General features: G+C 47.8%; 2 protein-coding genes across 4 annotated transcripts; both read left to right on the forward strand.

The window, feature by feature from the left end:
• The first annotated feature begins 512 nt into the window (after nt 1-512).
• LOC144599018 (E3 ubiquitin/ISG15 ligase TRIM25-like) lies at nt 513-21,881 on the forward strand. 2 transcript variants are annotated; one of them, XM_078409746.1, is made up of 7 exons: nt 513-1,096; nt 4,438-4,533; nt 5,794-6,024; nt 10,366-10,388; nt 12,140-12,262; nt 13,107-13,226; nt 17,705-21,881. In XM_078409746.1, the coding sequence occupies exons 1-7, from the start codon at nt 527-529 to the stop codon at nt 17,838-17,840; spliced, it is 1,299 nt and encodes a 432-aa protein (XP_078265872.1). In that variant the 5' UTR covers nt 513-526; the 3' UTR covers nt 17,841-21,881. The 2 variants fall into 2 exon arrangements, with proteins under 2 accessions (XP_078265872.1, XP_078265873.1); XM_078409747.1 differs by lacking the exon at nt 13,107-13,226 and having other exon boundaries at nt 17,705-17,722.
• A 2,823-nt stretch (nt 21,882-24,704) lies between these two features.
• Nucleotides 24,705-46,829, forward strand: LOC144598611 (uncharacterized). 2 transcript variants are annotated; one of them, XM_078408812.1, is made up of 5 exons: nt 24,705-25,153; nt 27,186-27,281; nt 28,526-28,750; nt 37,251-37,367; nt 44,090-46,829. In XM_078408812.1, exon 5 carries the CDS (start codon nt 44,467-44,469, stop codon nt 46,051-46,053), a length of 1,587 nt encoding a protein of 528 aa, XP_078264938.1. In that variant the 5' UTR covers nt 24,705-25,153; nt 27,186-27,281; nt 28,526-28,750; nt 37,251-37,367; nt 44,090-44,466; the 3' UTR covers nt 46,054-46,829. The 2 variants fall into 2 exon arrangements, with proteins under 2 accessions (XP_078264938.1, XP_078264939.1); XM_078408813.1 differs by lacking the exons at nt 24,705-25,153; nt 27,186-27,281; nt 28,526-28,750; nt 37,251-37,367 and adding an exon at nt 42,271-42,345.
• Nucleotides 46,830-71,454: the final 24,625 nt, after the last annotated feature.

Consider the following 71,454-nt stretch of genomic DNA (forward strand, 5'->3'; position numbering starts at 1 on the left):
ATGTGGGTGTGTGAGTATATATGTATATATATACTCTCAATTATATATATATATATTTTTTAAATCCCTTTCGGACACTTCCTCCTACTTATCCTTGGACCACGATCCCACACATGAGCACCATTTGTCAAAGGGTCTCGAACCGAAACGTTACCCATTCCTTCTCTCCAGGGATGCTGCCTGCCCCGCTGAGTTACTCCAGCATTTTGTGTCTGTCTTTGGTTTATACCAGCATCTGTATTTCCTTCCTACACATATATTTGTGTGTGTGTCTATATCTATATATACATACAATATATACACTATATTGACCTGAAAGGTCATCTATTCCTCCTCTCCAGAGATGCTGCCTGACCTGCTGAGTTACTCCAGCACTTTGTGTCTCTCTTCAACATGTAACTTGGCTGGGCAAGCACAGAGCTCGAGGGGTTAAATTTCAGACAAACATTGAAACTGAAAACAAGTGATTTCCTGGAATCCACGTTCTCATTTTTGATCTGGCTCTGCACTGCTGGGGCAACGCAGAATGGCGGCTGCAGGCTTGACGGAAGAGTTGACCTGTGCAGTGTGCCTGGGTTTGTACCAGGACCCTGTGGCACTGCCCTGCCAGCACAGTTTCTGTGCCAAATGTATCGGTGATTTCTGGGACCATTCAGTGACCAGTTTTGGGGTCACCTGTCCTCAATGTCGCAGAAACTTCAAGCCCAGGCCCAGCCTGGTGAAGAACCACACTCTGCAGAACATCGTGGAGAAGTACAGCCAGTGCCAGCCCACTGCCACTGCTGCCCGGCCCAGCCCCGTGATGTGTGAGTACTGTACCGACAGCCCATCCCCGGCTGTGAAGACGTGCCTCAAATGTGAAACCTCCTTCTGCTCCCACCATCTGCAGCCGCATCTGACCAAGCAGATCTACAAGGACCACGGGCTGATCGAGCCCATTGCTGACTTCACCACCAGGCAGTGCCCAACTCATAAGAAGGTCCTTGAGTTCTACTGCGAGCAGGACCAGGAGTGCGTGTGTATATCCTGCACTGTCATCGGGAAACACAAATCCCACTCTCTGCTGACTGTGGAGGAGGCAAAGGACAAAATCAAGGTGAGCAAAGTTCTCGAGGAGTTGGAATTACAGACCAGTTAGCCTGACATCGGTGGTGGGGAAGATGTTGGAGTCAATTATTAAAGAGGTAATAATGGTGCATTTGGATAGCAGTAAAAGGATAAGTCCAAGTCAGCATGTATTTTTGAAAGGGAAATCATGCTTGACTAATCTTCTGGAATCTTTTGAGGATGTGACAAGTAAAATGGATGAAGGGGAGCCAGTGGATGTAGTGTATCTAGACTTTCAGAAAGCCTTTGATAAGGTCCCACAAGGGAGATTGGTGAGCAAAATTAGAGCACATGGTATTGGGGGTAGGGTGTTGACATAGATAGAAAATTGGTTGGCAGACAGGAAGCAAAGAGTAGGAGTAAACGGGCACTTTTCAGAATGGCAGGCATTGGCGAGTGGAGTGCCGCAAGGCTCGGTGTAGGGGCCACAACTGTTTACTATATATTAATGATTTGGATGAGGGAATTAGAAGCAACACTAGCAAGTTTGAGGATGACACAAAGCTGGTGGCAGTGTGAAGAAGATGTTAAGAGGTTGCAGGGTGACCTGGACAGGTTAAGTGAGTGGGCAGAAGCGTGGCAGATGCAGTATAATATCTGCATGTTAAATGTGAGGTTATCCACTTTGGTGGCAAAAACAAGGAGGCAGATTATTATCTCAATGGTGTTAGGTTAGGTAAGGGGGAAGTGCAGCGAGACCTGGGTGTCTTTGTTGACGTGCAGGTACAGCAGGCAGTGAAGAAAGATAATGGCATGTTGGCCTTCATACCGAGAGGATTCGAGTATAGGAGTAAAGAGGGTCTTCTGCAGTTGTATAGGGCCCTGGTAAGATCACATCTGGAGTATTGTGTACAGTTTTGGTCTCCTAATTTGAGGAAGGAGATCCTTGTAATTGAGGCAGTGCAGCGTAGGTTCACGAGATTGATCCCTGGGATTGCGGGACTGTCATATAAGGAAAGATTGAAAAGACTAGGCTTGTATTCACTGAAGTTTAGAAGGATGAGAGGGGATCTTATAGAAACATATAAAATTATAAAAGGACTGGACAAGCTAGATGCAGGAAAAATGTTCCCAATGTTGGGCGAGTCCAGAACCAGGGGCCACAGTCTTACAATAAAGAGGAGGCCATTTAAAACTGAGGTGAGAAGGATCTTTTTCACCCAGAAAGTTGTGAATTTGTGGAATTTTCTGCCAGAGAACAGTGGAGGCCAAATCACTGGATGGATTTAAGAGAGAGTTAGATAGAGCTCTAGGGGCGAGTGGAATCAAGGGATATGGGGAGAAGGCAGGCATGGGTTATTGATTGTGGACGATCAGCCATGATCACGATGAATGGCGATGCTGGCTCGAAGGGCCGAATGGCATCCTCCTGCACCTATTTTCTTTGTTTCTGTTTCTCCAGTAAATGTTCCACCAGGCTCATCCCCAGATCTGATGGGACTTTCATCATGTTTGGGAAGATTGCAAGGGTTGTCTGAGTTTGAAGAAAAGTTTGGTTGGGGTTATCGTGTTGGAGGTCGAGCTATAGTCAATCAAGAAGACTCAGACATAGATGTCCTTGTCTCACCACGGTCACTCCACCCTCTCCTCTCCCATCAGGCAGGCGGTACAGACGAGTGAAAACGCACACCTCCAGATTCAGGGACAGTTTCTCTCCATCTGTCATCAGGCAACTGAACCATCCTATCACCAACTAGAGAGCGGTCCTGACTTCCCATCTACCTCATTAGCAACCCTCAGACTATCTTTAATTGGGCGTCATCTTGGATTAAACTTTATTCCCTTTATCCTGTATCTGTCCACTGTGGACGGCTCGATTGTAATCATGCATAGTCTTTCCGCTAACTGGGTAGCATGCAACAAAAAAGTTTTGCACTGTACACCTGACAATAAACTAAATGAACTGACATAAACTAAACAAAATGAACTAAAATAAAAATTATCCAGATGTTTCAGGGATGAGTTGAGGTTCTGGGAGATGGCATCTGCCGTGGCTCTGTTCTGCCAGTCGGTGAATTTAGTGGATCAAGGTTCTCTCGGAGACTGGAGGTGATGTGTGCCATGACCAGCCTCTCGAAGCACTTCATGGTGCTGGATGTCAGAGCCACCGAGTGGTAATCAATGTATAAATGGTTATTGTGATTTTACCTGTGAAAAGCAACACTGGTTCACACTGAAGATAGACACAAAACGTCTGACCAAGATGCCCCATCCAAGCTAGTTCCATTTGTCTACATTTGATCCACATCCCTCCAAACCTTTCCTGCTCATGTACCTGCCTAAGTGCCCTTTAAATGTTGTTATAGCACCTGTCTCAACTACCTCCACTGGAAGATCATTCTATGTATGCACCATCCTCTGAGTGAAAAAGTTGCCCCTCAGCTTCCGATTAAACCTTTCCCCTCTCACCTTAAACATATATCCACTAGTTCTTGATTCCTCTACACCGTACGTTCACTGTCACACTATCAATTTGTTTCATGATTTTATAAATATCCAGAAGATCACCTGTCAGCCTCCTGCGCTCTAGGGAATAACGTCCTAGCCTGCCCAATCCCAGGCCCTTAAACCCTGGCAACATCCTCGTAAATCTTCTCTGCACTCTTTCCAGTTTAATAACATCCTTCCTATAGCAAAACTAGGTGACCAAAACTGAACAAAATACTTGAAAATGTGGCATCACTAACGTCTTGTATAACTGTAACAGAACTTAACCTCTATACTCAATACTCTGACTGAAGAAACTTTAATGTCCTTTTCTCCCACCCACATCCTATCCAAGGCCATTTCTGTTGGAAACCCTTGCAGTTGAGTTGAGTTTCGTTTACTGCCACATGTACCAAGGTACAGTGAAAAGCTTTTGTTGCATGCCTACCAGTCAGAGGAAAGATAATACATGATTATAATTGAGCCATCCAGTGTACAGATACATGATAAAGGGAATAACGTGAATGACGTTTAGTGCAAAATAAAGTCGAGTAAAGATCGTTCGAGGGTCTCCAATGAGGTAGGTAGCAGTTCAAGACTGCTCTCTAGTTGTTGGTCGGATGGTTTAGTTGCCTGGGAAGAACCTGCCCCTGAAACTGGAGGTGTGCGTTTTCCACTGTAGCTTTTCACTGTACCTCAGTACACACGACAATACCCTAAACTAAACTCTACATTTTCACACATCTGCACCTCATGCCTGATGGGAGAAGAGGGAGTGGCTGGGGTATGCCTCATCCTGGATTAGGCTGCTGGCCTTGCCGAGGCAGCCAGAAGTGTAAATGGAGTCAACTCTAAAATGGAGTTCTTGTGTCTCTTCCTGAAACATTTTCGCTGTCGTTCCAGGGGAAACTCCAGAGCGAGGTCAAGGATCTCCGTGAACATCAGAACGATTGCACAAGTAAACAGCAGAGCCTAAAGCACCAAGAAAGTGAAATAAAGGTAAGAAACATTACATGTAACTGCACTGGGAGAGGGCCTGTCTCGTAACCAGGGACCTACTGTATCCGTTTGAAACAGAGATGCTGCTTCCCAATTTTCTCCATGTTATGTGTAGGAAGGAACTGCAGATGATGTTTACACCATGCAGTTACTCAGCGGGTCAGGCAGCATTTCTGGAGAAAAGGAATAGGTGACCAATTGGTTCCTGAAGAAGGGTCTCGACCATTCCTTCTCTCCAGGGTATCACAAAACGCTGGAGTAACTCAGCTGGTCAGGCAGCATCTCAGGAGAGAAGGAATCGGTGACGTTTCGGGTCGAGACCCTTCTTCAGACTGATTCTTCTGAGATGCTGCCTGACCTGCTGAGTTACTCCAGCATTTTGTGATACCTTCGATTTGTACCATCATCTGCAGTTATTTTCCTACATTCCTTCTCTCCAGAGATGCTGCCTGTCCCGCTGAGTTACTCCAGCATTTTGTGTCTATCCCCATGTTGAACCATGATCATGGAGGTGTACAGTTCATTTCCTCAATCCCCTGATCTTCAGTTTTTAGTTTAGTTTTGAGATACACCGTGGAAACTAGCCCTTTGGCTCACCGAGTCCGCACCAACCAGCGACTCCGCACATTCACACTATCTGACACACACTAGGGACAATTTACACATACCTGTACACCAAGCTAACTAACCTACAAATCTGCACATCTTCGGAGTGTGGGCCGAAACTGAAGATCTCGGAGAAAACCCACGCAGGTTACGAGGAGAATGTACAAACTCCGAACAGACAGCACCCGTAGTCAGGATCGATCCAGGGTCTCCGGCGCTGTAAGTTAGCAACTCTTACGTTGTGCCACTGTGCCGCCCTTTTTTTGTTCTTGAATGTTAACTTAAAAGAACTGCTCGCAGTGTCATTTTGCGGGACACGGTGGCGCAGCGGTAACGTTGCTACCTCACAGCACCAGAGACCCGGGTTCCATCCTGACCACAGGTGCTGTCTGTACGGAGTTTGTTCGTTCTACCCGTGACCTGCATGGGTTTTCTCCAGGTGCTCTGATTTCCTCCCACACCCCAAAGACGTATAAGTTTGTAGGTTAATTAGCTTGGTATAAATGTAATTTGTCCCTAGTGTGTGCTAGGGTTGTGTTAGTGGGTGGGGATCACTGGTTGGTGCAGACACGGTGGGCGAAGGGCCTGTTTCCGCACTGTATCTCTAAACTAAACTTAACTAAACTAGACTGTTTGTGTTGGTTGAATTTTCAGAGGCACATCAAGGAAATGAGGAAAAAACTGTCGACTGAGTTCTCCGGATGGAGGAAGCAATTGGAAGAAGATGAAAAGACTGTACTGAAGATGATCGATGACGAGGAACAACGAGTGCTCAACCGGATCAAGAGCGAATCTGGCTCGTTGGTAGAAAAGATGGATAAACTTCAATTAATAGACAAGGAATCCCAAGACCAAGACCAGAAGGATGCTCTCTCCTTTATTCAGGTACTGGTCCAGCCACACAGCCACTGGCAGTATTTTCCTCACAATTCCAAACGCGTACAGGTTTGTAGGTTAAATGGCTTGGTATAAATGTACATTATCCCTAGTGTGTGCAGGATAGTGTTATTGTACGGGGTGATCGCTGGTCAGCATGGACTCGGTGGGCCAAAGGGCCTGTTTCCACGCTGTATCTCTAAATAATAATAATAATAATATTCATTTATTGTCATTGCAACGAGTACAACGAAATTAAAAAATAGCCAATCCTGACGGTGCGTACAAACATATATGCAATAAATGCAAAAACAAATAAATACAATTATATTAAGTACAAGATTTTTTAACGGTGTTGCCTAGTGCAAAGGTAGTGTTCAGTTCTCGTATGGCCCTGGGGTAAAAACTGTTCTTAAGTCTGTTTGTTCGGGATTTGATCGACCTGAAACGTCGACCAGAGGGCAGATGAACAAACAGACGGTGGCCGGGGTGGGATGGATCTTTTATTATTTTGCCTGCTCTACTGAGGCAGCGTAGGCTGAACAGGTGCTCCAGGGAGGGCAGTGAGCAGCCGATGATCTTCTGGGCCGTTGTGATGACCCTCTGAAGGGCCTTCCTGTCCTTTTCTGAGCAGCTGGCATACCATGTGGTTATACAGTATGCCAGCACACTCTCGATGGAGCAGCGATAGAAGGACATCGTGAGCTTCTCCTGCAGGTTGGTTTTCCTGAGGATCCTCAGGAAGTGGAGTCTCTGCTGTGCCTTCTTTACTGTGGTGATGGTGTTGGTAGACCAGGTAAGATCCTCTGCGATGTGCGTACCCAGGAACCTGAAAGCGGGTACCCTTTCCACACAGACCCCATTGATGTAGAGTGGGTCGTATTCTACACTGGTTTTTCTGAAGTCAATTATAAGTTCCTTTGTTTTGGAGGAGTTCAGGACAAGATTGTTCACTGAACACCATGCTGCCAGCCTTTGGATTTCATCCCTATAGGCTGTCTCATCTCCTCCTGAGATGAGTCCAACCACAGTCGTGTCATCCGCGAACTTGATGATGGTGTTGGTGGGATGGGTGGGGGCGCAGTCGTGAGTGTAGAGGGAGTAAAGGATGGGGCTCAACACACAGCCCTGTGGTGAGCCGGTGCTCAGTGTAATGGTGGAGGAGAGGTGAGGGCCTATTTTGACGGTCTGGGGGCGGTTGGTCAGGAAGTCCTTGATCCATTGGCAGATGGTTTGGGAAAATCCAAGGTCAGAACGTTTGGTGACCAGTCTGCTCGGGATGACCGTGTTAAAGGCAGAGCTGAAGTCGAGGAAGAGCATCCTCAAATAGCTCCCCTGGTGTTCAAGGTGGGTCAGTGCAGTGTGAAGAGCAGTGTCGATGGCATCCCCTGTAGACCTATTTGCTCTGTAGGCAAACTGGTATGGGTCGAAGGTGGGTGGGAGGCTGGCTTAGATGTGCTGCAGGACCAGTCTCTCGAAGCACTTTGTGATGACCGGTGTGAGTGCTACCGGACGGTAGTCGTTAAGGCCGCTGATGACAGACTTTTTCGGCAGTGGGATGATTGTGGCGGACTTCAGGCAGGGAGGGATGGTGGATTTTAAAAAGGACAGGTTGAAGATTTTTGTGAAGACCTCAGATAATTGGTCTGCACATTCCCTCAGCACTCTGCCCGTCACACCATCGGGGCCTGCAGCTTTCCTGGGATTCACTGCTCTGAGCACGCGCTTAACATCATACTCCTGCACAGTGAAGGTGTTGCTGTCAGGTGCTGGAGAGGGTGTTATGTCTGCCACTGTAGCTTTCACCTCGAAACGAGCAAAGAAACAGTTAAGTTCCTCTGCCAGCGAGGCGTCGCCGTCGGCAGTCGTGCGGTTGCTGGTCTTGTAGTTGGTGATGTGCTGGACGCCTTGCCATACCCGCCGTGGGTCATTGTTGGTAAAGTGGTCCTCAATCTTCCTCTTGTAGGACGCTTTGGCATCCTTGATGCCTCTCTTCAGGTTGGTTCTAGCAGCACTGTATAGAGCTCTATCACTAGACCTGAAGGCGGTGTTACGGTCCTTGAGGAGAGACCTGACATCCTTTGTCATCCAGGGTTTCTGATTGGGATACAACCGGATGCGTTTGTCGACGGTGACATTGTCAACACAGTTTTGGATGTAGCAAAGTACAGTTGATGTATACTCCTCCAAGTCCTGATCCTCAAAAATATCCCAGTTGGTCCTTTCGAAGCAATCCTGCAGCTGCGAGGAAGCTCCTTCAGGCCATGTCTTAACAGTCTTTATGGTGACTGGAGCTTTCCTCCTGAGTGGGGTGTATGCTGGAGTTAAGAATATGGACAGGTGATCTGACTGCCCCAGGTGTGGTAGTGGTGCTGACCTGAAACCCTTCTTAATATTTGAATAAACCTTGTCTAGTGTGTTTTTCCCCCTGGTAGCACATCTTATGTGTTGTTCAAGTTTCGGGAGAACTGACTTTAGGTCTGCATGATTGAAGTCCCCGGCTATGATGTGGGCTGCTTCTGGATATGTGCTCTGTTGTGAGTTTATTGCACCGAGCAGGTAGCCTAAAGCTGTGCTAGCGTTAGCATTCGGTGGGATGTAGACTGCTGTTACTATAACCCCTGTAAATTCACGAGGAAGGTAAAAAGGCCTGCATTTAACTGTTAGGGACTCCAGATCTGGAGAACAATGGCTATCTATGATTTGGATGTTAGTGCACCAGTTGTTGTGCACGTAAATGCATAACCCCCCCCCCCCTTGCTCTTACCGGAGTCGATGTTTCTGTCCCAACGAAACGCTGTACGCCCGGCTAGCTCAATGGCTCCGTCTGGGATAAGTGGATGAAGCCATGTCTCTGTTACTAAGAGAATGCAACAGTCCTCCACGAGTTTGTTTGCTGATATCTGTAGTTTTAGTTCGTCCATTTTGTTGATGATGGATCTGGCGTTGGTGAGAAACATGCTGGGTAGCGGTGGTTTGTGTGGCTGTCTCTTTAGCTTGGCAAGTATACCGGACCGGCGTCCTCGCTTTTGCTTCCTGTTTCTCCTCCGCCTGCGACGCCTGTTCGCGCCGACAACTATCCACGGAGCGCCCGGTGTCCTGGCTATCTCTTCCGGTATGTTTTGCGGGTGTGGAAATTCGCGCATAAGGTCCCGATTGCACTGGAATCCTATGATCAGAAGATCCTTTCGGTTGTAAGTAGGATTTGCCTGATTTGCATGACTAAAATTGACTAACAGACATAACAGAGATAACACACATAAAACGCACCGAAAGGGAGAGCTGTGAGCCGCTGCGTCCGTGCGCGCCGCCATCTTAATTAAGTCTCAATTCTAAACTTAATGTCAGTTCTTATATAAAGCCCATAAGGGGTTAAATGATTACTGAAAAATTGCCCCATTGAGGAAATTGGACTTTGTCTCTGGAACTGATGCACTACAATGCGGGAACTATATTCTGCATTCTGTATCTTCCCCTTTGCTCTACCTATTGTATTTGAGTTTGACTTGATTTTATTTATGGATGGTATATCTGAGCTGTTTAGACAGCATGCAGAACAAAGCTTTTCACTGTACCTCAGTACACGTGACAATTATAAACCTCAACATAATCGTCATCTGCAGCTGAGTGGTTGAATCTGTGGGGAGTTGACGAGAATATGGGGATAATAAAGTGTACTTAGTGTAAATGAGTGCTTGACAGTCAATGGGCTGAAGGACCTGCATAACTGATTCTTCACTGAAGCAAATGCACTCTTGGTTTAATTCATAAGATCAGAAGACATAGAAGCAGAATATGGCCATTCAGCTCATTGAGACCACTCTGCCATTCAATCATGGCTGATCTATTTTCCCCCCCTCACCTCCATTCTCCTGCCTTCTCCCCATAACCTTTGATGCCCAAGAATCTAACAATCTCTGCTTTAAAAGTACCCAATGACTTGGCCTCCACAGCCGTCTGTGTCAATTAATTGCAGGAATTCACCACCCTCTGGCCAACGAAACTCCTCCTCATCTCCTTTCTAAAGGTACGTCCTTTTATTCTGAGGCTGTGCCCTCTGGTCCTAGACTATCCCACTACTGGAAATATCCTCTCTACATCCACTCTATCCAGGCCTTTCATTATTCAGAAGGTTTATATTAATATTTATTCTAAGGTGTATTGATTGGTACGGTTGTCAGGGGTTATGGCACTAAGGCAGGAGAATGGGGTTGAGAGGGAAAGATAGATCAGCCATGATTGAATGGCGGAGTAGACTTGTTGGGCTGAATGGCCTAATTCTGCCCCTGTGATCTATGAACTATATTTATTTAAATATGTCTTGACTGCTTTTTTCACTTTTATTGACAGGACGTGAAGAAGCTCCTTGCCAGGTAAGTCCTAATTGAACAAGACTTGGTTCTATTGGGAATATACATTAAGTGGGAAAGGAATTCATGGAAGGAGACTGGTTGAAGCATGGAATCCTGTTGGTAACATTGCTAACCTCCTTGACGGAAAGGGTGGCATGGCGGTAGAGTTGCTGCCTTTCAGCGCCAGAGACCCGGGTTCGAACCTGACTATGGGTGCTGTCTGTCTGTAGTTTGCACGTTCTCCCCATGACCTGCGTGTGTTTTGTCTGTGCTCTTTGGTCTCCTCCCACATTCCAAAGATGTACAGCTTTGTAGGTTAATTGGGTTGGTGTAATTGTAAAATTGTCAATAGTGGGTGTAGGGTAGTGTTAATGTCCGGTGATCGCTAGTCGGCGCGGACTTAGTGGACTGAAGGGCCTGTTTCCGTGCTGCATCTCTAAACTAAACTAAACTCAAACTTCAAATCACTTCAAATCTCCCATCCAAATTGAATGAGATTTATTCCTGATTTGGGCAGATACAGGGATAGGAATGGCTTAGAGTGATATCGGTCAAACTTGGTAAATGGGACAAGCACAGATTTTCAACTTGGTCAGCATGGACAGGGTGGGCTGAAGGGCCAGTTTCGATGCTGCTAATTCTATGACACTATGACTTTGAGATCAGCTTTACTTTACTTCAGAGATACGGCGATGAAACAGGCCCTTCTGCCCACGGGGTCTGCACCAACCCCGCAGGTTTGTAGGTTAATTGGCCGACTAAGTTGTCCCTAAAGTATAGGGAATGGATGAGAATGTGGGATAACATAAAACTAGAGTGAACGGGGTGATTGATAGTCAGCATGGACTTGGAGACCCATTCACACTAGTTCTATGTTATCCCAATTTCTTATCCACTTCCTACACACTAGAGGCAAGTTACAGATGCCAAATAACCTACAAACTTGTTCGTCCTTGGGATGCGTGCGGAGACCGGAGCACCCAGAGGAAACCCACGTGGTCACAGGGAGAATGTGCAAACTCCACACAGTCTCTTGACCTGAGATCAGGATCAAACCTGGGTCTCTGATGCTGTGAGGCAGCAGCTCCACAAGCTGCACCACTATGCTCCCCAAACAGGCTAAAACCCATTTCCCTAATCTAAAGGGTTGATAACAAAGGGACAAAAAATAATTAGTCAAAGGATTAAAAGGGAAGTTGAAAAATATGTAACACTAAATGCTGGAGTAACTCAGCAGGACTGGCAACATCTCTGGATAGAAGGAATGGGTGATGTTTCACATCGAGACCCTTCTTCAGACTGAGAGTCAGGGGAGATGGAGACACAGACATAAGGAATGGAAATATGTCAAAACAAGAGATCAAAAGTGAGGAGCATCATGGAAAATGTAGAAAAGACCATTGTCAGCTAGGGGAAGATGACAACAAAACAGAGACAAAATATAATCATTGAGACAATCAGACTGGCCAGAGACTAGGAAGGGGGAGGATGGAGAGAGGAAAGCAAGGGTTACTTGAAGTCAGCAAAGTCAATATTCATACAATTTACATAATTCATACATATCAAAATATATTTGTAAGTTCATAAGTTATTGGAGTAGAATTAGGCCATTTGGCCCATTAAGTCTACTCCGACATTCAATCATGGCTGATCCATCTTTCCCTGTCAACCCTTCTGCCTTCTCCCCATAACCCCTGACACCCGTACTAATCAACTGTTTTCTGAAACTCACTGCCTGGAAGAGTTAATTTGGTTTCTCTCTGTGGTTTTAGATACTCACAGCTTGGCAATATCACACCGTCCCCAGATGTCGCTGTGCATCCGACCTACTTGCATTCAAACTATGTTGGATCAAATCCATACTTCCAACAGACTTACACGAATCAGATGGCATAGTGAGTATTACCAAAAATCATTCCATAGTCCTCAAGGATGTCAAGACTGGGGGGGGGGGGGGGGGGTGGAGTTGGATTCATAGGAGGTGGTCTTGGAGGGGAGGATGCTCCTCAAACTGCGGAGCATCTTGGACAATGGGAGGAGTCCAGAACAAGGGCCACAGTTTAAGAATAAGGGGTATACCATTTAGAACAGAGATGAGGAAAAACTTTTTCAGTCAGAGAGTTGTGAATCTGTGGAATTCTCTACCTCAGAAGGCAGTGGAGGCCAATTTTCTGAATGCATTCAAGAGAGACCTAGATAGAGCTCTTAAGGATAGCGGAGTCAGGGGTATGGGGAGAAGGCAGGAACGGGGTACTGATTGAGAATGATCAGCCATGATCACATTGAATGTGGGTGCTGGCTCGAAGGGCCGAATGGCCTCCTCCTGCACCTATTGTCTATACCGCTCACCCCCTCCATGACACACTGGTCAACCTGAGGAGCACCTTCAGCTACAGACTGGTTCCACCAAGATGCAGCACAGAACGCCACAGAAGATTCTTCTTCCCTGTGAATATCAAACTGTACAACTCCTCCCCCTTCTGATGTGGGATAGACTGACTCCCCTCCACCTCCCCAATTTTTACACTTCCCCAATCTTTTCCACTCGTCACTTTAATTTCATGTTTCATGTATTTTGTGCTTTTAAGTCTACTCCATCATTCAATCATGGCTGATCTATCTTTCCCTCTCAACCCTTCTCCTGCCTTCTACCTATAACCTCTGACATCGGTACAGATCAACTGTTTTCTGAAACTCACTGCCTGGAAGAGTTAATTTGGTTTCTCTCTGTGGTTTTAGTCCGCCGTTTGGCAATACAATACCATCCCGAAATGTCGGTGTGTCTCTGAGCCACGTGCATTCAAACCACATGGGATCAAATCCATACTTCAACCAGACTCACATGAACGAGATGGAAACGTGAGTATTACCACAAATCATTCCATAGTCCTCAAGGATGTCAAGACTGGGGGGGGGGTGGAATTGGATTCACGGGAGGTGGTCTTGGAGGGGAGGATGCTCGTCAAACTGCAGAGCATCCTGGACAATACAGCTCCCCCCCTCCATGACACACTGGTCAACCTGAGGAGCACCTTCAGCAACAATAGACAATAAACAATAGACAATAGGTGCAGGAGTAGGCCATTCAGCCCTTCGAGCCAGCACCGCCATTCAATGCGATCATGGCTGATCACTCTCAATCAGTACCCCGTTCCTGCCTTCTCCCCATACCCCCTCACTCCGCTATCCTTAAGAGCTCTATCCAGCTCTCTCTTGAAAGCATCCAACGTACTGGCCTCCACTGCCTTCTGAGGCAGAGAATTCCACACCTTCACCACCCTCTGACTGAAAAAGTTCTTCCTCATCTCCGTTCTAAATGGCCTACCCCTTATTCTTAAACTGTGGCCCCTTGTTCTGGACTCCCCCAACATTGGGAACATGTTATCTGCCTCTAATGTGTCCAATCCCCTAATTATCTTATATGTTTCAATAAGATCCCCCCTCATCCTTCTAAATTCCAGTGTATACAAGCCCAATCGCTCCAGCCTTTCAACATACGACAGTCCCGCCATTCCGGGAATTAACCTAGATGCAGCACAGAACACCACAGGAGATCCTTCTTCCCTGTGGCTATCAAACTGCACAACTCCTCCCCCTTCTGATGTGGGATAGACTGACTCCCCTCCCCCTCCCCAATTTTTACACTTCCCCAATCTTTTCCACTCGTCACTTTAATTTCATGTTTCATGTATTTCGTGCTTTTATGACTGTTGGCAGATCAATCTTCCTCTTTAAATAAAGTTCTATCCTATCGTTTCGTAGAAAGTACGAAACGCTGTGAAAACTGCTGTCATTAACCAGGAAAAAAAAGATTTACATGGATGTTGCCAGGACTCGAGGGTCTGAGCTACAGGAAGAGGTTGAGTAGGCTGGGACTATTTCTTGGAGCACAGGAGGCTGAGCGGTGATCTTATAGAGGTGTATACAATCATGAGAGGAATAGATCAGGTAGACACACAGTCGCTTGCCCAGAGTAGGGGAATCGAGAACCAGAGGACATAGGTTTACGGTGACGGGCGAAAAGATATAATAGGAAACAGTGGGGCAACTTTTCACTCAGTGGGTGGTGGATGAATGGAACGAGTGGCCAAAGGAGGTAGTTGAGGCAAGTGCAATAACAATAAAGGACTCTTGGACGGGTACATGGAAAGGTCAGGTTTAGAGGGGTATGGGCTAAACGCAGGCAGGTGGGACCAGTGTAGATGGGGCATCTTGGTCGGCATGGGTAAGTTGGGCCTGAGGGCTGTTTCCATGCTGTAAGACTCCATGACTTATCCTATGACGCAGGAACTCATTGAGCTGATCAGTATCTGTGGAGGCAAACAGACAGGAGGAGCAAGAGTGTCGAGGGGAGACAGTCAGTATAGAGGTGATGGGGTGGGGTGTGCCAGGGAAGCAACTGATGGAGAAACAGGAGAGTCATAATCATAGTGTCATACAGCGTGGAAACAGGCCCTTTGGCCCGACTTTCCCACACCGACCAACATGCCACATCTACACTAGTCCCACGTGCCTGTGTATGGCCCATAGCCCTCTAAACCTTTCCTTTCCAAGCATCCATCCATGTCCTTTAAATAATGTTATAGTTCCTGCCTCCACTACCTCCCCTGGCAGCTCGTTGCATACACCCACCAACCTCTATGTGAAAAAGCTACTCCTCAGGTTTCCTTTAAATCTTTTCTCTCTGACCTTAAACCTCTGTCCTCTAGTTTCTGATTTCTCTACCTGGATTAAAGACTCTGATCATTCACCCTATCTATTCCCCTTGTGATTTTTTACACCTGTTGAAGATCATCCCTCATCCTCCTATGCTCCAAGGAATGCCTTTCTGATTAGTACGGGTGTCAGGGGTTATGGGGAGAAGGCAGGAGAATGGGGTTAGGAGGGAGAGATAGATCAGCCACGATTGAATGGTGGAGTAGACTAAATGGGCCAAATGGCCTAATTTTGCTCCTATAACTTATGAACCTATGAATAAAGTCCTAGCCTGCTCAACCTCCCCCTATAGCTCAGACCCTCAAGTCCTGGCAACATTCTCGTAAATCTTCTCTGCTCTCTCTCATTAAAATTTTAGCAGCAAGGTTGATAGTCAGAAATTTTAAATTAACTAGACCAAGTGGACCCGTTGGGCCCATTCCTCGTAGAGAGGGGACAGGGAAGGGGAGAGGGTGTCGTTACTGAGTGAGCCCTATTTCCCCCCTCCCCCTCTCCTGACCCCCACCTCCCTCCCACCCCCGCTTTTCCCTCCTCCCCACCCCCACTCTCTCATGTTCATCCCTTTCTTCGTCCCCCACATGTCCCCCTTTGTTCTCTCGGCGGCCTCCCCACAGGGGTACATGGAAAGGTCAGGTTTAGAGGGGTATGGGCTAAACGCAGGCAGGTGGGACCAGTGTAGATGGGGCATCTTGGTCAGCATGGGTAAGTTGGGCCTGAGGGCTGTTTCCATGCTGTAAGACCCCATGGCTTATCCTAGGACTCAGGAACTCATTAAGTTGATCAGCATCTGTGGAGGCAAACAGACAGGAGCAAGAGTGTCGAGGGGAGACGGTCAGTATTGAGGTGATGGGGTGGGCCGAGACACCGAGCACTCGCTCCGTGCTGGTTTCCCCGTAAGCTGTGGCGCCAGGTGTAACGAGTCCTCCTCTGTCATCAGTCCACGGCGGGCGAGTCCGGCCTGCTGCTCTCCAGGAATGTCCTGGCCTGCTGGGAGAGCCAGGTACGAAAGTGAAGCGCACATCTTTGCTTTGGAGATATTGCACGGAAACAGGCCAATTTTGGGCCCCATATCTGAGGAAGGATGTGATGACTCTGTAGAGGGTCTAGAGGAGGTTTACAAGAATGATCCCAGGAATGAGCGAGTTAACAAACGATGAGCATTTGACACCACTGGGCCTGTACTCGCTGGAGTTTAGAAGGATCGAAACGTATAAGATTATTAAGGGGTTGGACACGTTAGAGGCAGGAAACATGTTCCCAATGTTGGGGGAGTCCAGAACCAGGGGCCACAGTTTAAGAATAAGGGGTAGGCCATTTAGAACTGAGATGATGAAAAACTTTTTCAGTCAGAGTTGTAAATCTGTGGAATTCTCTGCCTCAGAAGGCAGTGGAGGCCAATTCTCTGAATGCATTCAAGAGAGCTAGATAGAGCTCTTCAGGATAGTGGAGTCAGGGGGTATGGGGAGAAGGCAGGAACGGGGTACTGATTGAGAATGATCAGCCATGATCACATTGAATGGCGGTCCTGGCTCGAAGGGCCGAATGGCCTCCTCCTGCACTTATTGTCTATTGATGAGGGGGGACCTTATTAAAACATTGAAAGGAGATGAGAAGGTATTTCTTTAGTCAGAGGGTGGTGAATCTATAGAATTCATTGCCACAGAAGGCTCTGGAGGCCGTCAATTTATATTTTTAAGGCAGAGACAGAAAGATTGTCGATTAGTACAGGTGTCAGGGGTTACGGGGCGGGCGGGAGAATGGGGTTAGGAGGGAGAGATAGATCAGTCATAATTGAATGATGGAATAGACGATGGGCCAAATGGCCTAATTCTGCTCCTCGAACTAATGAACTTATGAAGATTGCCCCTGGGAAATCTCCACAGTCACCAGAAAAATAATATATTTCACAAAATGCTAGAGTAACTCAGCAGGTCAGGCAGCATCTCAGGAGAGAAGGAATGGGTGACGTTTCGGGTCGAGACCCTTCTTCAGACTGATTCAGTCTGAAGAAGGGTCTCGACCCGAAACGTCACCCATTCCTTCTCTCCTGAGATGCTGCCTGACCTGCTGAGTTACTCCAGCATTTTGTGAAATAAATACCTTTGATTTGTACCAGCATCTGCAGTTGTTTTCTTACACTAGAAAAACAATATAGATTTTACAGATGGTAACTGTGTTGCATTAATCATTTGTAATTTAGTTTAGTTTAGAGATCACCCACGGTCAGCTATGTCCGAGGGAGGGCCCAAGAAGCTTAGAGATACAGCGTGGAAACAGGTCCTTCAGCCCACCGATTCTGCACCGACCATCGATCCACGCACATTAACGCTATCCTACACGCACCAGGGACAATTTACAATTATACCAAGCCAATTAACCTGCAAGTCTTTGGAGTGTGGGAGGAAACCAGAGCACCCAAAGAAAACCCATGCAGTCACGGGGAGAATGTACAAACTCCGTACAGACACCACTCGTAGTCGGGATCGACCCCGCGTCTCTGGCGCTGAAAGCACTGTAAGGCAGCAACTCCACCTCTGCGTCAAGGTGCTGCCCGAAATTATGATTATTTGAAGCTTCTGAATGGAAATTAATAAAACCACTTGTTCACTCTTTTATTATAGAAACACCACGTCTCAGGATATCCGTGTGGATCTGTCCACCATCACGTCTTCCATCCAAATGAAGATGAACGAATATCAAAAGTACCAAAGAAGCATCCTGGAAACTATAAATGAAAAATCTCGTCAGTTACACTAGTTACACAAGTGCAACCTTTGCTGACCATCGCCTCTACCTGTGAAGTCTCAGTTTCCAGATGCATTTAATGGTGCCTCCTCTACCTTTGCGTGGGGGGTATTGCTGCTTTTGTCAGGGAGTAGTACAGGTTTGCAGCACAAATCTTACCAGACGAGTGAAGAGAGAGAGGAAAAAAAAGACACAGAGTGTCGGGGAAACTCGGCGGGTCAGGCAACTCTGCCGAACATGGATAGGTGACTTTTAGTGTCAAGATCTCAAACAAACACGCACATAAAAACACACAGATACAAATATAAACACACACACGTGCACACATAAAAATACACACACATATACATCAACACAGGCGCACACTCAGACACACACATACACGTATATACTCACATAGACAGATACACACGCACACACGTATGACACACACAGGCATTCAGACACACACACATATATACAATCACACACACAAAGCAGATTCACACACATACATACTCAGTATCCATCTATCGCTCACCAGACTTTGTCCTGCCCCTCCTCTCTTCCAGCTTTCTCCCCCCACCCCCCCCAACAATTAGTCTGAAGGTCCCCAACCCGAAACGTCACCTATCCATGCCCTCCAGAGATGCTGCCTGACCCGCTGAGTTACTCCAGCACTCTGTTGTTTTCTGTAAACCAGCATGTGCAGTTCCTTTACGTCTCTGGTGAAGGGAGACATTTAGTGTCACTCGGTGCTGGTTTTAATCTCAATGCATCCCCTCCTGCTGCCGTCCTTCAATTCAGCAGTGTGGACCTGCAATGGGGATGGGAGGACCACCCCATGTGTAACTCTGCACCCCTGCTTCTTGTCCAGTGTTTCAGTTCAGTATATAAGATCATAAGAGATTGGAGCAGAATTAGGCCATTCAGCCCATCAAGTCTACTCTGCCATTCAATCATGGCTGATCTATCTCTCCCTCCTAACCCCATTCTCCTGCTTTCTCCCCATTACCCGACACGCGTACTAATCAAGAATCTATCTATCTCTGCCTTAAAAATATCCATTGACTTGGCCTTCACAGCCTTCTGTGGCAATGAATTCCACAGATTTGCCGTTAGTGCAGTGATCTCAGTGTTTAGAGGGATATCGTTCCATGTGGATATCCTGGAGTCTAGTGCGAGTGTGGACGGCTTTGACTGTTCGGGCGGACACTGACTACCGAGAGAGTAACAGCGGTCGGTACAACTCTGGTCACATCACGGTGAAGGAGCGTGTGTGTGGCCCGGACATTGCACTGATGGCTGTGGGTCTCCGCTTATGCTGTGTACCCTAGGGATTCTCACACGCCACTGTGGTGGCTGTTTAAGTCTCTATGTAATCTTTATGTAGTTATATATCTTGTTGCTTTTTTTTCATATGATTGTTGGCAAATCAATTTCACTGTACCTAGTACATGTGCCAATAATGGACCATTGAACCATTGGCTTCTAGACCCAGACTCTCCCATTAATGGAACCTTCCTCTCCACATCCACTCTATGCAGGCCTGTACTAATCAAGAATCTATCTATCTCCACCTTAAATATATCAACTGACTTGGCCTCCACAGCCATCTGTGGCAAAGAGTTCCACAGATTCACCACCCTCTGACGAAAGAAATTCCTCCTCATCTCCTTCCTAAAAGAACGTCCTGGTTACAATCGAGCCATTTACAGTGTACAGATACCTGATCAAAAGCAGGTCAGGGTATAATAGCAAGGGCGGTCCATCTTTGTGTCTGACAGGCTTGGTGTGCTTGTGCAGATACACACATGCGAACACACACAGATCTACACACATGCATACATAGACACACGCATGCACAGACCCACACAATCACTTGTGCATGCGTACAGACACATACACATATGCATACAAAGACACACATGCAGACACACACATGCATACACATGACACATACACAAGTCCAACGCACAGGCGCAGACATGCACACATGTGTATACACAGACACACACAGATACATGCATACACAAGCAGACACATATACACATACATAGACACACATACATGGACACAAAGACATACACACAAAACATTGTCAGTCGATTCACTACACAGATGTTGCATGACCCATTGACCCGCAAGCCCACTTTACGTTTTGACCAGAAAAAGGAGATATCGCCTGGGCAGTTTGCGGCCCGGTGGTATGAACGTTGACTTCTCCAACTTCAGATAGCTCCTCTGTCCCTCCCTTCCCCTCCTCCTTCCCAGATCTCCCTCTATCTTCCTGTCTCCACCTATATCCTTCCTTTGTCCCACCCCCGACATCAGTCTGAAGAAGGGTCTCGACCCGAAACGTCACCCATTCCTTCTCTCCTGAGATGCTGCCTGACCTGCTGAGTTACTCCAGCATTTTGTGAATAAAAGGAGATATGTTGCTTTGAAGGGATGTGAAAGAAGATAATGTCTAAACTTAAATGACCCAAGTAAACTTTTGAATAAATCAAATAGACTTGCTATTGAAACACATTTAGTTTAGTTTAGAGAAACAGCAAGGAAACAGGCCCTTCGGCCCAACGGGTCCGCACCGACCAGCAATCCCCGCACACTAACGCTATTCTACACACACTAGGGACAATTTACACTTGTACCAAGTCAATAAACCTACAAACCTGTACGTCTTTGGAGTGTGGGAAGAAACTTAAGATCTCGGAGAAAACACACGCGGTCACGGGGAGAACATGTCCCCGTTCATTAACCTTTTGCTACTCTTGGACAATGAGTTCAGTTTAGTCTCGACCCGAAACGTCACCCATTCCTTCTCTCCCGAGATGCTGCCTGACCTGCTGAGTTACTCCAGCATTTTGTGAATAAAAGTTCAGTTTAGTTTATTGCCACTGGTACTATGGGAGAATATTATTTTATGCATGATATTATTTGCTAGTATTTTATGCATGATATTATTTGCTAGTATTTTATACATTAGACATTGTTACGGCATTATTTTATACATTGTTGTTTAAGGTTTGTAACTGCTTAGGCATTAGGCGCCTGTCTGTAACTAATTAAGGCGCTCTAGACATTCCGTACCCTTGACACGTCTCTGTAACATAACACTCCTTTGTATAACACTCCTTTGCTTCAGCTTGTACCTTTGCTTTAGCCTTGATGATAAGGGTAGCAGAATCCGAAGGGATGCGGACATTCATCAATGAGTAGGATTTAATGGTGGCAAGAGAAGAGATAAGGAAAAACATAGGCCTTGGGGGGGATGGATGGATGTGAGGGATGGACTAGCAGGAAATAAGGGAGGCAAAATATGAAGGGATGTGAGCATTGAGATAAGGATATATTACTAAATGGGATTTAATGGTGGCGGGACAAACAGGTACTACAAAGCAATGAAGGACTGAAGAAAGGGAGTGTGGGAGAAAGGGAGTGTGGGTATGAGGTAATACAAAGGAGATAAGGTTTAGAATAACCCTATAAAAATAGGCTGCCCGGTGTACTAAGTCGGCAGTCAGATGGTTGACATCCTGATTGTTCCAGCCGTTGTTTGCAAATAAAGGCTTTTAACTTCTTGAAGAATTCTCCGTGTCATCTGCTTCATTTTGAACACCGGTAACCACGACAGTACCGAGGTACAGTAGAAAGCTTTTGTTGAGTGCTAACCAGTCAGTGGAAAGACAATACATGATTACAATCGAGTCATTTACAGTATATAGAAACATGATAAGGGAATAATATTTAGTACAAGGTAAAGCCAGCAAAGTACGATTAGACCTATCTATGCAAGCTGTTGCAGATTCCATTAATGCTGCCTGCATCTCAGTTAAATGCTGTTAATTACCTCATTGACTGCCAAATAAATAATGCTTTAACTCCTACGAGATGTCTGTGTGGAGTTTACTCATTCTTCCTGCGGCCATGTGGCTTTTCCTGTGGGCACCATAGTGTCATAGAATGATACAGCGTGGAAACAGGCCCTTCGGCCCAACTTGCCCACGATGACCAACATGTCCCACCTACACTAGTCCCACCTCCCTGTGTTTGGCCCATATCTCTCTAAACCTGTCCTATCCATGTACCTGTCTAATTTTTTCTTAAATGGTGCTCTGGTTTCCACCCACATCCCAAAGACGTGCGGATTTGTAGGTTAATCAGCCCTCTGTAAATTGCCCTGAGTGCGTAAGTGAGTGACAGAACTTGGGGGAAGTTGATGAGAGTGTGGGGAGTGTAAAGTTTAACTAATGTCAGATTAGTGTAACTGGGTGGCTGATAGTAAATGTGGACTTGGTGGATACAGGACTGTTTCTGTCCTGTAACCCTCTATGATTCTATACCTAATAACCATCCATCTGGTGTCAATGTAACAACAAATCATAGATAGACACAGAGTGCTGGAGTAACTCAGCGGGCCAGGCAGCATCTCTGGAGAACATGGATAGGTGACATTTGGGGTCATAAAACCATAGAAAATAGGTTCAGGAGGAGGCCATTCGGCCCTTCGAGCCAGCACTGCCATTCATTGTGATCATGGCTGATCATCCACAATCAGTAACCTGTGCCTGCCTTCTCCCCATAGCCCTTGATTCCACTAGCCCCTAGAGCTCTATCTAACTCTTTTAAAAATTCATCCAGTGACTTGGCCTCCACTGCCTTCTGTGGCAGAGAATTCCACAAATTCACAACTCTCTGGGTGAAAAAGTTTTTTATCACCTCAGTTTTAAATGGCCTCCGCTTTATTCTTAGAGCGTGGCCCCTGGTTCTGGACTCCCCCAACATTGGGAACAATTTTCCTGCATCTAGCTTGTCCAGTCCTTTTATACGTCTCTATAAGACCCCCTCTCATCCTTCTAAACTCCAGTGAATACAATTCCAGTCTTTCCTCATATGACACTCCCGCCATCCCGGGTATTAAACCTCGTGAACCTACGCTGCACTGCCTCAATAGCAAGGATGCCCTTCCTCAAATTTACAGCCCAAAACTGCACACGATACCCCAGATGCGATCTCACCAGGGCCCTGTTCAACTGCAGAAGGACCTCTTTATTCCTATACTCAAATCCTCTCGTTATGAAGGCCAACATGCCATTGGCTTTCGAGACCCTTCTTCAGATTCTGAATAGGAAGAATTGAGTCTGATTAAATGTTCCTGCTGCAAGTAAAACTCTCTTGACTCTTAACTCTTGAACCAAAACAAAATGTGGGTGGCACTGCCATATATATATATATATAGATTACATAAACCTGGAGTAACTCAGCGGGTCAGAGAGCATCTCTGGAGAAAAGGGATAGGTGACATCTCGGGTCGACACTCTTCACATATAGTGAACTATTATTTTTGTTTATCATATTGTTTACAGTGTACTATATATTTTTTATATATATACATAAACACACACACACAATTGAGATATAAACATGGTAATCTGTAAACAATATAATAAATGAAATTAAAAGTTGTATATATATACATATATGTGTGATGCTGAACTCTCTCCCCTCCCTTCCTCCTCTCTCCCCTGCCCCTATTGGACCTGGACTTTAACACCCCACACACACGCACATCCAGCACCAGACACTTTAAAAAAATTTTTTTTAACGCATTTGAAGTGACTATATTTTATATTTTATATTTTATGTTGATTGTTGTTTGCTGTGCCTTTTTAATTTTAACTTAGTTTTATGCACTTTGTTCCTCGGGATTGTGGGAAACGGTATTTCGATTTTCTGTCTGTGTAAACTGGCTGAGGATTGACAATAAAATTGACTTTGACTTTGATGTATATTTATAAATATATAAATATATATACTTATATGTGTGTGTTATATATATACCTTTTCACACGCAAACACACCTCTTCTTACTCACTGCTGGACTATGACCCCACAGCTGAGCACGAGGACCATCATTTCACACCGCCTGTTTATCTTCAGTGTAAACCAACATCTGCAGTTCCTTTCTGCACATACACACACAGTATATTCACACACACATATATGTATATATACATACACACGCACGCACACAAACGTCACCTATTCCTTTTCACCAGCGATGCTGCCTGTCCCGCTAAGTTACTCCAGTATTTTGTGTCTATCCACACACACACATATATACATACATACATTTATTTCTATAAATACACTCACGCCTGCACATGTATATATATATATATATTTACATACACAGAATATGTAAACATAGTACTCTAAACAATAAATGGAAAAAAGTGCTATATATATATATATATGTATATACAGTAGAAATCTCAATTATTATATATATAAATATATTTCCCCCCCCTTTCGGACACCTCCTCCTACTTATTCCTGGACCATGATCCCACACATGAGCACCAGGCCTTAATTTTTCGAAGAAGGGCCTCGACACAAAACGTTACCCATTCCTTTTCTAGAGATTCTGCCTGTCCCGCTGAGTTACTACCAGCATTTTGTGTCTATCTTTAGTTTTTACCAGCATCTGCATTTCCTTCCTACACATATATTAGTGTGTGTGTGTTTCTAAATATACCTACAATATATCTACTATATTGACCTGAAAGGTCACCTATTCCTCCTCTCCAGAGATGCCTGACTTGCTGAGTTACTCCAGCACTTTGTGTCTCTCTTCAACATGTAACTTGGCTGGGCAAGCACAGAGCTCGAGGGGTTAAATTTCAGACAAACATTGAAACTGAAAACAAGTGATTTCCTGGAATCCATGTTCTCATTTTTGACCTGGCTATGCACTGCTGGGGCAAGGCAGAATGGCGGCTGCAGGCTTGACGGAAGAGTTGACCTGTGCAGTGTGCCTGGGTTTGTACCAGGACCCTGTGGCACTGCCCTGCCAGCACAGTTTCTGTGCCAAATGTATCAGCGATATCTAGGACCATTAGGAGTCCTTGGGTGGGGTCAACTGTCCTCAATGTCACAGAAGCTTCAAGCCCAGGCCTAGCCTCGTGAAGAACCACACTCTGCAGAACATCGTGGAGAAGTACAGCCAGTGCCAGCCCACTGCCGCTGCTGCCCGGCCCAGCCCCGTGATGTGTGAGTACTGTATCGACAACCCATCCCCGGCTGTGAAGACGTGCCTCAAATGTGAAACCTCCTTCTGCTCCCACCATCTGCAGCTGCATCTGACCAAGCAGATCTACAAGGAGCACGGGCTGATTGAGCCCATTGTCGACTTCACTACCAGGCAGTGCCCAACTCATAAGAAGGTCCTTGAGTTCTACTGCGAGCAGGACCAGGAGTGCGTGTGTGTGTCCTGTACCATCATCGGGAAACACAAATCCCACTCTCTGCTGACTGTGGAGGAGGCAAAGGAGAAAATCAAGGTGAGCAAAGTTCTTGAGGAGTTGGAATTACGGACCAGTTAGCCTGACATCGGTGGTGGGGAAGATGTTGGAGTCAATTATTAAAGAGGTAATAATGGTGCATTTGGATAGCAGTAAAAGGATAAGTCCAAGTCAGCATACATTTTTGAAAGGGAAATCATGCTCGACTAATCTTCTGGAATTTTTTTGAGGATGTGACAAGTAAAATGGATGAAGGGGAGCCAGTGGATGTAGTGTATCTAGACTTTCAGAAAGCGTTTGATAAGGTCCCACAAGGGAGATTGGTGAGCAAAATTAGAGTACATGGTCACTCCACCCTCCCCTCTCCCATCAGGCAGGCGGTACAGAAGTGTGAAAACGCACACCTCCAGATTCAGGGACAGTTTCTCTCCATCTGTCATCAGGCAACTGAACCACCCTATCACCAACTAGAGAGCGGTCCTGACTTCCCATTTACCTCATTGGAGACCCTCAGACTATCTTTAATTGGGCGTCATCTTGGACTAAACTTTATTCCCTTTATCCTGTATCTGTCCACTGTGGACGGCTCGATTGTAATCATGCATAGTCTTTCCACTAACTGGGTAGCATGCAACAAAAAAGTTTTGCACTGTACACCTGACAATAAACTAAACGACTGACATAAACTAAACAAAAGTAACTAAAATAAAAATTATCCAGATGTTCCAGGGATGAGTTGAGGTTCTGGGAGATGGCATCTGCCGTGGCTCTGTTCTGCCAGTCGGTGAATGTAGTGGATCAAGGTTGTCTCGGAGACTGGAGGTGATGGGTGCCATGACCAGCCTCTCGAAGCACTTCACGATGCTTGATGTCAGAGCCACCGAGTGGTAATCAATGTATAAATGGTTATTGTGATTTTATTTGTGAAAAGCAACACTGGTTCACACTGAAGATAGACACAAAACGTCTGACCAAGATGCCCATCTAAGTTAGTTCCATTTGTCTACATTTGGTCCACATCCCTCCAAACCTTTCCTATTCATGTACCTGTCTAAGTGCCCTTTAAATGTTGTTATTAGTACCTGTTTCAACTACCTCCACTGGAAGCTCGTTCTATGTATACACCATCCTCTGAGTGAAAAAGTTGCCCCTCAGCTTCCGATTAAACCTTTCCCCACTCACCTTAAACATATATTCACTAGTTCTTGATTCCTCTACACCGTACGTTCACCCTCACCCTATCAATTCGCTTCATGATTTTATAAATATCCAGAAGATCACCTGTCAGCCTCCTGCACTCTAGGGAATAACGTCCTAGCCTGCCCAATCTCAGGCCCTCAAACCTTGGCAACATCCTCGTAAATCTTCTCTGCACTCTTTCCAGTTTAATAACATCCTTCCTATAGCAAAACGACGTGACAAAAACTGAACAAAATACTTCAAAATGTCATGTATAACTGAAACAGAACTCAACCTCTATATTCAATACCCTGACTGAAGAAACTTTAATGTTCTTTTCTCCCAAGGTCATTTCTGTTGGAAACCCTTTTTGCCTTTCTTGAATTTTTTCTGGCAATGCACTTGAGTTGAGTTTAGTTTGAGTTTACTTTACTGCCACATGTACCAGGGTACAGTGAAAAGCTTTTGTTGCGTGCTGACCGGTCAGAGGAAAGACAATACATGATTATAATTGAGCCATCCAGTGTACAGATACACGATAAAGGGAATAACGTGAAAGTCGAGTAAAGATAGTTTGAGGGTCTCCAATGAGGTAGATCAGGACTGCTCTAGTTGTTGGTCGGATGGTTTTGTTGCCTGGGAAGAACCTGCCCCTGAAACTGGAGGTGTGCGTTTTCCACTGTACCTCAGTACACATGACAATACCCTAAACTAAACTCTACATTTTCACACATCTGCACCTCATGCCTGATGGGAGAAGAGGGAGTGGCTGGGGTAGGCCTCATCCTGGATTATGCTGCTGGCCTTGCCGTGGCAGCCTGAAGTGTAAATGGAGTCAATATATCTCCTGGTTCTTGCGTCTCTTCCTGAAATATTTCTGCTTTCGTTCCAGGGGAAACTCCAGAGTGAGGTCAAGAATCTCCGTGAACATCAGAACGATTGTACAAGTAAACAGCAGAGCCTAAAGCATCAAGAAAATGAAATAAAGGTAAGAAACGTTACATGTAACTGCACTAGGAGAGGGCCTGTCTCATAACCCGGGACCTACTGTATCTGCTTGAAACAGAGATGCCGCTTCCAAATTTTCTTCATGTTATGTGTAGGAAGGAACTACAGATGCTGTTTACACCAAGCAGTTACTAGGCAGGTCAGGGAGCATCTCTGGCGAAAAGGAATAGGTGACCAATTGCTTCCTGAAGAAGGGTCTTGACCATTCCTTCTCTCCAGGGTATCACAAAACGCTGGAGTAACTCAGCAGGTCAGGCAGCATCTCAGGAGAGAAGAAATGGGTGACATTTCGGGTCGAGACCCTTCTTCAGACTGATTCTTCTGAGATGCTGCCTGACCTGCTGAGTTACTCCAGCATTTTGTGATACCTTCGATTTGTAACAGCATCTGCAGTTATTTTCCTACATTCCTTCTCTCCAGAGATGCTGCCTGTCCCGCTGAGTTACTCCAGCATTTTGTGTCTATCCCCATGTTGAACTTGATCATGGAGGTGTACAGTTCATTTCCACAATCCCCTGATCTTCAGTTTTTAGTTTTGTTTTGAGATACACCGTGGAAACTAGCACTTTGGCTCGCACCAACCAGCAACTCCGCACATTCACACTATCCGACACACACTAGGGACAATTTACACATACCTGTACACCAAGCTAACTAACCTACAAACCTGCACATCTTCGGAGTGTGGGCCGAAACTGAAGATCTCGGGGAAACCCACGCAGGTTACGAGGAGAATGTACAAACTCCGAACAGACAGCACCCTTAGTCAGGATCGATCCAGGGTCTCCGGCGCTGTAAGTTAGCAACTCTTACGTTGTGCCACCGTGCCGCCCTTTTTTTGTTCTTGAATGTTAACTTAAAAGAACTGCTCGCAGTGTCATTTTGCGGGACACGGTGGCGCAGCGGTAACGTTGCTACCTCACAGCACCAGAGACCCGGGTTCCATCCTGACCACAGGTGCTGTCTGTACGGAGTTTGTTCGTTCTACCCGTGACCTGCATGGGTCTTCTCCAGGTGCTCTGATTTCCTCCCACACCCCAAAGACGTATAAGTTTGTAGGTTAATTGGCTTGGTATAAATGTAATTTGTCCCTAGTGTGTGCTAGGGTTGTGTTAGTGGGTGGGGATCACTGGTTGGCGCAGACACGGTGGGCGAAGGGCCTGTTTCCGCACTGTATCTCTAAACTAAACTTAACTAAACTGTTTGTGTTGGTTGAATTTTCAGAGGCACATCAAGGAAATGAGGAAAAAACTGTCGACTGAGTTCTCCGGATGGAGGAAGCAATTGGAAGAAGATGAAAAGACTGTACTGAAGATGATCGATGATGAGGAACACCGAGTGCTCAACCGGATCAAGAGCGAATCTGACTCGTTGGTAGAAAAGATGGATAAACTTCAATTAATAGACAAGGAATCCCAAGACCAAAAGGATGCTCTCTCCATTATTCAGGTACTGGTCCAGCCACACAGCCACTGGCAGTATTTTCCTCACACATTCCAAACGCGTACAGGTTTGTAGGTTAAATGGCTTGGTATAAATGTAAATTATCCCTAGTGTGTGTAGGATAGTGTTAGTGTACGGGGTGATCGCTGGTCAGCATGGACTCGGTGGGCCAAAGGGCCTGTTTCCACGCTGTATCTCTAAAGTCTCAATTCTAAACTTAATATCAGTTCTTATATAAAGCCCATAAAGGGTTAAATGATTACTGAAAAATTGCCCCATTGAGGAAATTGGACTTTGTCTCTGGAACTGATGCACTACAATGCGGGAACTATATTTTGCACTCTGTATCTTCTCCTGTGCTCTACCTATTGTATTTGAGTTTGACTTGATTTTAGTTATGGATGGTATATCTGAGCTGTTTAGACAGCATGCAGAACAAAGCTTTTCACGGTACCTCGGTACACGTGACAATTATAAACCTCAACGTAATCGTCATCTGCAGCTGAGTGGTTGAATCTGTGGGGAGAATATGGGGAGAATAAAGTGTATTTAGTGTAAATGAGTGCTTGACAGTCAATGGGCTGAAGGACCTGCATAACTGATTCTTCACTGAAGCAAATGCACTCTTGGTTTAATTCATAAGATCAGAAGACATAGAAGCAGAATATGGCCATTCAGCTCATTGAGACCACTCTGCCATTCAATCATGGCTGATCTATTTTCCCCCCTCACCTCCATTCTCCTGCCTTCTCCCCATAATCTTTGATGCCCAAGAATCTAACAATCTCTGCTTTAAAAGTACCCAATGACATGGCCTCCACAGCCGTCTGTGTCAATTAATTGCAGGAATTCACCACCCTCTGGCCAACGAAACTCCTCATCTCCTTTCTAAAGGTACGTCCTTTTATTCTGAGGCTGTGCCCTCTGGACCTAGACTATCCCACTACTGGAAATATCCTCTCTGCATCCACTCTATCCAGGCCTTTCATAACAGTATAACAGTATAACAGAGCTTTATTTGTCGTTCGGTACCGAAGTACCGAACGAAACTACATAGCAGTCATAGAAAAAAAAAAAGAACACAAGGCACATAGCCCCAACACAAACGTCCATCAGTGACTCCAAACACCCCCTCACTGTGATGGAGGCCACAAAACTTCCACTCTCTTCCCCACGCCCACGGACTGACAGCTCGTCCCCGACAGACCCGCACAGTCCCCGCAAGGGGATGGAAGTCCCCCCGGCCGAATCGCACCGGGCGCTGAAACGTCTCGCGGCCGATGAAAGGCCCCGCAACCAAGCCTTGCGCAGCTAAGTCCCGTGGTCGAGCCGCACCGGGCAATGTTAAGTCCCGCAGCCGAGCCGCACCGGGCGATGTTAAGTCCCGCAGCCGAGCCGCACCGGGCGATGTAAAGTCCCGTGGTCGAGCCGCACCAGCGATGTAAAGTCCCGCAGCCGAGCCGCACCGGGCGATGTAAAGTCCCGCAGCCGAGCCGCACAGAAGGTTTATATTAATATTTATTCTAAGGTGTATTGATTGGTACGGTTATCAGGGGTTATGGCACTAAGGCAGGAGAATGGGGTTGAGAGGGAAAGATAGATCAGCCATGATTGAATGGCGGAGTAGACTTGTTGGGCTGAATGGCCTAATTCTGCCCCTGTGATCTATGAACTATATTTATTTAAATATATATTAAATAAATAAATAGGACGTGAAGAAGCTCCTTGCCAGGTAAGTCCTAATTGAACAAGACTTGGTTCTATTGGGAATATATATTAAGTGGGAAAGGAATTCATGGAAGGAGACTGGTTGAAGCATGGAATCCTGTTGGTAACATTGCTAACCTCCTTGACGGAAAGGGTGGCATGGCGGTAGAGTTGCTGCCTTTCAGCGCCAGAGACCCGGGTTCGAACCTGACTATGGGTGCTGTCTGTCCGTAGTTTGCACGTTCTCCCCATAATGTAGTAGCAGCAGCAGCAATCAGCAGTAGCAGCAGCAGCAGCAGCAATCAGCAGTAGCAGCAGCAGCAATCAGCAGTAGCAGCAGCAGCAGCAGCAGCAAGCAGCAGTAGCAAGCAGCACCTAGCTGTGTTGCTTGGGAGGTAGTGTGTGGGGATTGTGTGGGGATAGTAAGGAGTAAGACCTGTGTGATCTCCCGGACTAGTTTCGATCGCCTAGCTTGGGGTCGGAGAGGAATTTCCCGGATTTTTTCCCAAATTGGCCTGGGTTTTTTATCCGGTTTTTCGCCTCTCCCAGGAGATCACTCAGTTCTTTTGGGTGGGCGGTTGGAGCGGTTGGAGTAGCGGCCGGGCGGTAGGTTTAGTAACCGAGCGCGGGGCTTTTTTGGAGAGTATGACTGCCAGGGCAGTTTTTTGTTCTGGGTGTCAGATGTGGGGAATCTGGGAGTCTGATAGTCTTCCAGACATCCACATCTGCGCCAGGTGTGACGAGATGGGGCTCCTAAGGGACCGTATTAGGAACCTGGAGCGGCAGATTGATGACCTCCGTCTGATCAGGGAGAGTGAGGAGGTTATAGATAGGAGTTACAGGGAGGTGGTCACTCCTAGACCACGGGAGGTAGACAAGTGGGTCACTGTTAGGGGGGGCAAGGAACAGAGGCAGGGACTAGGGAGTACCCCGGTGGCTGTACCCCTTGGAAATAAGTACTCCTGTTTAAGTACTGTTGGGGGGGACAGCCTACCTGGGGGCAACGACGGTGCCCGGGCCTCTGGCAAGGAGTCCGGCCCTGTTGCTCAGAAGGGTAGGGAAAGGAAGAGGAGAGCAGTAGTAATAGGGGACTCTATAGTGAGGGGGTCAGATAGGCGTTTCTGTGGACGCAGTCGGGAGACCCGGATGGTGGTTTGCCTCCCTGGTGCCGGTGTCCGGGATGTGTCTGAGCGTGTCCAGGATATCCTGAAAGGGGAGGGAGAGGAGCCAGAGGTCGTGGTACATATAGGTACCAACAATATAGGTAGGATAAGGGAAGAGGTCCTGAAAGGAGAATTCAGGGGGCTAGGAAGAGAGTTAAAAAAAAGGACTTCCAAAGTAATAATCTCAGGCTTACTGCCTGTGCCACGCGATAGTGAGAATAGGAATGGAGTGAGGTGGAGGATAAATACGTGGCTGAGGAACTGGTGCAGGGAGCAGGGTTTCAAGTTTCTGGATCATTGGGACCTCTTCTGGGGGAAGTATGACCTGTACAAAAAGGACGGGTTGCATCTGAACCCGAGGGGAACCAATATCCTGGCGGGGAGATTTGCTAAAATAACTGCGGAGACTTTAAACTAGTACGGTTGGGGGGAGGGACTCAAACACAGATAGCTAATAGGCAGTGTGTGAGGCAGGAGGCAGAAAAGGGAAACACTCAGACCCAATATGTAGGAGAGAAAGAAGGGAAAAGAAATAAACTGAGAATAAGAAATGATGGGTCCCTTAAATGTGTATATTTTAATGCTAGGAGCATTGTAAGAAAGGTGGATGAGCTTAGAGCCTGGATTGACATCTGGAAGTATGATGTTGTGGCGATCAGTGAAACATGGTTGCAGGAGGGTTGCGATTGGCAATTAAATATTCCAGGATTTCATTGTTTCAGATGTGATAGAATCGGAGGGGCAAGAGGTGGGGGTGTTGCATTGCTTGTCAGGGAGGATATCACAGCAGTGCTTTGGCAGGACAGACTAGAAGGCTCGATTAAGGAGGCTGTTTGGGTGGAACTCAGAAATGAGAAAGGTTTAGCAACACTTATAGGGGTGTATTATAGACCGCCAAATAGGGAACGAGAATTGGAAGAGCAAATATGTAAGGAGATAGCAGATATTAGTAGTAAGCACGGAGTGGTGATTGTGGGTGATTTCAATTTTCCATATATAGACTGGGAATCACATTCTGTTAAAGGGCTGGATGGTTTGGAGTTTGTAAAATGTGTGCAGGATAGTTTTTTGCAGCAATACGTAGAGGTGCCTACCAGAGATGGGGCAGTGTTGGACCTCCTGTTAGGAAATGAGATGGGTCAGGTGACGGAGGTATGTGTTGAGGAGCACTTTGGGTCTAGTGATCATAATGCCATTAGTTTCAATATCATTATGGAGAAGGTCAAATCTGGACCAAGGGTTGAGATTTTGGATTGGAGAAAGGCTAATTTTGAGGAGATGAGAAAGGATTTAAAAGGAGTGAAATGGAAATTGTTGTTTTATGAAAAGGATATAATAGAGAAATGGAGGATATTTAAAGGTGAAATTTTGAGAGTACAGAGTCTTTATGTCCCTGTTCGGTGGAAAGGAAAGAATAATAATTTGAAAGAGCCATGGTTTTCCAGGGAAATTGGACACTTGGTTCGGAAAAAGAGGGAGATATACAATAAATATAAGCGGCAGGGAGTAAATGAGGTTCTTGAGGAATATAAAGAATGTAAAAGGAATCTTAAAAAGGAAATTAGAAAAGCGAAAAAAAGATATGAGGCTGCTTTGGCAAGTAATGTAAAAGTAAACCCCAAGGGGTTCTACAGATATGTCAATAGCAAAAGGATAGTGAGGGATAAAATTGGTCCATTAGAGAGTCAGAGTGGACAGCTATGTGCTGAGCCGGAAGAAATGGGGGAGATATTAAACAATTTCTTTTCTTCGGTATTTACCGAGGAGAAGGATATTGAATTATGTGAGGTAAGCGAAACAAGTAGAGTAGTGATGGAAATTAGGAGGATTAAAGAAGAGGAGGTACGGACACTTTTGAAGAATATAAAAGTGGATAAGTCTCCAGGTCCTGATAGGATATTCCCTAGGACATTGAGGGAAGTTAGTGCAGAAATAGCAGGGGCTATGACGGAAATATTTCAAACGTCATTAGAAACAGGGATGGTGCCGGAAGATTGGCGCATTGCGCATGTTGTGCCTTTGTTTAAAAAAGGTTCTAAAAGTAAACCTAGCAATTATAGACCTATTAGTTTGACGTCTGTGGTGGGAAAATTAATGGAAAAGATACTTAGGGACAATATATATAATTATTTGGATAATCAAGGCCTGATTAGAAACAGTCAACATGGATTTGTGCCTGGAAGGTCATGTTTGACTAATCTTCTTGAATTTTTTGAAGAGGTTACCAGGGAAATTGATAAGGGCAAGGCTGTGGATGTTGTCTATATGGACTTCAGTAAGGCATTTGACAAGGTTCCACATGGAAGGTTGATTAAGAAGGTTAAATCGTTGGGTATTAATAGTGAGGTTGCAAGATGGATTCAACAATGGCTGAATGGGAGATACCAGAGGGTAATGGTTGACAATTGTATGTCAGGTTGGAGGCCAGTGTCTAGTGGAGTGCCCCAAGGATCTGTGTTGGGTCCACTGTTGTTTGTCATTTACATTAATGATCTGGATGATGGTGTGGCAAATTGGATTAATAAATATGCAGATGATACTAAGATAGGTGGAGTAGTTGATAGTGAGGTAGATTTTCAAAGTCTACAGAGAGACTTGGGCCTTTTGGAAGGGTGGGCTGAAAGATGGCAGATGGAGTTTAATGCTGATAAGTGTGAGGTGCTGCATTTTGGTAGGACAAATCAAAATAGGACGTACAGGGTAAATGGTAGGGAATTGAGGAATGCAGTGGAACAGAGGGATCTGGGAATAACTGTGCATTGTTCCCTGAAGGTGGAATCTCATGTGGATAGGGTGGTGAAGAAGGCGTTTGGTATGCTTGCCTTTATAAATCAGAGCATCGAGTATAGAAGTTGGGATGTAATGTTGAAATTGTACAGGGCATTGGTGAGGCCAAATCTGGAGTATGGTGTGCAGTTCTGGTCGCCAAATTATAGGAAGGATGTCGACAAAATGGAGAGGGTACAGAGGAGATTTACTAGAATGTTGCCTGGGTTTCAGCACTTAGGCTATAGAGAGAGGTTGAACAGGTTGGGTCTTTATTCTTTGGAGCGTAGAAGGTTGAGGGGGGACTTGATAGAGGTTTTTAAAATTTTGAGAGGGACGGACAGAGTTGACGTGGGTAGGCTTTTCCCTTTGAGAGTGGGGAAGATTCCAACAAGGGGACATAGCTTCAGAATTGAGGGACAAAGGTTTAGGGGTAACATGAGGGGGAACTTCTTTACTCAGAGGGTTGTGGCTGTATGGAATGGGCTTCCGGTGGAAGTGGTGGAGGCTGGCTCGATTTTATTATTTAAGAGTAAATTGGATAGGTATATGGATAGGAGGGGATTGGAGGGTTATGGTCTGAGTGCAGGTAGATGAGACTAGGTTAGGGAGAATGGTCGGCGTGGACTGGTAGGGCCGGACAGGCCTGTTTCCATGCTGTAGTTGTTATATGTTATATGTTATATGACCTGCGTGTGTTTTGTCTGTGCTCTTCGGTCTCCTCCCACATTCCAAAGATGTACAGCTTTGTAGGTTAATTGGGTTGGTGTAATTGTAAAATTGTCAATAGTGGGTGTAGGGTAGTGTTAATGTCCGGTGATCGCTAGTCGGTGCGGACTTAGTGGACTGAAGGGCCTGTTTCCGTGCTGTATCTCTAAACTAAACTAAACTCAAACTTCAAATCACTTCAAATCTTCAAATCTCCCATCCAAATTGAATGAGATTTATTCCTGATTTGGGCAGATACAGAGATAGGAATGGCTTAGAGTGATATCGGTCAAACTTGGTAAATGGGATAAGCACAGATTTTCAACTTGGTCAGCATGGACAGGGTGGGCTGAAGGGCCAGTTTCGATGCTGCTAATTCTATGACACTATGACTTTGAGATCAGCTTTACTTTACTTCAGAGATACAGTGATGAAACAGGCCCTTCTGCCCACAGGGTCTGCACCAACCCCGCAGGTTTGTAGGTTAATTGGCCGACTAAGTTGTCCCTAAAGTATAGGGAATGGATGAGAATGTGGGATAACATAGAACTAGAGTGAACGGGGTGATTGATAGTCAGCATGGACTTGGTAACCCATTCACACTAGTTCTCTGTTATCCCAATTTCTCATCCACTTCCTACACATTAGAAGCAAGTTACAGATGCCAAATAACCTACAAACTTGTACGTCCTTGGGATGCGTGAGGAGACCGGAGCACCCAGAGGAAACCCACGTGGTCACAGGGAGAATGTGCAAACTCCTCTCAGTCTCTTGACCCGAGATCAGGATCGAACCTGGGTCTCTGATGCTGTGAGGCAGCAACTCCACAAGCTGCACCACTATGCTCCCCAAACAGGCTAAAACCCATTTCCCTAATCTAAAGGGTTGATAACAAAGGGACAAAAAATAATTAGTCAAAGGATTAAAAGGGAAGTTGAAAAATATGTAACACTAAATGCTGGAGTAACTCAGCAGGACTAACAACATCTCTGGATAGAAGGAATGGGTGACGTTTCACGTCGAGACCCTTCTTCAGACTGAGAGTCAGGGGAGATGGAGACACAGACATAAGGAATGGAAATATGTCAAAACAAGAGATCAAAAGTGAGGAGCATCATGGAAAATGTAGAAAAGACCATTGTCAGCTAGGGGAAGATGACAACAAAACAAACAGAGACAAAATATAATCATTGAGACAATCAGACTGGCCAGAGACTAGGAAGGGGGAGGATGGAGAGAGGAAAGCAAGGGTTACTTGAAGTCAGCAAAGTCAATATTCATACAATTTACATAATTCATACATATCAAAATATTTTGTAAGTTCATAAGTTATTGGAGTAGAATTAGGCCATTTGGCCCATTAAGTCTACTCCGACATTCAATCATGGCTGATCCATCTTTCCCTGTCAACCCTTCTGCCTTCTCTCCATAACCCCTGACACCCGTACTAATCAACTGTTTTCTGAAACTCACTGCCTGGAAGAGTTAATTTGGTTTCTCTCTGTGGTTTTAAATGCTCACAGCTTGGCAATATCACACCGTCCCCAGATGCCGCTGGGCATCGGACCTACTTGCATTCAAACCTTTTAGGATCAAATCCATACTTCAACCAGACTTGTATGGATGAGATGGGATTGTGAGTATTATCACAAATCATTCCATAGTCCTCAAGGATGTCAAGACTGGGGGGGGGGGGGGTGGAGTTGGATTCATAGGAGGTGGTCTTGGAGGGAGAGGATGCTCCTCAAACTGCAGAGCATCTTGGACAATACAGCTCCCCCCTCCATGAGACGCAGGTCAACCCGAGGAGCACCTTCAGCAACAGACTGGTTCCACCAAGATGTAGCACAGAACGCCACTGGAGATCCTTCTTCCCTGTGGCTATCAAACTGTCCAACTCCTCCCCGTTCTGATGTGGGATAGACTGACTCCCCTCCCCAATTTTTACACTTCCCCAATCTTTTCCACTCATCACTTTAATTTCATGTTTCATGTATTTTGTGCTTTTAAGTCTACTCCGTCATTCAATCATGGCTGATTTATCTTTCCCTCTCAACCCTTCTCCTGCCTTCTACCCATAACCTCTGACATCGGTACAGATCAACTGTTTTCTGAAACTCACTGCCTGGAAGAGTTAATTTGGTTTCTCTCTGTGGTTTTAGTTGGACACAGTTTGGCAATACAATACCGTTCCGAAATGTGCCTCTGAGCCACGTGCATTCAAACCACATGGGATCAAATCCATACTTCGACCAGACTCACATGAACGAGATGGAAACGTGAGTATTACCACAAATCATTCCATAGTCCTCAAGGATGTCAAGACTGGGGGGGGGGGTGGAATTGGATTCACGGGAGGTGGTCTTGGAGGGGAGGATGCTCGTCAAACTGCAGAGCATCCTGGACAATACAGCTCCCCGCCTCCATGACACACTGGTCAACCTGAGGAGCGCCTTCAGCTACAGACTGGTTCCACCAAGATACAGCACAGACCACCACAGGAGATCCTTCTTCCCTGTGGCTATCAAACTGTACAACTCCTCCCCCTTCTGATGTGGGATAGACTGACTCCCCTCCCCAATCTTTTCCACTCGTCACTTTAATTTCATGTTTCATGTATTTCGTGCTTTTATGACTGTTGGCAGATCAATCTTCCTCTTTAAATAAATTTCTATCCTTTCGTTTCATAGAAAGTACGAAACGCCGTGAAAACTGCTGTCATTAACCAGGAAAAAAAAGATTTACATGGATGTTGCCAGGACTCGAGGGTCTGAGCTACAGGGAGAGGTTGAGTAGCCTGGGACTATTTCTTGGAGAACAGGAGGCTGAGCGGTGATCTTATAGAGGTGTATACAATCATGAGAGGAATAGATCAGGTAGACACACAGTCGCTTGCCCAGAGTAGGGGAATCGAGAACCAGAGGACATAGGTTTACGGTGACGGGCGAAAAGATATAATAGGAAACAGTGGGGCAAATTTTCACTCAGTGGGTGGTGGATGAATGGAACGAGTGGCCAAAGGAGGTAGCTGAGGCAAGAGCAATAACAATAAAGGACTCTTGGACAGGTACATGGAAAGGTCAGGTTTAGAGGGGTATGGAAAAAGACGTGCAGGTATGTAGGTTAATTGGCTGGGTAAAGGTAAAAATTGTCCCTAGTGGGTGTAGGATAGTGTGAATGTGCGGGGATCGCTGGGCGGCACGGACTTGGTGGGCCGAAAAGGCCTGTTTCCGGCTGTATATGATATGATATGATATGAAATGCAAGCAGGTGGGATCAGTGTAGATGGGACATCTTGGTCAGCATGGGTAGGTTGGGCCCGAGGGCTGTTTCCATGCTGTAAGACTCCATGACTTATCCTATGACTCAGGAACTCATTGAGCTGATCAGCATCTGTGGAGGCAAACAGGCAGGAGCAAGAGTGTCGAGGGGAGACGGTCAGTATAGAGGTGATGGGGTGGGGTGTGCCAGGGATGCAATTGATGGAGAAACAGGAGAGTCATAATCATAGTGTCATACAGCATGGAAACAGGCCCTTTGGCCCGACTTTCCCACACCGACCAACATGCCACATCTACACTAGTCCCACGTGCCTGTGTATGGCCCATAGCCCTCTAAACCTTTCCTTTCCAAGCATCCATCCATGTCCTTTAAATAATGTTATAGTTCCTGCCTCCACTACCTCCCCTGGCAGCTCGTTGCATACACCCACCAACCTCTATGTGAAAAAGCTACTCCTCAGGTTTCCATTAAATCTTTCCTCTCTGACCTTAAACCTCTGTCCTCTAGTTTCTGATTTCTCTACCCTGGATTAAAGACTCTGATCATTCACCCTATCTATTCCCCTTGTGATTTTTTACACCTGTTGAAGATCATCCCTCATCCTCCTATGCTCCAAGGAATGCTTTTCTGATTAGTACGGGTGTCAGGGGTTATGGGGAGAAGTCCGGAGAATCGGGTTAGGAGGGAGAGATAGATCAGCCACGATTGAATGGTGGAGTAGACTAAATGGGCCAAATGGCCTAATTTTGCTCCTATAACTTATGAACCTATGAATAAAGTCCTAGCCTGCTCAACCTCCCCCTATAGCTCAGACCCTCAAGTCCTGGCAACGTTCTCGTAAATCTTCTCTGCTCTCTCTCATTAAAATTTTAGCAGCAAGGTTGATAGTCAGAAATTTTAAATTAACTAGACCAAGTGGACCCGTTGGGCCCATTCCTCGTAGAGGGGGGACAGGGGAGAGGGTGTCGTCACTGAGTGAGCCCTATTTCCCCCCTCCCCCTCTCCTGACCCCCACCTCTCTCCCTCCCCCCACTCTCCCCACCCCCACTCTCTCCTGCCCCCCCACCCCTACTGTTCCCCCACCCCCTTCCCGCCCACCCCCACTCTACCCCTCCTCAGCCCGCCCCCACTCTCCCCCTCCTCGCACTCTCGCCCTCCAGCCCCCACCCCCACTGCCCCCCTAGCCCCACCGTCCCCTCCACCCACTCGGCCGCCACGCCCACTCCCCTCCGTGGAGCAGTTGGCTGCGAAAAGCACTTACCGGTGCCCGTGCGTTCAACGCTGACTGGTGACGTGCGAGTCTCTGCCGGGCGAGAGGCGAGGGGAGACGGGCGAGGGAACGACTGGGGCCGGGCGAGGGGAGAGGGAATGACTGAGTCCGGGCGAGAGGAGACGGGCGAGGGATGGACTGAGGTCGGGGCCAGGCCAGGGGAGACGGAAGGACTGAGCGCGGGCGGGCGGCAGCGCTGCCGGTGGCCATCTTGTTTTGGCGAGTGAGGAGCAAATTAAGTGGAAGGTGGGGCATTGTGACGTCACACACTGAGGAGTCTGAGGAAATGGGTTATGAAGTGAATTCTCAAAGTTTAAAATCTCTGTAGCATTAAAAATGTAGCTTCAATTTGAATGAGAGTTGTTACATATTATGGGCAGGATAATGGTGAGTAAGGTGGTGCAAAAATTGTGGCCCTATGGTGTACCGTTTTGGCTTTGCGAACCATAAAAGTTATGCTGTGGTCAAACACAAAAACATTCGTAGAGAGTTTTAGATAGAGAGTTTTAGATAGAGAGTTTTAGAGAGAGTTTTAGATAGAGAGTTTTAGAGAGAGAGAGAGAGAGAGAGTTTTAGAGAGAGAGTTTTAGAGAGAGAGAGAGAGTTTTAGATAGAGAGTTTTAGAGAGAGAGAGAGAGAGTTTTAGAGAGAGAGTTTTAGAGAGAGAGAGAGAGTTTTAGAGAGAGAGAGAGTTTTAGAGAGAGAGAGTTTTAGAGAGAGAGAGAGAGAGAGTTTTAGAGAGAGAGTTTGAGAGAGAGTTTTAGAGAGAGAGAGAGAGAGAGAGAGAGAGAGTTTTAGAGAGAGAGTTTTAGAGAGAGAGAGAGAGTTTTAGAGAGAGAGAGAGAGTTTTAGAGAGAGAGAGAGAGAGAGAGAGAGTTTTAGAGAGAGAGAGAGAGAGAGAGAGTTTTAGAGAGAGAGTTTTAGAGAGAGAGAGAGAGAGATTTTTAGAGAAAGAGAGAGAGAGAGAGAGTTTTAGAGAGAGAGAGAGAGAGAGAGTTTTAGAGAGAGAGTTTTAGAGAGAGAGAGAGTTTTAGAGAGAGAGAGAGAGAGAGAGTTTTAGAGAGAGAGAGAGAGAGAGAGAGAGAGAGAGAGAGAGTTTTAGAGAGAGAGAGAGAGAGAGTTTTAGAGAGAGAGAGAGAGTTTTAGAGAGAGAGAGTTTTAGAGAGAGAGAGAGTTTTAGAGAGAGAGTTTTAGAGAGAGAGAGAGAGAGTTTTAGAGAGAGAGAGAGAGAGTTTTAGAGAGAGAGAGAGAGTTTTAGAGAGAGTTTTAGAGAGAGTTTTAGAGAGAGAGAGTTTTAGAGAGAGTTTTAGAGAGAGAGAGTTTTAGAGAGAGAGAGTTTTAGAGAGAGTTTTAGAGAGAGAGAGTTTTAGAGAGAGAGAGTTTTAGAGAGAGAGAGTTTTAGAGAGTTTTAGAGAGAGAGTTTTAGAGAGAGTTTTAGAGAGAGAGAGTTTTAGAGAGAGAGAGAGAGAGAGAGAGAGAGAGAGAGAGAGAGAGAGAGAGAGAGAGAGAGAGAGAGAGAGAGAGAGAGAGAGAGAGAGAGAGAGAGAGAGAGAGAGAGAGAGAGAGAGAGAGAGAGATAGATAGATAGATGTGATGAAGGGTTTACAGAGAGTTAAAAACTTTGATTCTGTAACCCACTGTCTGGGAAAGTTTTCATATTTATTCTAATTCTTTTCATTACTATTATTATTTTAGGTACTACATTGATGGGTACAATAGACAATAGGTGCAGGAGTAGGCCATTCGGCCCTTCGAGCCAGCACCGCCATTCAATGGGATCATGGCTGATCATTCTCAATCAGTACCCCGTTCCTGCTTTCTCCCCATACCCCCTGACTCTGCTATCCTTAAGAGCTCTATCTAGCTCTCTCTTGAATGTATTCAGAGAATTGGCCTCCACTGCCCTCTGAGGCAGAGAATTCCACAGATTCACAACTCTCTGACTGAAAAAGTTTTTCCTCATCTCTGTTCTAAATGGCCTACCCCTTATTCTTAAACTGTGGCCCCTGGTTCTGGACTCCCCCAACATTGGGAACATGTTTCCTGCCTCTAATGTGTCCAACCCCTTAATAATCTTATACGTTTCGATAAGATCCCCTCTCATCCTTCTAAATTCCAGTGTATACAAGCCTAGTCGCTCCAGTCTTTCAACATATGAAAGTCCCGCCATTCCGGGAATTAACCTAGTAAACCTACGCTGCATGCCCTCAATAGCAAGAATATCCTTCCTCAAATTTGGAGACCAAAACTGCACACAGTACTCCAGGTGCGGTCTCACTAGGGCCCTGTACAACTGCAGAAGGACCTCTTTGCTCCTATACTCAACTCCTCTTGTTATGAAGGCCAACATTCCATTGGCTTTCTTCACTGCCTGCTGTACCTGCATGCTTCCTTTCAGTGACTGATGCACTAGGACACCCAGATCACGTTGTACTTCCCCTTTTCCAAACTTGACACCATTCAGATAATAATCTGCCTTCCTATTCTTACCACCAAAGTGGATAACCTCACACTTATCCACATTAAACTGCATCTGCCAAGCATCCGCCCACTCACACAACCTGTCCAAGTCACCCTGCAACCTCATAGCATCTTCCTCACAGTTCACACTGCCACCCAGCTTTGTATCATCTGCAAATTTGCAGCGGAGATGTTCAAAAAGGCACTTGGAATCAAAGTCAATCCCTTCATTTGGATGATGCTAGGTACAGTGAATTCTTTGTTTTTATGATCATAGGTGCTGACAAAGTTCCAAAAAAGTGTTCATCCCTTTCTTCGTCCCCCACACGTCCCCCTTTGTTCTCTCGGCGGCCTCCCCACACGGGTACATGGAAAGGTCAGGTTTAGAGGAGTATGGGCTAAACGCAGGCAGGTGGGACCAGTGTAGATGGGGCATCTTGGTCAGCATGGGTAAGTTGGGCCTGAGGGCTGTTTCCATGCTGTAAGACTCCATGACTTATCCTAGGACTCAGGAACTCATTAAGTTGATCAGCATCTGTGGAGGCAAACAGACAGGAGCAAGAGTGTCGAGGGGAGACGGTCAGTATAGAGGTGATGGGGTGGGGTGTGCCGAGACACCGAGCACTCGTTCCGTGCTGGTTTTCCCATAAGCCGCGGCGCCAGGTGTAACGAGTCCTCCTCCATCGTCAGTCCACGGCAGGTGAGTCCGGCCTGCTGCTCTCCAGGAGTGTCCTGGGCTGCTGGGAGAGCCAGGTACGAAAGTGAAGCGCACATGTTTACTTTGGAGCTATCGCACGGAAACAGGCTAATTTTGGGCCCGACATCTGAGGAAGGATGTGCTGACTCCGGAGAGGGTCCAGACGAGGTTTATACAAGAATGATCCCAGGAATGAGCGAGTTAACAAACGATGAGCATTTGACAGCAGTGGGCCTGTACTCGCTGGAGTTTAGAAGGATGAGGGGGGACCTCATTGAAAGGAGATGGGAAGGAATTTCTTTAGTCAGAGGGTGGTGAATCTATGGAATTCATTGCCACAGAAGGCTCTGGAGGCCAAGTCAATTGATATTTTTAAGGCAGAGACAGAAAGATTGTCGATTAGTACAGGTGTCAGGGGTTACGGGGCGGGCGGGAGAATGGGGTTAGGAGGGAGAGATAGATCAGTCATAATTGAATGATAGAATAGACGATGGGCCAAATGGCCTAATTCTGCTTCTCGAACTAATGAACTTATGAAGATTGCCCCTGGGAAATCTCCAGTCACCAGAAAAACAATATATTTCACAAGATGCTGGAGTAACTCAGCAGGTCAGGCAGCATCTCAGGAGAGAAGGAATGGGTGACGTTTCGGGTCGAGACCCTTCTTCAGACTGTCTGAAGAAGGGTCTCGACCCGAAACGTCACCCATTCCTTCTTTCCTGAGATGCTGCCTGACCTGCTGAGTTACTCCAGCATCTTGTGAAATAAATACCTTTGATTTGTACCAGCATCTGCAGTTGTTTTCTTACACTAGAAAAACAATATAGATTTTACAGATGGTAACTGTGATGCATTAATCATTTGTAATTTAGTTTAGTTTAGAGATCACCCATGGTCAGCCATGTCCGTGGGAGGGCCCAAGAAGCTTAGAGATACAGCGTGGAAACAGGTCCTTCAGCCCACTGATTCTGCACCGACCAGCAATCCACGCACATTAACTCTATCCTACACACACCAGGGACAATTTACAATTATACCAAGCCAATTAACCTGCAAGTCTTTGGAGTGTGGAAGGAAACCAGGGCACCCAAAGAAAACCCATGCAGTCACGGGGAGAATGTACAAACTCTGTATAGACAGCACTCGTAGTCGGGATCGTGCCCGCGTCTCTGTCGCTCAAAGCACTGTAAGGCAGCAACTCCACCTCTGCGTCAAGGTGCTGCCCGAAATGGTAATTATTTGAAGCTTCTGAATGGAAATGAATAAAACCACTGTTCACTCTTTCATTATAGAAACACCACGTCTCAGGATATCTGCGTGGATCTGTCCACCATCATGTCTTCCATCCAAATGAAGATGAGCGAATATCAAAAGTACCAAAGAAGCATCCTACCGCTCCCCGACAGCCTTCCTGACGCTATCCGGCTTCAGCAGCTCACCCAGCTGGCGGCGCGTCTTTTTCGCACGGCCCACCTGCAGTTCCCCCACCCGCCACCGGAGGTCGCTGGTGGTCGGACCCAGGAGCCGCACGCAGCCTGCCGGCAGTTCCTCCATACACCACTGGAGGTCGCTGGTGGTCGGATCGGCCCGCACAGCCGCCCGTTTTCATGGACACCAGCAGAGGGGGTTGGTGCTACTTCCATCGGCGGTGGGGCCCTTCGGCCCGTCAATGCCGGCAGCCCTGTTCGTTCCCTGGAAACGCAGGGGCCGGCCGTCAGTGATTGCTTCGGCGGCCGGCCAGATTCATCGTGTGTTTGCGTGGGACCGCCGCTCCGGTGCTCGTTTCCTTGTGGACACCGGGGTGGAGGTGAGCGTTGTTCCCCCTTCGCGTGCTGACCTCCGCAGTGGCAACCGTGGCCCCCTCATCGCCGCAGCCAACGGGACTTCGATCCGATCATATGGGATGCGCACGATCTCCCTCAACTTCGGATCGGGCCGCTTCTCGTGGCCATTCGTGATCGCGGATGTGTCCCAGCCATTGCTGGGTATGGATTTCCTACGGGCACATTCCCTGCTCGTGGACGTTAAGCTGCAGCGTTTAGTGCACTCCGTCACCTTGCAGCCCGTTTTCCTCCGCTTGGGCGACCCGGTCGTGCGTCCTGATGGGCCCCTGTCGTCCGTGGACGCTACGTTTTCGCGAATTCTGGCCGAATTCCCCGATATCCTGGACCCCCGGTTCCACTCCGCCGCCCCAAAGCATGGGGTGGTGCACCAAATTCCCACTACTGGCCCGCCCTTGTACACCCGGGCGCGGCATCTTCCACCGGACAAGCTCCGTCTAGCTCGGGAGGAGTTCCGTCTTATGGAGTCACTGGGGATCGTGCGCCGCTCAGACAGCCCGTGGGCGTCCCCGCTCCATATGGTCCCCAAGGCAGACAGTGGTTGGCGTCCTTGCGGGGATTACCGCTGGCTTAACGATGCCACAATCGCCGACAGGTATCCGGTCCCTCACATTCAGGACTTTAATGCACACCTGGCTGGGGCCACGGTGTTTTCTAAGGTCGATCTGGTGCGTGGCTATAACCAGATTCCCATCCACCCCGACGACGTCCCCAAGACGGCCATCGTGACGCCATTTGGCCTTTTCGAATTCCTCCGTATGCTGTTTGGACTCAAGAACGCTGCGCAAGCCTTTCAGCGGCTTATGGACTGTGTGTGCCGTGGCCTGGAATTTGTGTTCGTGTACCTTGATGATATTTTGGTGGCGAGCCGCTCGAGACAGGAGCATGCTGCCCATCTCCGCCAACTATGCCAAACTGCAAAAGTACAGCGGCATGTGCGTGCGCCGCTCCAGGAGTTCCCCGTCCCTCGCCACCGTTTTGACCACATACATGTGGACATCGTGGGGCCGCTGCCACCTTCGCGGGGTTTCACCTACCTCCTGACTATGGTGGACCGTTTCACGCGGTGGCCGGAGGCAGTTCCACTGCCGGACACGTGTGCCTCTACTTGCGCCCGTGCCTTGGCGGCTCACTGGATTGCCAGGTTTGGGGTTCCGCTTGACATTACGTCCGACAGAGGCCCGCAATTCACCTCCGAGCTGTGGTCATCCATGGCCCAGCTGCTGGGGGTTAACCTGCACCGCACCACAGCGTACCATCCGCAGGCGAACGGCCTGGTGGAGCGTTTCCACCGCCAGCTCAAGGCCGCTCTGAAGGCCCGGCTCGTTGGCCCGGACTCGGTCGACGCGTTGCCGTGGGTTTTACTGGGCGTCCGCACCGCCCCCAAGGAGGACTTGGCCACCTCCTCGGCGTAATTGGTGTACGGGGCTCCGCTGACAGTGCCCGGGGAGTTCGTTCCCTCCGCCCAGGGTAAGGCAGAACAGCCCTCGGCCGCCCTGCAACGCCTTCGGGAGACGGTGGGCTCGCTGGCGCTGGTGCCGACGTCTCGCCACGGTTCGGTGCGGTCACATGTCCCTTCCGTCCTGCAGGACTGCCCTTTTGTCTTCCTGCGCCGGGATGCCCACCGGACACCCCTTCAGTGGCCTTATGAGGGACCGTTCAAAGTGCTTGAGCGGGGCTCTGCCACCTTCGTGTTGGACATGGGGGGTCGTCCTGAGACGGTCTCTCTTTCGCGGCTGAAGCCAGCGCACGTGGACGTTAGCCAGCCGGTTCTACTGGCGCGGCCTCGCCCTCGGGGTCGCCTCCCGTCCCGGCCCTTACCCCCGGAGTTCCCACGGGTGCCTTTTCCTGGCGGGGTGGTTCCGGTTCCTGCGCCCGCTGTGGCGCGCATGCGGGCTGGCCGTTTCGTTCGTCCCCCTGTCCGTTTCGTGCCTTCGGTTCTTGGGGGGGGGGGGGGTCCTGTGGCGGCGCCCGGGGGCTAGGCCACTCCCTTGGTCATTCCACTCGGCACTCAGTGGACAGGGGGGATTAGGTCACTTCCTGGGTCAGTTCCCTTGGGTCAGGTGGTCTTGGGCTATAAAGGGCTTTGGGTGTGTCGACTCACGAGTTTTAGTGCGGTGTGAGTGTTCGTCGCAGAATAAAGTATCGTTACTACTTACCTGGCGTCTGGCCTGATTTCTGTGACGTAATAAAGTTGTGTCTTTACTATCAGTGTCTGACGGTGTTTGTTATTTTCGAGCTTATTTCGGGCTTTAACAGTGAGAGGGGAAAGACTTAACACCAAGCAGAAGGGCAACTTTTTCCACACAAAGGATGGTGAGTATATGGAACGAACTGCCAGAGGAGATAGTTGAGACAGGTACTATCACAAAATTAAAAAAAACATTTGGACAAGTACACGGATAGGAAAGATTAGTAAGATATGGGCCAAAACCAGGCAGGTGGGATTAGTGTAGATGGGGCATGTTGGTTGGCGTGGCCAAGTTGGGCCGAAGAGCCTGTTTCCAAGCTCTATAATACGGACTGTCCTCAAGCCATCTTCATTACCTGTCCCCAAATTCCCCAGACTTCATTCTTTCTCCACAGCAAAACCAGAGGAGACATACTTGAGAATTTGTCCTTTTCTTACCTTGTTATCCTCTTCTCCTTAATATACATAAAATCTCTTTGGATTTTTCTTAATTATTATCTGCCTGAGCTATCTCCCATCACCTTGTAGCTGAATTGGCATGTGCACTGGAGCAGAATCAACGACATTCTTATTTGCCACAACTTCACATTAATGCAAAAGCAGAAATAATAAATAAACAATAAATAATAGCCTCTCAAACATTTGATGTGTGCAATGTTCAAAGAGGAAACCGGCGTGGTATTGATGCCTTGTACAAGTATATGTTGGAAGCATAAAGAGACTGCATATGTTAGAATGTGGGCCAAACTCAAACTGCTAGAGTGTAGGAAGGAACTGCAAATGCTGGTTTAAACTGAAGATAGACACAAAAAGCTGGAGTAACTCAGCATCTCTGGAGAAAAGGAATAGGTGACGTTACAGGTCGAGAATCTTCAGCTGCTAGAGACCCGAAACGTCACCCATTCCTTCTCTCCCGAGATGCTGCCTGGCACGCTGAGTTACTCCAGCATTTTGTGTCCACCTGCACCAGGAGTATAGACTGATTTGGTTGGCACATGACCATCTGGAAGGACTTGCTGTTTGCATTACATGCACTGCATATACTACTTTGAATGTACAGTACATTTCTTGTACACATATTGGAAAAATAACTAATATATATATATATATTTATCAATTATATAGAACTATTGGTGCTGGGGGACTTTTCTCATCATCAGATGGCCCTCAAAGCAAAGATGTACCTTCTGCAGACAGACACAAAATGCTGGAGTAACTCTGCGGGATAGGCAGCATCTCTGGAAAAAAGGAATTTGCATCGTTTCGGGTCGAGAACCTTAAATTAGGTGTGAAGGCTCGAGACCCAAAACATCAGCCATTGCTTCTCTCCAGAGATGCTGCCTGGTCCAGCCGCACACCTAACATTTCCCCCTTTTTAGACTGAGCACATCAAGAGATCACCGACTAGCTACTTACTCTGTGGCGCCGCATGGCCGCAGCACTGGCCGTTACTCAGCTCCCGCCTGCGCCATTCAAACACAAACAGCCCTGCTCACGTGACCCACCTCCGCCCGCTGGCTACCGGGCTTGCGCAGTCTTCAGAGCCCCATCCATGTTCCAGCCAAACGTCTCCGCTTAGCCTGCCTATACCTACCTCATCTACTTGCCAAACACTTCAACCCCTCCCCCCCCCCATTCCCACACTGCCCTTTCTGTCCTGGGCCTCCTCCACTGTCAGAGTGAGACCTAGCGCAAATTGGCGGAACAGCACCTCATATTATCGCTTGGGCAGCTTCCAATATATGAATATTGACTTCTCTAACTTCAAGTCACCCTATCTCTCCTCCTTCCCAGTTCTCCGATCAGTCTGACTGTCCCCAATTACATTTTATGTTTATTTTGTTGCCACCTTCTCCTAGCTAACAACGATGTATTTGACATTTTCCTTGAACTCTACCCCTTTGATGTCTCCTTCTCACACCTTACACTTCCTTATCTCTGTGTCTCCACCTCCCCTAACTCGCAGTCTGAAGGGTCTCGTCCCGAAAGGTCCCCCATTCTTTCAATCCAGAGATGCTGCCTGTCCCACTGAGTTACTCCAGCACTTTGTGTCATCTTACTATATTTACATATATGTGTGTAGCTGCAAGTAAGAATTTCATTGTTCCATTTTGGGACATATGGAAATCTCTCTTTTCTTCAGGCTGATCTTCGCCCGAAATATAGCCTGTCCTTCCCCTTCACAGATGCTGCCTGACCCGCTGAGTTACTCTCTAGCACTTTGTGTCTATCCTCGGTGTAAACCAGCATCTGCAGTTCCTTCCGACACAAAACATTCTCCCTGTCCCTTGCCTCTCATGCCCCTTAGAATCACGTATGATCTTGGTAAAAGAGGAAAAACTGTTTTTGGTAATGAAAGGGTTGGCAACCAGGACAGAACGATCACGTATCAACATAAAGAAACATTTTGGACAGTGGTTGGGAAAGTGCTGTTTGAAAAGATGGTGTAAGGAGTCTAGAGTGTTTTATTGTCATGTGTCCCAGATAGAACAATGAAATTCTTGCAGCAGCACAACATAATATGTAATCATAGTGCACTGTAAACTATATAGGGGGACTGCACGCAAGGTCATAAGGTCAAAGGGTGTGACGCATAGAGCCGCTCAAGTCATCTGGCATGCAACACATACGTTCTTACCTTGAAAAAACCCGCCAAATGGTCAATTTTTGTGCTGTAGAAAATTGGGAAGAAGCTGAAAGATCCGGTGGAAGAAGAGGAACCGGGAAAAGGGCTGCAAAGCCCGCGGATGCAAGAAACAGCTGGGAAGACGTCTGGCCAGCCGACGGGAGAAGGGGAAACGCTGCCCGGAAGGGAGATAGGGGAGCAAGGCCGAGAAGCAGAGGAGGGGGGAGAAAAAGAGGAGGAAAGGACAGGGTTGAGCGAACTGGGAGAGGAGCAGTGGGAAGAACCCGAGCCGAGGGGCTTGGAGGGTCTGCAGGGGCAGAAGCGAGCGCTGGAAGTCGGCTACCCGCTGGGGCCTGAGGTCGAAAGGCCCAGGGAGCAGTGTTCGACAGCCTTGGAGACCCTTCTTCAGACTGATGTTAGGGGGGCGGGACAAAGGAAGGATATAGGTGGAGACAGGAAGATAGAGGGAGATCTGGGAAGGGGGAGAGAGAGATAGAGGAACTATCTAAAGTTGGAGACGTCGATGTTCATACCACTGGGCTGCAAGCTGCCCAGGCGAAATATGAGGTGCTGTTCCTCCAATTTCCGGTGGGCCTCACTGTGGCACTGGAGGAGGCCCACAGAGGTCGTTCCAAACATAAAATAGAAGATAAAGTCTAAGCAAATATCCCAACTCTTCAATGACAGCCATAGTAAATGTTTACCTGAAATTCACCACTTGCACTCCAGAAGGCGTTACGTGGTGGCAGTACAGTTCAGCGGTCGTGACCTCGCCTGCCGTGTAACCCCCCCCCCCCCCCCCCCCTATAATTTCTGTTTCTGTTTTCTACTACACAACTGCCAACAACTGTGCTATCTCGTGCAGGTTTCACTCGCGTGGGTACTGGTTGCAAAAAGGTTATTAAGATTTTTATGTGGGCAAGTTTGGTGAGATGATACATGTCCAAGTTGTCGAACTGTGACTTGAGTGACAAGGTTGGTGCACATCTGATGGTACACCAACCATAATAAACGAGAGAGAATAAAAGTTCAGTGTGTGTATGTATGAAGGGTCTCGACCCGAAACGTCACCTATTCCTTCTCTCCCGAGATGCTGCCCGACCTGTTGAGTTACTCCAGCATTTTGTGAATAAATCGATTTGTACCAGCATCTGCAGTTATTTTCTTATACTATATATATATATATATACACACACACACACACACACACAAATACACATCAATACAAATCAAAAATAACTTTCCAAAGCTCATTGAAGAAGTAATGACCCTGGCCCGCTGAATTACTCCAGCACTTTGTGTCCATCCTGCACTTGCAGTTTCTCCCCCCTCGCTGGTGGTCAATATTTCATTATTTTTCGGTCGAGATCCAAATGCAGAATGGAACGAACTCACCACCGGGTTCATGGTGGCTTTGGTATTATAGACAGTGGGTGGGGCAGTCCAGTGATCCGAAATCAAGAGTTGTGAAAGATCAATGTCCATCCACATCATGTATGGTAAAAATCCGAAGGCATATTATAAGAAATGACTACAAATGGTAGGGTTGACCAACGATGCTCCCTCGGGAGATACATCACAAATTGCACAAAATAAACGCTGAGATTAAACACACCAAGTTTAAAGAAGACAGTTAAAAGCCTGCCTCGACTAAAAAAAGCCCGCCTTGACTCAAAACAAGTACAAGAGTTTAAAAAAAATCATCATAGCGAGCTAAAAATACACCGAGTTTAAAAAAAACACGAGTTAAAGCCACCTCCACTAAAAAACCCAACTCGAGTAAAAAACACACCTCGATTTTTTTTTAAAAGCGAGTAACAAAAGCCGCCTCGAGTGCAAAAAAAAATACCTCGAGTTAAAAACCCACCTGACCTCGAATAAAAGAAAGCACGAGGTAAAAAGCCCGCCTCGATGGGGGAGTCCAGAACCAGGGGCCACAGTTTAAGAATAAGGGGTAGGCCATTTAGAACGGAGATGAGGAAAAACCTTTTCACCCAGAGAATTGTAAATCTGTGGAATTCTCTGCCTCAGAAGGCAGTGGAGGCCAATTCTCTGAATGCATTCAAGAGAGAGCTAGATAGAGCTCTTAAGGATAGCGGAGTCAGGGGGTATGGGGGAGAAGGCAGGAACGGGATACTGATTGTGGATGATCGTCCATGATCACATTGAATGGCGGTGCGTACAGGCTCGAGGGGCCGAATGGCCTCCTCCTGCACCTATTGTCTAAAACACCCTGTTGGAGTAAAAAAATACAACTGGAGATAAAAGTTCCCTCCTGCACAGTTCAAAAAATTCTTCAGTCTCAAGCGTCTAAACATTGCTGATTAGCGTCAAGTCAAAGACAGTCTCCGATTGAGGTGGGTTGGATGGGATGTTGGCACGGCTCGGCACGGCTCGGCTCGGCACGGCTCGGCTCGGCACGGCTCGGCTCGGCACGGCTCGGCTCGGCACGGCTCGGCTCGGCACGGCTCGGCTCGGCACGGCTCGGCACGGCTCGGCACGGCACGGCTCGGCTCGGCACGGCTCGGCACGGCTCGGCTCGGCACGGCTCGGCTCGGCACGGCTCGGCTCGGCACGGCTCGGCACGGCTCGGCTCGGCACGGCACGGCTCGGCACGGCTCGGCACGGCACGGCTCGGCTCGGCTCGGCACGGCTCGGCTCGGCACGGCTCGGCTCGGCACGGCTCGGCACGGCTCGGCTCGGCACGGCTCGGCACGGCTCGGCTCGGCTCTCCCTCGGGCCGTTCCCTCCCGCCCACTCACTCCCCTGACATCAGTCTGAGGAAGGGTCTCGACCCGAAACGTCCCCCGTTCCTTCTCTCCACAGATACTGTCTGATCCCCTGAGTTACTCCAGCAGTTTGTGCCTGCCTTCCTACCTCCCGTCGGCGTCGTCGCCATTGCCGCTGGCGTCGTCGTCGCCATTGCCGCTGGCGTCGTCGTCGCCATTGCCGCTGTCGTCGCCCGTCGAGGCCGCGCCGCTCCTCCGTAAAATGCTGGAGTAGTAGCAAAATGCAGACATAATGTTTTAATTTTTATTATTTATTGATTTGTTTATTTTTATTGTACCTCAGGCAGCGTCTCTGGAGAGGTCACGTGACGGGGGAAGGAGTGTGTGTGTTGCGCGCCAAAGATACTAGAGGAACAAGATTAAACCACTCGACCCTAAAAACCGTAGTGTGTCACGGCGCCATTTTAGTAGGCACAAACTTAGCAGAAACATTTAAAAAGAAAAATAACGAAAAAAATCTGTGAATTGATAGATGAGATATATTTATGCATTTTAATGGTATCATCGCACATACTGTTTCCCCCCCCCAAAAAACACTGATTACACTGCGAGAGACTGAGATAGCGGACGGCGGGTTTTGCTTACTAAAATGGCTCCTTTACCTACTCCTTTGCTTACTAAAATGGCTCAACTATACTCCTTCAGTACTCCAACGGTGCGGTCCATCTTGTTCCTCTAGTATCTTTGGTGTGTGCCGCCGCCAACGCCAACGGGCGACGCGCGCGCGGGAATTCAAAAGGGCGCGGAACCAGAGCGAGCGCGCGCGCGCGGGAATTCAAAAAGGGCGCGGAACCACAGCGTGCGGAGATGAAGATGGCGGCGGAGCAGTTGCGGCGACGATTGAAGGGGTAGGCCATTTAAACATACATTTTTATATTTTAAAATTTTAAATTATTAAAAAATATATATTTTTAAATGTACAAAAAATCAATCAGTCTGAAGAAGGGTCTCGACTCGAAACGTCACCCATTCCTTCTCTCATGAGATAATGCCTGACCTGCTGAGTTACTCCAGCATTTTGTGAAATAAATACCCTCGATCTACAGTCATTTAAAAAAGGGATTGAGCAACTAGATCTCCTCAACTTGGTCAAAAAGGCCCACTTCAAAATGTAATCACTGCTGCTCTACTCGCTCCGACCTGCACGAGATAACCACCTATGAGGTGTCTGCGCAGTAATCAATCAGAACCAAACTGAGGTGAGAAGAAACTTTTTCACCCAGAGGGTTGCGAATTTGTGGAATACTCTGCCACAGAAGGCAGTGGAGGCCGATTCACTGGATGAATTTAAAAGAGAGTTAGTTAGAGCTCTCGGGCGGGGGGGGGGGCGGGGGGGGGGGGGGGGGGGGGGGGGCGGGGGGGGCCGGAATCAAGGGATATGGGGAGAAGGCAGGCACACGGGTTATTGATTGTGGATGATCAGCCATACTGACATCCCTCTGATGGGATACCCTAGAGCTCCGCAGAATCAGGCTAAGACCTATTGCAATTTACAAGGACAATCATAAAATCACGCCATCAAGTCTTCCGTCATCCCAGAGCACCAACCGCCATGAAGACAAAATGCTGGTCCTTACAACATCAACTCGCTAAATTTCAATAAACTTTGCTACCAATATTCCCTTTACCCAAGGTAAGGACGATAAGGGAATGGAATATGTTACCACCCAACACGCATGCTGCTCCTAGTATAAGAAAATAACTGCAGATGCTGGTACAAATCGATTTATTCACAAAATGCTGGAGTAACTCAGCAGGTCAGGCAGCATCTCGGGAGAATGTTCCCGAGATCATTCTGCTCCTGATGTTAAGTAACATCTGCTCCTGATGTTAAGTAATTTAAAAAGGGGATTGAGCAACTAGATCTCAACTTGCTCAAAAAGGCCCACTTCAAAATTTACTCACTGCGACCTGCACGAGATGACCACTTATGAGGTGTTTGCCCAGAAATCAACCAGAACCAGATCACAATGAATGGTGGTGCTGGCTCGAAGGGCCAAATAGCCTCCTCCTGCACCTATTTTCTATGATTCTATGTAGCTGAATCTTCCTCCCACACTCCAAAGACGTGCAGGTTTATAGGTTGGTAAATGTGTTATGTGTAAAAAGGTTATGGCTTGGTAAATGTTAAAAATGTCCCTGGTGGGTATAGGATAGTGTTTACAAAAAATGTACCTGGTGGGTGGAGAATGCTCCCAGTATAGTCCCTGGTGGACTCTTCCGAAGTGATGACTACAGGATACAAGAAGGTAAGCCCGGGGCGCCAGCCAGGTCACTGTCACAGGTGGCTTGTACAGGAAGGGACTGCAGATGCTGGTTTACACCGAACATACACACAGACACTCGCACACAGACACTCGCACACAGACACTCGCACACAGACACTCGCACACAGACACTCGCACACAGACACTCGCACACAGACACTCGCACACAGACACTCGCACACAGACACTCGCACACAGACACTCGCACACAGACACTCGCACACAGACACTCGCACACAGACACTCGCACACAGACACTCGCACACAGACACACGGTGCTGGAGCGACTCAGCAGGACAGGCAGCGTCTCTGGAGAGAAGCAAATGACGGGGCCGATGCATCGGGTCGAGAACCTTTAATCAGGTCTGAAGAAGGGTTGAGAATAAGGGGTAGGCCATTTAGAACGGAGATGAGGAAAAACTTTTTCAGTCAGAGTTGTGAATCTGGAATTCTCTGCCTCAGTAGGCAGTGGAGGCCAATTCTCTGAATGCATTCAAGAGAGAGCTAGATAGAGCTCTTCAGGATAGCGGAATCAGGGGGTATGGGGAGAAGGCAGGAACGGGGTACTGATTGAGAATGATCAGCCATGATCACATTGAATGGCGGTGCTGACTCGAAGGGCCGAATGGCCTCCTCCTGCACCTATTGTCTATTGAAACATCACCTAGTGCTTCTCTCCAGAGATGCCGCTGCCTGTCCCGCTGAGTCACTCCAGCATTTTGTATGTATCTGTCTTCAAGTGTAAACCAGCACCTGCAGTTCCTTCCTCCACGTGTACTTTCTGGTGAAATTTCGCACCGAGCCCCCTCACCTTCGGCAGGTGAGCCTCCTGGCCCAGCCACCCACATCTGACATTTCCACCCCTTTTTTTAGACTGAGCACATCAAGAGATCACAAGACTAGTTACTTCGAAGGTAGACACAAAATGCTGGAGGAACTCAGCAGGGTCTGCTTGAACCTACCTGATCTCCCACTTGCCAAACACTTCAACCCCCCCCCCCCCCCTCCCATTTGCACATTGCCCTTTCTGTCCTGGGCCTCCTCCACTGTCAGAGTGAATGACTGCCAAGTGCAAATTGGAGGAACAGCAATGGCGGGGTGACGTTTCAGGTTTGAGATCCTTCTTCAGACTTAGAAGACAGACACAAAATGTTGCAGTAACTCTGTGGGACAGGCAGCATCCATGGAGAGAAGTAAATCGGTCACTTTTCGGTCGAGAACTTAATCAGTCTGAAGTAGGATCTCGACCCGTAATGTCGCCCTTCCCTTCTCTCCAGAGATGCTGCCTGTCCTGTTGAGTTACTCCAGCTTTTTGTGTCTATCTTTGGTTTAAACCAGCATCTGCAGTTCCTACACAGCATTACTGTTGCTTGTATGTTGCGGGCTGCAATGGGGTGCACCGATTCTTCCACTAATCTTCTGCATCTCTCTTTTTAAACACAGGTCGATAAACTGTGTAAACTCGTACAAGAGTATTAGAAAAATCATCGGAAAGACATCACTGATGTGCAGGTAGAAACTTGGGATATGATAAAGCAAAACGTGTTTTGGTTAATTATAAACAAACATTGTATGTATTGCTCTTAAAATTGCAAAGTGATCAGAGACGTTGCAAACAACCTTGTACGGTGTGCACCAGGAATGGAACAAGAAAATGGGCCCTTAAAGCTGTAACAAACAAGAATTTAATTGTCCCATCCTTGGTGCATTTGACAATTAAATACTAACTCAGTTAAACACTCTCTTGAGTTTTCATCAACTTCCTTTAAATTCGTAATAATTTGGAAGGCTGATTTAGTACAAGTAGTCACTCCGCCGACATTGAAATCTGTTGCTGAGGCCGATGGAAGGTGAGAACATTATTGATTTCTTCTGAAATGTGTTTGCTTCTTTGATTAATTGCGCTTTCAATGGTATCATTTGAGGCGTCTAGGGTTTTTAATGATTATTTTTTCTGGTGCAACTGGAATTGTGCTGTTTCTGTGCTGTATCACAGAACTAAAAGGTAGTTTCCATTTATTCACAAAATGCTGGAGTAACTCAGCAGGTCAGGCAGCATCTCAGGAGAGAAGGAATGGGTGACGTTTCGGGTCGAGACCCTTCTTCAGACTGATGTCGGGGGTGGGACAAAGGAAGGATATAGGTGGAGACAGGAAGATAGAGGGAGATCTGGGAAGGAGGAGGGGAAGGGAGGGACAGAGGAGCTATCTGAAGTTGGAGAAGTCGACGTTCATACCACCGGGCCGCAAACTGCCCAGGCGAAATATGAGGTGCTGCTCCTCCAATTTCCGGCGGGCCTCACTATGGCACTGGAGGAGACCCATGACAGAGAGGTCCGACTGGGAATGGGAGGGGGAGTTAAAGTGCTGGGCCACCAGGAGATCAGTTGCGTTAATGCGGACCGAGCGCAGGTGTTCAGCGAAGCGATCGCCGAGCCTGCGCTTGGTTTCGCTGATATAAATAAGTTGACATCTAGAGCAGCGGATGCAATAGATGGGGTTGGAGGAGGTGCAGGTGAACCTCTGTCTCACCTGGAAAGACTGTTTGGGTCCTTTGATGGAGTTGAGGGGGGAGGTAAAGGGACAGGTGTTGCATCTCGTGCGGTTGCAAGGGAAAGTGCCCGGGGTTAGGGTGGTTTGGGTAGGAAGGGATGAGTGGACCCGGGAGTTGCGGAGGGAACGGTCTCTGCGGAACGCAGAGAGGGGAGGGGATGGGAGGATATGGCCAGTGGTGGGGTCCTGTTGTAGGTGACGGAAATGTTGGTGGATGATATGTTGGATCCGCTGGCTGGTGGGGTGGAAGGTGAGAACGAGGGGGATCCTGTCCTTGTTGCGAGTGGGGGGAGGGGGAGCAAGAGCGGAGCTGCGGGATGTAGAAGAGACCCTAGTGAGAGCCTCATCTATAATGGAGGAGGGGAAGCCCCGTTTTCTGAAAAACGAGGACATCTCGGAAGCCCTAGTCTGAAACACCTCATCCCGGGCGCAGATGCGGCGTAGACGGAGGAATTGGGAGTAGGGGATAGACTTTATGCAGGGGACCGGGTGGGAAGAAGTGTAGTCCAGATAGCTGTGCGAGTCGGTGGGCTTGTAGTAAATGTCCGTCACTAGTTTTTCTCCTGTGATGGAGATGGTGAGGTCCAGAAACGGGAGGGAGATGTCAGAGATAGTCCAGGTATATTTAAGGGCAGGATGGAAATTGGAGGTGAAGTGTATGAAGTCAGTGAGTTCTGCATGGGTGCAAGAGGTAGCACCAATGCAGTCGTCGATGTAGCGGAGGTAGAGTTCGGGGATGGGGCCAGTGTACGTCTGGAACAGGGATTGTTCGACGTACCCGACAAAGAGGCAGGCGTAGCTAGGGCCCATGCGAGTGCCCATAGCTACGCCTCTGGTTTGGAGGAAGTGGGAGGAGTCAAAGGAGAAGTTGTTGAGGGTAAGAACCAGCTCTGCTAGGCGGAGGAGAGTGTTGGTCGATGGGGATTGGCTGGTTCTACGGTCAAGGAAGAAACGGAGGGCTTTGAGACCATCCTTGTGGGGGATGGAAGTGTAGAGTGACTGGACATCCATGGTGAAAATGAGGGAGTGGGGGCCTGGGAACTGGAAGTTATCCAGGAGATGGAGAGCGTGTGAGGTGTCTTGGACGTAGGTGGGAAGGGATTTAACCAGGGGGGATAGGATGGAGTCGAGGTAGGTAGAGATAAGTTCGGTGGGGCATGAGCAGGCAGAGACAATGGGTCTGCCGGGACAGTTGTGTTTGTGGATTTTGGGTAGGAGGTAGAATCGGGCCGTGCGGGGCTGGGGAACTATGAGATTGGAGGCACTGAGGGGTGGATCGCCGGAGTTGGTGAGGTCGGTGATGGTGCTGCTGATGAAGGTCTGGTGTTTATCGGTGGGGTCATGGTCCAGGGATAGGTAGGAAGAGGTGTCTGATAGTTGTCGTCTGGTCTCGGTGCGGTAGAGGTCAGCACGCCAGACTACCACAGCTCCTCCCTTGTCAGCGGGTTTAATTATTAAGTCCGGGTTGTTGCGGAGTGAGTGGAGGGATGCACGTTCAGGAGGGGAGAGGTTGGAGTTAGTCAGGGGAGTGGAAAATTTGAGGCGGCTGATGTCACGCCGGCAGTTTGAAATAAAAAGTTCTAGTGAGGGTAGTAGGCCATACTGGGGGGTAAAAGTGGAGGGGGTCCGTTGGAGACGGGAGAAGGGGTCATCAGTGGGGGGTCGGGGCTCCTTGCCATGGTAAAAGGCTCAGAGGATGAGGCGGCGGAAGAAGAGCTCCACGTCATGGCGGATGCGGAACTCGTTGATGTGGGGGCGGAGGGGAACAAAGGTAAAGCCTCTGCTGACGACCGACCGTTCGGTGTCTGAAAGGGGGAGGTCAGGGGGGATGGTGAACACCCGGCAATGGTGGGGGTTGAGGTAGTTTCCATTAGTGGGAGAGTCTAGGACCAGAGAGCAAAGTGTCAGAATAAAAGGACATATCTTTACGACAGCGATGATACCCTAACCTTACCACAACTGGAATTGAATCTGGGTGATGTAAAATGTAGAAACAAGGAACAGCAGAACAGTGAAACAAGAGATTTTGGGGATGGAACAAAAGGGTTCTTGCCAAAAAAATCCTTCCGTCCATGGGTGGAAGGATCCACCCATCCTTCTCCAGAGATGCTGCCTGACCCGATGAGTTACTCCAGCATTCTGAAATGTCACTTATCCATGTTCTCCAGAGATGCTGCCTGACCCGCTGAGTTACTGCAGCACTCTGTGTCTATCTGCAATAAAATGTGTAGGAAATTAACTGCAGATGCTGGTACAAATCGCAGGTATCACAAAATGCTGGAGTAACTCAGCAGGTCAGGCAGCATCTTGCAGAGAAGGGATGGGTGACGTTTCGGGTCAAGACCTTTCTTCAGACTGATGTGGAAGCGTGTGTTGAGGGCGCAGATCCGGCGTAGGATAAAGTATAGTTGGGGCCTGTTGCAGGTGTGGGTGAGTCAGAGCGAGGGCCTGCTGGTGCCGGCGCATCGCAGCCAGTGTACAACACAGGGCACGGAAGGAGAATTGTTGGGAAAAGCGGCAGATAGACTGTCTGAGCCTGTGGTCCGGGTTGGGCCCGAACTGGGAGGTCTGGAACCGGAGCTGGAAACCACGAGGTAGAAGATGGAGGCGCAGACAAGTCCCGAGAAAACAGACGTGGCTGTGGTAGCGAGTCTGGGTCAAACGTGGTTGTAGAGTAGAAGGGCAGGAAGAATCACAGAGGGGGAGCAGCGAGCGAGCATGTTGCTAAACTCTCATCGAAGAGAGGAGGAGAACTTCTTCAAAGTAGACATACCTTGAGGAGAAATCGCAGTGGAGTGGCAAGTTGCGTAGGAAAATAACTGCAGATGCTGGTACAAATCAAAGGTATCAAAAAATGCTGGAGTAACTCAGCAGGTCAGGCAGCATCTTGGAGAGAAGGAATGGGTGACGTTTCGGGTTGAGACCCTTCTTCAGACTGAAGCATCTGTCTGAAGAAGGGTCTCGACCCGAAACGTCACCCATTCCTTCTTTCCAAGATGCCTGACCTGCTGAGTTACTCCAACATTTTGTGATACCTGCATTAAAATGTTGATCAGTGATAATTGTTAATGATTGAAGCACAATGTGGAACAAGGAGGTGGAACAGAAGCAAGGATAATGTAGTATTGGGCTGAGGGACATTACTGCAAACCCAGTGAAACGTCACCCATTCCTTCTCTCCAGAGATGCTACCTGACCCGCTGAGGTACTCCTTCCATTTGAAGCAATTGGTCTGCTGTGGATTGGAGTAAGGATGTATAAAATTCCCCGAAGATTTGATCCAATCTCTGTCTCCAATGTTTGGAGACCCTGGGGAAGGGTGCAGACAAGACTTATGAGGATATTGCCAGGAATTGTTGTTGCTGTCAAGTCAAACCAGTACTTTGTCCACATCGCCCACATCTCAGACGGGCCGGCAGTGTAGCATATCACCCACATGGTGGGACTTTTGACCACAAATTGGAGTGACCTGTTATATGAATTCACTGCACATTGGGAGCGCTGTCTACAAATTAGATATAGTTGTGCTCTTTACTGCAAAATGGTTCTTTATTACTCTGTGACCTGTTTCCTTTCCCTGTAATGCACCCATTGCTCAGATGCCAAAGTTTGTAAAAGCCCTGAAACCAGTGAAGATTTGGGGTGGAAATCAAGGAACTGCAGTTGCTGGACGGTTTACAAATAAAAGACACAAAGTGCTGGAGTAACTCAGCGGGTCAGGCAGCATCTGTGGAGAACATGGATAGGTGACGTTTCAGAGTGCTGGAGTAACTCAGTGGGTCAGGCAGCATCTCTGGAGAACATGGATCGGTGATGTAATGGCAAATTTTCAACTTTTCTAGTGTCATCTTTTCCAGTTGCCATTAATACACAGTAACCATATAACCATATAACAATTACAGCACGGAAACAGGCCCGTTCGGCCCTACTTGTCCACGCCGACCACTTTCTCTGACCTAATCTCATCTACCTGCTCTCAGACCATAACCCTCCAATCCCCTCCCATCCATATACCTATCTAATTTACTCTTAAATAATAAAATCGAGCCTGCCTCCACCATTTCCACCGGAAGCTCATTCCATACAGCCACCACCCTCTGAGTAAAGAAGTTACCCCTTATGTTACCCCTAAACGTTTGTCCCTTAATTCTGAAGTTATGTCCCCTTGTTGGAATCTTCCCCACTCTCAAAGGGAAAAGCCTACCCACGTCAACTCTGTCCGTCCCTCTTAAAATTTTTAAAACCTCTATCAAGTCCCCCCTCAACCTTCTACACTCCAAAGAATAAAGACCCAACCTGTTCAACCTCTCTCCATAGCTTAAGTGCTGAAACCCAGGCAACATTCTAGTAAATCTCTTCTGTACCCTCTCCATTTTGTCGACATCCTTTCTATAATTTGGCGACCAGAACTGCACACCATACTCCAGATTCGGCCTCACCAATGCCCTGTACAATTTTAACATTACATCCCAACTTCTATATTCGATGCTCTGATTTATAAAGGCAAGCATACCAAACGCCTTCTTCACCACCCTATCCACATGAAATTCCACCTTCAGGGAACAATGCACAGTTATTCCCAGATCCCTCTGTTCCACTGCATTCCTCAATTCCCTACCATTTACCCTGTATGTCCTATTTTGATTTGTCCTACCAAAATGCAGCACCTCACACTTATCAGCATTAGACTCCATCTGCCATCTCTCAGCCCACCCTTCCAAAAGGCCCAAGTCTCTCTGTAGACTTTGAAAATCTACTTCATTATTAACTACACCACCTATCTTAGTATCATCTGCATACTTACTAATCCAATTTGCCACACCATCAACCAGGTCATTAATGTAAATGACAAACAACAGTGGACCCAACACAGATCCTTGGGGTACTCCACTAGACACTGGCCTCCAACTTGACATACAGTTGTCAACCATTACCCTCTGGTATCTCCCATTCAGCCATTGTTGAATCCATCTTGCAACCTCACTATTAATACCCAACGATTTAACCTTCTTAATCAACCTTCCATGTGGAACCTTGTCAAATGCCTTACTGAAGTCCATATAGACAACATCCACAGCCTTGCCCGTATCAATTTCCCTGGTAACCTCTTCAAAAAATTCAAGAAGATTAGTCAAACATGACCTTCCAGGCACAAATCCATGTTGACTGTTTCTAATCAGGCCTTGTTTATCCATGTGATTACATATATTGTCCCTAAGTATCTTTTACATTAATTTTCCCACCACAGACGTCAAACTAACAGGTCTATAATTGCTAGGTTTACTTTTAGAACCTTTTTTAAACAAAGGCACAACATGCGCAATGCGCCAATCCTCCGGCACCATCCCCGTTTCTAATGACGTTTGAAATATTTCTGTCATAGCCCCTGCTATTTCTGCACTAACTTCCCTCAATGTCCTAGGGAATATCCTATCAGGACCTGGGGACTTATCCACTTTTATATTTTTCAAAAGTGTCCGTACCTCCTCTTCTTTGATCCTCATAACATTAACAAAGAGAAAGATGACTCAAAAAGAGAGTTTAGACTGGGTGATTCTCGATGGTTTTGGTCCAGGTGAATCAAACAAGGCAGTTGACCCAGATCCAGCAAACAAAGGCTAAACTATTTACTTACCATAAATATTCAAGTCTACACCCCTGAGATACAAGTGGAAAGGAGGATTGCACATATTCACCACACTCTGGCTAAATAAATTCCTCCTTATATCCTGCCTAAAGGTACGTCCCTTTATTCTGAGTGTGCCGTCTGGTCCTAGACTCTCCCACTACTGTAAATATCCTCTCACATCCAATCTGTCTAGTCCTTTCATTATTCAGTAGGCTTCAATGAAATCGGCCCTCATCCTTCTAAACTCCAGCAAGTACAGGCCCAGTGCCGTCAAAGACTCAACAAATATTTACCAAAAATCATCCCTGGGATCATTCTAGTGAACCTCCTCGGGACCCTGTTGAATGTTAGCACATCTACCCTCGGATATGGAGTCCAAAACTGCACACAAGATTCCAAATGTGGTCAGTCAGTCTTATGAAGCCTCAGCATTACATCCTTGATTTTAAATTCTAATCCTCTTGAAATGATTGGTAACATTGCATTTGCCTACTGATTCAACCTGCAAATGAACCTTTTAAGAATCCTGCAGCAGCACTCCCAAGCCCCTTTGCACCTTTGATTTCTGAATCCCTACCCAATTTTCAGAACAGTCTATGCCTTTATTCCTTCTACTAAAGTGCAGCCAGCGAGAAAAGGCCCTGTGGTGGCAACTTCGGTCCTTCCCACTGAAGTCCTCTCTACTTGCCACCACTTCACAGAAGGTGGAGTGATCGATCATGACACAAACCAACAACGGAGAGATTTTAAAGACGTTTCAGTTTAATTAGTCGTTTATTGAAGTAGTAATACAAACAGATCTGTATCTATCCAAACTCTTTTCTCGTCGAAGGTCTGGCAAGGACTATATCGCACCATGGCTCCTCTGTGTCTGGCGCCTCCCGTCTCTGCATTCCCAGATATACATTCCCATGCGAGGGCTTCCTTCGCCTCGTTGAAAGCGGACACCACCTCGTCGTGCCACTGCACATCCTTCCGCCTACCTGCCAGGAGATGGAACAATGGTCGCATGATTCAGGCCGCAGCGGGCACGAACCGGTGATAGAAAGCAACCATCCCCACAAACTCCTGCAGGCCATGCACCGTTGAAGGATGCGGAAATGGCGCATGGCCTCGACCTTCTCCGGGCATTGAACCGCACCCTGCGGGGTCACGCGATGCCCGAGGAAGTCGATGGTGAGGCCGAACCGGCACTTCTCCAGGTTGATTGCCAGGCCGTGTTCATCGAGCCACTGACAGAGCTGCCGGAGATGTAAGCAGTGCTCCTGTCAGGAGCGGCTCGCCAAGGGGGTGTCGTCAAGGTAGACAAAGACGAACCCGAGTCCGTGGCACACCCAGTCCATTAGGCGTTGAAAGGCCTACGCGGCATTTTTATAATAATAATAATAATGCATTTTATTTATATAGCGCTTTTCATATACTCAAAGACGCTTTACAGAGATTTTGAGAACATAGGGAAATGAATAAATAGATAAATAAGTAAATAAATAAATGAACAGAGAAAGGAGACAGAAGGTGAGGTGACCTTCAGTGGTTGAAGGCAGTACTGAACAGGTGAGACTTCAGCGATGTTTTGAATGTGGTGAGTGTGGAGGAGTCTCTAACGGTTTGGGGTAGTGAGTTCCATAGGGTGGGAGCAGCGATGGAGAAAGCCCTGTCCCCCCAGGATCTGAGTTTGGTCCGGATGTGGGGGGGATAGGAGATTGGCAGCGGCAGAGCGGAGGGTGCAGGTGGGAGTGTGCCTGTGGAGGAGGTCGGTCAGGTAGGATGGGGCCAGGTTATGGAGGGCTTTCTAGGTTATGAGGAGGATTTTGTACTGGATTCTCTGGGGGATGGGGAGCCAGTGGAGTTTATAAAGGACGGGGGTGATATGGTCACGGATCGAGGTGTGTGTGAGTAGACGGGCAGCGGAGTTTTGAATGTATTGAAGTTTATTGATGATTTTTGAGGGTGCGCCATAGAGGAGGCTGTTGCAGTAGTCCAGATGGGAGGTGATGAAGGCGTGGATGAGGGTTTCTGCAGCTGTGGAGGAGAGGGATGGACGGAGACGGGCTGTCTTTGTGATGTGTTTGATGTGTTTGTCGAAGGAGAGGGTTTGATCAAGGATGATTCCAAGATTCCGGATGTGAGGTGAGGTGGATACTGGGAGACCATCAATGTTGAGGATGAAGTTTTGGGTGGATTTGGTGAGCGTTTTTGGACCAATGATGATGATTTCAGATTTGTTGCAATTGAGTTTGAGGAAGTTTGATTGAAGCCAAGATTTTATTTCAGTGATGCAGTTTGTCAGTGTAGAGTGTGTGGTGGGGGAGATTGACTTGGTGGAGATGAGGAGCTGGATATCATCGGCGAATCAGTGGAAGTTGAGACCATGACGGCGGATTAATTGACCAAGGGGGAACAGGTAGAGGATGAAGAGGAGGGGGCCAAGGACTGAGCCTTGGGGGACACCTTGGGGGAGGGGAGCGGTGGGGGATTTACAGTTGTTAATGGAGATGAACTGGTGTCTGTCAGAGAGGTAAGATTTGAACCAGGATAGGGCTGTGCCGGTGATGTTAAGGGAGGTTTCAAGTCGGGTGAGGAGAATGGAGTGATTTATGGTGTCAAAGGCAGCGCTGAGGTCAAGTAGGATGAGGATGTTGAGGTTGCCAGCGTCGGAGGAGAGGAGAATGTCGTTTGTGATTTTGAGGAGCGCAGTTTCAGTTCAGTGGTTTGAGCGGAATCCGGATTGGAAAGTTTCATACAGGTTATTGGTAGAGAGGTGGTATTTGAGTTGGGAAGCTACAGCACGTTCCAAAACTTTGGACAGAAAGGGTAGGTTGGAGATTGGTCTGAAGTTGTTTGGGGTGTCAGGGTTTAGACCAGGTTTTTTCAGAATGGGGGTGACAGCAGCGATTTTGAGGGATGGCGGGACGATGCCAGTGGACAGGGAGGAGTTTATTGTTGCAGTGATAAGTGGAGAGAGAGCAGGAAGGCAGGCCTTGACAAAGCTGGAGGGGATGGGGTCCAGAGAGCAGGTGGCAGTTTTTATTCCTGTGAAGAGGTCAGAGAGGTCGGTGGTGGAGATTGGGGAGAACTGAGGCAGGGGCTGACAGGATAAGGGGGGGCAGGTGGTTTGAGGGGGAGCAGGTGCGTTGGTGGTTAAGGTGCTGTAGATGTTGTCTATTTTGCTTTGGAAGAATGAAAGGAAAGTGGTGCATTTGTCAACTGTGAATGATTGGGAGATGGTGTCCAGGGGGCTGAGGAGTTTGTTTATTGTAAAGAAGAGTGTTTTTGGGTTTCCGGAGCCAGAGTGAATTATTTGAGAGTAGTAGGTGGAGTGGGCACGGGAGAGGGCATCTTTATAGTGCTGTATGTGGTCTTTGTAGGCTTGGGAGTGAATTGTGAGACCTGTTTTGTTGCGGAGTCTTTCAAGTTGGCGGGCATGAGTTTTCATCACGCGGAGTTCAGGGGTAAACCAGGGAGCAGAGTGGGTGAAGGAAACTGTTTTGGTTTTTATAGGTGCAAGCTGGTCGAGGCAGGAGGAGAGAGTGCGGTTGTAGTAGTCAGTGAGGTCAGAGGGGCTGTGGAGGTCAACGAAGGGAGAGGCGGACATTTCAGAGAGGGAGGATGAGAGCGAGGTAGGTGAAATGGAGTTCAGCTTGCGGAAGTTGATTTTGCGTTTTTGCTTTGGAGCTGCGGTGGGAATGTTGACAGACATGGTGATGGCTAAGTGATCAGAGAGGGTGGGGTCAGAGCCAGAGAGGTGATGTAGATTTAGTCCAGTGGAGCAGACAAGGTCCAGAATGTGTCCACGGTTATGGGTGGGAAAATTGACGTGTTGAGTGAGGTTAAAGCAGTTGAGTATTTCAGTGAAGTCAGCGGTTATTGTGGAGTCAGTGGAGTCCATATGGATGTTGAAATCACCGAGGAGGAGGATGGAGGGGGAGAGAGAACAGAACTGGGTCAGAAAGTCAGAGAAGTCAGAAAGGAATGATGGGTGTGGTTTGGGAGGGCGGTAGATAACTGCCATGACTAATTTTGTGTGGCCAGAGAGTTTGAAAGCCAGGTGTTCAAATGAAGGAGCAGATGAGATGGAGATGAGGTTGATCTTGAAGTCCTGTCGGTGAATTACGGCAATCCCACCACCTCGGCCTTCCGAGCGTGGTTAATTGATGTAGGAGTATCCGTTGGGTGTAGTGAGGTTGAGTGGGAGGTAATCCAGAGGTTGTTGCCAGGTTTCTGTCAGACAGAGGAAGTCCAGTTTATTTTCCAGGATGAAGTCATTCAGAATGAGGCTTTTATTGTTGAGGGACTGGATGTTGAGCAGAGTGAGCTTCATGTTGCTTTGTGTGGTGTGGATGGACACGGGTGATTTAGCCAGGGCTTGTAGACGGGGGCACGCTCGTGTGCGTTGTTGTGATGATGTAATGGACGAGTGGAAGTCCGATCAGCTGACCAGAGTGCAGGGATGGAGTGACCGGTCTGGGAGTAGACAAACTTGTGACCGGAGCCTCTGTGGATGTATTTGGGTCGTCGTAGAAGTCCGTGGTTGATGATGGCAGAGATGCATGGCGGAGTGGAGTGGTTGTTGAGCTGGAGCAGCCTCGCAGCCAAGTACTTCAGTGCCATGCCAGGCAGGAGCGAAGGAGCATAGAGCCCAGAGAGATCAAAACGTCACAGCAGGCACAACAGGCTGATCCAGAGCAAGGCCTATGAGGATCGAAGAAGCTGAGCAGCCTAAGGGTTAATAGGGAGCTGAGGACGTGCAGGCAGAGGAGGTAGCCAGGCAAGCAGGCAAGCAGGCAGCTGTTAGCGTTAGCGAGTTGATGACTGCAGCGCTAGCTGTCAGGTAACCCACAGGGGAGCAGTCCAAGCCAGCAGAGACAGGAGCACAGACAGGAGTGAGAGGTCCAAGGGTGCGGAGTCCAAGGGTGCGGAGGCAGCGGTGGAAGAGCTGAGCAGATGATGCCAGGTGGTCAAACAGAAGGATTTGTTTAAGCAGAGGGATTTTTTCAAGCTGAGAAAATCTTTTCAAAAACGGCAAAATTAATACAAAAATAGAAGTGGTGAGAAGCGGCGAACAAACAACGCCAGCGTCCTCTCACGTCACTTCCGGTTTTTGAGGCCGAAAGGCATCTGCAAGAATTCACAAAGGCTGTTTTGGGGATGTTGTCCAGGTGGACCGGGATTTGATGATAACCCCGCACTAGGTCCACCTTTGAGAAGAATTTCACCAGGTGTGCATTGAAGTCCTGCGTATGGGGGACCGGATACTGGTCCATGGTGGTCATGTCGTTAAGCCGCCGCTAGTCACCACACGGCCGCCAACCGCCGCTCGCCTTGGGGACCATGTGATGCGGGGAAGCCGGACAATCCCCAATCCCCATTTGGAAAGCCGGACAATCCCCAGAGCCTCCATGGTGTGAGACTCCTCCCGGTCGATGTGGAGTCTGTTGAGCGGGAGTTGGCGCGCCCGGGCATGGAGCCGGAGGCCGGTGGTATGAATTTTGTGACTCGCCCCGTGCTTGGGACTCGTGTTGTGGGGGCCACGCTCACTGGGGAGTCAGAATACCAGGGAACTCGGCCAGCACCTGTGCGTATAAATTGTCGACCGCCGACACCGGGTCCCGAGGCGGCGCTGCCGGTATGTCCGAGCGCAGGAAGATGGGCTCGAGCATCGCGGAGTGGATCAGGCGCTTTCGCTGAACATCCACAAGGAGGGAATGAGCCCGGAGAAAGTCCACGCCCAACAATGGTTGGGAGATGTCTGCGATGGTGAATTGCCAGGTGAAATGACAGGCCCCGAAGATGAGTGGGACTGTGCGAACCCTGTAGGTCTTAATTGGGCTGCCATTCGCCATGGTGAGCATGGCCCCCCGCCTTCCAGAGCCGATATCCAACGCTGTAGGGGGGAGTACGCTCAGCTCCGCCCCGGTGTTGACCAGGAAGCAACTCCCGGAACATCGATCACAGGCCAAGAGGCGGTGAATCTGGCCGCCCGCCACAGCGACTGGTGGCGGCTGGCCCCAGCGTTTCCTGGATACATGCAGGGCTGCCGCCCCAGCGCTGGTGGAAAAAGCACCAGTGCCCCATGGTTTTTTTGCCATGTGAACGGTGCGTTGAGGCTCACGAACCTGAAGCCACCGCCGAGCGATGGAAAATCCCGCGGCAGATTCCAGGCTGCACTGGACGACGAAAAGTCCCGCGAACAGGCCAACCCTATGGCCCACGATACGCGGAAGATGATGCTGCCCGGTCGCAAACAGACCACAGGCGAGCCGCAGCTGCTAGGGCAGCGCCGCCACATCCCTAAAGGCTCTGTGTGGGTCGATCATTTAAAATTGCTTCAACTTCACAAATTAAAGTTTGCATTCCTTCATCGTCCAGAACGTTGGCTAAGAACAGAGCGCAGCACATGCGAACCATGCGGATCAATCGTTCCCAAACACCGCCAGGATTGGATCCTGCTGGAGGGTTAAAGTACCACCTTATCCCTTGCTGAAGCAAGCAAAGAAATGCCAGTCGAGCTTCTTGTCATGCTTTACTGCAAGTGCTACTAATGCTGCAGCCATGAAGTGGTTTTTAAATTGTGATGATGGACCATCAGACCAAATAGATACTCGACTCACTTCAGCAGGAAGATCTTCAAACACTTTGTCAATGTAAGGTACAATTATTGTACACTCCTTTGTGTGTACCAAGTTGTCAGAAATTATAACACCTGGAAAAAAAGGATCCTGAATGCCATGCTGCTGACGTAAAAATGCGACCTGGGTCTGTCGCCAATGGGCGCTTTGTATCTCATCTTGCTGTATGCACGTATAATTCTCTGCAAAATCTACCTGAATGAGGGCATGCAGCGGGTCATACATTGGAGATGTTGCTAGGTCTTTCATCTTTTTCCAGGCCAGTGATTGGCATCTTTGAACATAGCTATGCTCTCAGAACCGTGGGACGAGATCAGTAATGTACTGATGTAGTTCATGATGTGCCTTCTTCTTTACACTTGTTGAGCCTACCATGGTCATCAGCTCTCCACACACACCAACGTGTCATGACTGCATTCCTTCACGGGGTACCGAGTTTTGAATCCATTACCATCTTTGCATTGTTCACACTCGTTGATCTTACAGCTTTTGGATCCAGGAGTACAGATTATGGTGTCTACTAAGTGATGATTGTACATGGGAACAGAAGCATCAATTTTGTTCAAGGCATTTATTGCCATTGAGAATTTTTGGTGATAAAGACAAAGGTACACATTATGCGGCAACCTTTTGGTCAGCAGCACATGTTGTGGTCGCAACAGATGAAACAGTCTTTCCAACTCTGGCATCAGGATATTCTTCTTGGAACAGAGCATAGATCTCCCTGATTGATGATGTCAGGTGCCTGATCTGCTTCTTTTCTTTGGTTACATGTTCACTTCTCACATTTATAGCATCTTTTCTTCCTGGAGCTTGTCTGCTGACGTCATCCCCCTCATAAAAATTCTCAATGAGCTTGATCATGTCGTCAGACGATGCAGACCTTGTGGAGGGTGATGAAGAGGACTGTACTGGCAACTCTTCATCTTTTGTCAGATGAGATACATACAATGTGCTTACTATTACCTTCTGACGTGGAGTTCTTGGGAGAGCTCTTTGGGCTCTTGCCAATGCTTTCTTCAGGGCTGGCAAATTTTTGTATCCATGGTGAGGTGGAGTCACAATGTTACTTTTGTCAAGTTTCATCTTTTTACGAGCTCTACACTTTGCTACTCGTGACTTCCCTGCTTCTCGCCTATCTTTCATTTTTTGGGCTTGTAGCTCTTGTGGTAACTTACAAAACTCATTTCTCTGTTGCTCCTTCCCATGTCTGACTTGATCTCTATTTTCCATCGTGTAATCATCGTATTTCCCATCCTTCAGCCGTTCCCTATACTGTCTCTGTTTTTCTGCAGCAGTTAGTGGCATATTTCTGCAATGAAGGGCCAAACACGAAATATCAAAATAAGTAAACAATGAAAAGATAAAAAGATTAAGTTTCTACCCAACTTACTCATTGTTTATTTTTTTAAATTACTTTCTTGGCTTCTTTAATTCTGACCCTATAGGTCTGGTTAATACTTATAGGAGGATTGCACGTAAAGTCATAAGGTCAAAGGGCATGACGCACTGAGCCGCTCAAGCCATCTGGAGTACATGGCACCTTCCGGCATATACTAGTAACACATGCAACACGTACATTCTTACCTTGAAAAAAAAGCCAAAATGGTCAATTTTTGTGCTGTAAAAAATGGGGAAGAAGCTGGAGGATCCGGCGGAGGAAGAGGAATCGGATGAAGGGCTGCAAGGCCCGCGGATGGAAGAAGCAGCTGGGAAGATGTCTGGGCAGCCGGCTGGAGAAGGGGAAACGCGGCCGGGAAGGGAGGCAGGAGAGCAAGGCTGAGAAGCAGAGGGCTGCTGGCGGGGGGAGAGGAGGAGGAGGAAAGGACAGGCTTGAGGGAGCTGGGAGAGGAGCAGTGGGAAGAACCCGAGCCGAGGGGCCTGGAGGGTCTGCAGGGACAGAAGCAGCGTGCGCTGGAGGTCGGCTACCCGCCGGGGCCTGAGGGCGAAGGGCCCAGGGAGCCGTGCTCAACGGCCTTGGAGGGGGAGGCAGTGGAAGAGGAGGAGCGGAGTGTCGATCCCGAAGAGGAGGAAGAGGGGCCGGGCAGAGGCCGATCGGCAGCGGAGGCCGAGCAGCAGGGAGAGCTGGGCTGGGCGCCGTGGCAATAGCCGGAGGACCAGGCCACGGTTCTG

The sequence above is a fragment of the Rhinoraja longicauda genome, chromosome 12 (genome assembly GCF_053455715.1).
Source record: "Rhinoraja longicauda isolate Sanriku21f chromosome 12, sRhiLon1.1, whole genome shotgun sequence".
Lineage (NCBI taxonomy): Eukaryota > Metazoa > Chordata > Chondrichthyes > Rajiformes > Arhynchobatidae > Rhinoraja > Rhinoraja longicauda.

Excerpts from the sequence above, each read along its gene's own strand:
- LOC144598611 (XM_078408812.1), top strand. The coding sequence starts at position 44,467 with ATGCCGGCAGCCCTGTTCGTTCCCTGGAAACGCAGGGGCCGGCCGTCA.
- LOC144599018 (XM_078409746.1), top strand. The coding sequence starts at position 527 with ATGGCGGCTGCAGGCTTGACGGAAGAGTTGACCTGTGCAGTGTGCCTG. Across the intron at positions 1,097-4,437 it reads AGGCAAAGGACAAAATCAAG|GGGAAACTCCAGAGCGAGGT; the intron begins GTGAGCAAAGTT and ends CTGTCGTTCCAG. Across the intron at positions 10,389-12,139 it reads GTGAAGAAGCTCCTTGCCAG|ATACTCACAGCTTGGCAATA; the intron begins GTAAGTCCTAAT and ends CTGTGGTTTTAG.